This window comes from Arachis ipaensis, chromosome B10 (genome assembly GCF_059453495.1).
Source record: "Arachis ipaensis isolate K30076 ecotype BB chromosome B10, ASM5945349v1, whole genome shotgun sequence".
NCBI classification, from domain to species: Eukaryota; Viridiplantae; Streptophyta; class Magnoliopsida; order Fabales; family Fabaceae; genus Arachis; species Arachis ipaensis.
In genome coordinates, this window is record NC_142435.1 from 142,082,357 (window position 1) to 142,154,445 (window position 72,089).

Consider the following 72,089-nt stretch of genomic DNA (forward strand, 5'->3'; position numbering starts at 1 on the left):
CCCTTGCACACGGGCTCTGCTTGTTCTGCATCATGTGGTCGAGGCCGCTGTTGGAATAATCGTATCCTTCTAGCAAGCGACATATGGTCATCCTCATCAGAGTCCGGGACTACCAATGCCGCAGCATTGCTTACTAGGTTTTTTCTCTTGGAATTGCTTTTTTGGTGCCGATTCTAGATCGGCTTCTGTGGACAGGCAACTTTCTCCTCGTACCAGGCCTGTATTCCTGTGGTGTATATTCATACATATCGTCACTTGCACTAAGAATACTATAACTCTTCGTAATAGATATCGTCATTTGAATGAAAAACACGAGCATAAGCGAACATCAACAACATCACTAAAGTGAACATCCAAAAGCCCTACTAAAGCAAACATCAACAACACCACTAAAATGAACATCTAAAAGGGCTACAAAAAACATGAACATCCATCGTGGAGCATCAAAGATCTCAATTGCTACCACACAAATCAGCAATGAAACTATTTTCACACAATCCATCATCTTGGCAGCCGCATAAATCAATTACTTCATACACGAAAAGCGATGGAAATAAATAAATCATAATTTATATTTCTGGTTCAGATCAGAACCTAAGCTGAGCATGTTAGCTGCATCTATTTAATTACCAAACTCGACCCAAATAAAAACTTAACAAAAGTAACACACAACAAATGTATTCAAACAAGCATTCAAAATAAAATCATGCCATACAACCACACCAATCAGCATTGCATACTACTTTCACACACTGAATCATCTTGGCAGCCGTATAAATCAATTATTTCATACACGAAAAGCCATGGAAATAAACAACTTATAAGTCATATATCTAGTTCAAATCAGAACCTGAGTCGAGCATGTTAGTTGCATCTGTTCAATTACCTAACTCAACCGAAATAAGAACTTAACAAATATAAACACAACAAATGTGTTCAAACAAGCATTCAAGATAAAACCATACCATACAACCACACCAATCATCAATGCAAACTATTATCACACACTCCATCAACTTGGCAGCCGCATAAATAAATTATTTCAAACATAAAAAGCCATGGAAATAAATAAATCACAAGTTATATATCTAGTTCAAATGAGTGCAGAACATATCATAAAGAAAGCGGATCACCTTATCCGACTCCTTATAGCTTGGCTGAGATTTAGTGCTGCCTTTGATAGACGGTAATTGGTCAGCGTCCTTGCGGGGCCTTTTACTCCTTCCTTTCTCGTTAACTGCTTCACTAGTAGTCTGTTTTCTATTTTTTTCTGTTTCCTTGCATTGTTGACTACGCAACCCTGTGTGTTCAACATGTGACAACAAATACATGAAAAAAAAATCAACGTGAACCTCCAATTGCATCTGTGTTCTACTGTACTGTTAAAAGGAGAGTAGTAGAGATTGAACATGTGAGATCACATGGTTGGCCTTCTTATCAAGTTCATTAGTGGTCCATTCAACAATCCAAGGCTCGGGCACACAACATGCATGCAACGGACCATACTTTAGGCGGTGAAAGTACAAAACCTATACACAAGTAACTTGAATATTAGGACTTAAACATAAAGCCATAGATCATTTTTAAATTTACGTAATTTATTTGCAATACCAGTAACACGAACATGCATCCGCCGCATGTTTCCTGGTTCTCGTCTTGGAATTTCCTTATCGCATCCCGCAGCCAGTTTAATATCTGATACGGCCAATGAAATCTTCTTGGGTTAGAGACGTCCATATCGGAGGGAGGTGCCATGGAGAAATAGTCTGCTGGCTTGTAGGGTTAAGAAACATCTTCAATACAATCAAGATAAAGTATCTTCTAAAGGTCATCCTCTGTTGCTCGGTCTCCATCGGACAGGCAAACAGAAAGTCCCGCAACTGGGTTGTAGTTTTCTTCTGAAATTCTCTCTTTATTGCCAAATGCGACTCATTTTTTTTCTGCAATACCGGTATTGGGTCACCTGCGCGAAACGAAACACTTTACCACAATGAGTACGTGTCAACATGGGAAAAAGCATAACCACAAACCGGGAGTTTTACATCTTACATAACTTACACTAACCTCGAGAAGGTATGCCGAATACATTGCCGATAAGTTCAGCGGTAATTCGAATGTCCCCGGCCTCGACCCTTAGAGTGTTTGTCTCCACATCATAGGCCCTAGCTAGTTGGAGCATGATGCTCTGCTTCACATGCTATTGTGGTACCTGGCGCAGGAAGTCAAATCCAATGGCCTCAATCTCCGCTAACTTAGCTTTCCCATTATGTCGTTCCAAATGGGTAAATAAATTGTTGACGTAGCAGGGTGAGCATCGCGTCTCAACTAGTTTCTGTTGAGCAAAACAAAAAAGGATCAGAATATTTTCATAAAAAATAACCAACTATGTTCATTTATTCATGTAATCAATGGGATACCTTTTTACCCATCTGAGTGTGTCGTCGGCCGGTTTAGGGATTGGTTTGGTCGAGCACCGTGATAATTTACACACGCAATATTCAGCCGGCAATCTAAGTCGTAAAGTCTTACAAAAGAAGCTGGTAAAGTGCAGCCAAATAACGTAAATAATAGCATTATATTACATTGCAATGGATGTAAACTTAATCATTGGACGCTAAATGGAACGACAATATCATACTTATGTATCCAGACAAATAAGAAAATATTGGACACAAAGATTATAGCATTTTTCATATAAAGAAAATCTTGGGTAGCAGAAGTATAGTAGAATACAAAACCCTGCTGACTTAGATGCTTGGGACAATCTTGTGCATAATTCAATCTTGTAAAATTCCACAAATCCAACAAAGAAATGGTAGTATTAGCTTTACTTTCTTAAAAAAAACTGTTTACTAATTAAGTTTGTTGAATAGTAATCACTTCAGTTCAGCCTAATTCAAGTTCATCACGCTTCTTTCATGTTCCCTACCATTTTAGTCTTAACATTCACATTAATGATGGGTTGATTCATCATCATCCACATGCAGGTATAATACCTTCAGAGATTAGAGTAAAGTAGTTAACAAAATAGTGCAGAATCCTATTAGTCTTAAATTGTCGTGGAATGAATAAAATTTGTAGGTGCATGTACTAGCATAAAGAAGCACTAGTTCTTCTGCATGAAACTAGAAAATTCCTAGTAATAAAGAGTGAGTTAGGTATCTATGCAAAATAGTTTGTTTTATGTAAAAAATATCATCTTCTATAATGTTAAATAAGCATATACGAATGGTTAAATAAGCATATACAAATGGCCAAATAAGCATATACGAATGGTTAAATAGCAGGTTCTCTTCCAACATATAATCATGATAATCAGTTGAAATATGGGTTAATATCTTGCTTTAATTAAAACCAATAACAGAAAATGAGTTCATTTAGGAAAATATTAGACACAAACATTTAATTGAAATGTTTCATACAAAGATCAAACCTCACAATTTCCCCCTTGTCACCATCTATAAATGAGATAAAAAGCTATAACAACAGCACACCACACAAGTTGCACCTCAAGTGCATCAAACATTTCCTTAGATCCATACAGCATATAATACCTTGTTAGAGTGTCTTCAATACAATTTTGTTGTCCGGGTTTAAAAATCTACCCGTCCAAGCCTATTAAGAAAATTACTTTAACTTTATTACAAACCAATAACAACAGTTTCAGCTAATTCTTTGGTTGCAGTGGCAATAGGAAAAAAATTATAGACACTAGAAAAAAATTCGATGAATGACCATCCAATATACTATTAAAGTGACCATCCAACATACTATTAAAGTAACCATCCAACAAATATCAACCCATTTTCAACAATGTTCAGCCTGTATACGTCACGTTGCATGCACATTGTCCACACGGAAAGGGACAAAAAAGATTTAAATTTGACTGCTATATAAACACGATCCAAAATATTTTCCGACCTTTCCCGCGCAAAAATTAAATCACCAAGCATATCAAGATCATAGACTAACTACATACTCCACAGTCTCTACGATAATAAACAGCAACCAATGCTTTTTCACCATGGGTCATCAGTAATTTAATCAACAAAATATATTTACTTTCAAACATGCAACAACTATTACCAATTAAAAAATGAACAACAAAACCCACTTATATTGGATGGTTATGATTCTTCTAGAGGTGATGTTCTTTATGTTTCCGGTGAACGGTGTGTTGACGGGCAGGTGGGTGTTTTTTCCCGGGTCGGCTACTCCGTTGATAGGAGAGGAAAGTGCCCACGCGATGAGAACTCTGCTGCTACTGGGTTCGTGGGTGAGCGCTCCTTGAATGCGTTCCTGGTCGGCGGCATCGCGCACAGTGGCTCCTTTGCAGAGACGGCGGGATGTTCAAGACCAAGAGGGCGCCGTCCTTGATGCCAACGATGAGGATTAATGGGTTGATGGGTGCCCTTCCTCGGTTGCAAAAGGGTTTGGGTGTGTGCAAAGAGTGGGAGGGTTTGGGTTCTTCGCCGTTAGTGGTGTGTGCAAAGATTGGGAAGGGTTTGGGTAGGGGGTAAGGGGGGTTGGGAAAACACGCTGAAACAAAAGGGTTGATTGATTTGGGGAAAAAATGTAAATATGAGAAATTAGGTGGTATGTTAAACTAAACAACCAAAATATAATTAAGGTTATTAATTGGTTAATTCTTTTTATTAATATTAATTGGGCCTAATAAAGAGCCCATTGTATACATTGTATACATATCTCATTGTCTCCCTAGCGGTGCTCTTTTCTATAACATCACCCACAAAATGATATCCTTACATCAATATGCTTGGTACGAGTATGATAAACCTGATTTTTAATCACATGAATTGCACTTTGACTATCACAACTCAGATTCATGCAATCTTGCTGAAACCTCAAATCATCTCGAAGATCCCTTAGCCGCAATGCTTCTTTCACCCCTTCTGCTACTGCCATGTACTCAGCATCTGTAGTAGATAGTGCCACGGTACCTTGTAACATTGATCGCCAACTAACTGGAGCGCCTTGTGTTTTATATACATAACCGGTCGTAGAACGTCTTCTGTCTAGATCACCAGCATAACCAGAATCAACAAAGCCGCTGATTTGACATGATTTTCCGCTAAAGCATAAACATATGTCAATTGTACCCTTCAAGTACTTTAATATCTACTTGACTGCTTCTCAGTGTGCCTTATCTGGATTTGCCATGAACCTGCTAACAATACTGACTGTCTGTGAAATATCTGGGCATGTACACACCATAGTATACCTTAGGCTACCGACTGCACTAGTATAAGGTAAATTTTCCATGTAAGCCTTATCTTCTGCTGTTGTGGGAGATTATTTACCAGAGATATTGAAATGTGGAGCCAACGGTGTTACTACTGGCTTAGCATTTTTCATTTTGAACCTTTCAATAATGCGCTCAATGTACCCTTTCTGGCTCAAGAACAATTTTCAGCTTGATCTCTCTCTTTTAATTTCCATGTCTAATATTTTTCGTGCAACACCCAAATTTTTTGTTTCAAATTCTTTACCAAGTTGAACCTTTAATCTATCTATCTCCACCTTGCTCTTGGAAGCAATAAGCATGTCATCCACATATAGAAAATAGATATAATCACTTTCAGAAAGCTTATGAATGTATTCACAATAATCATAATTACTTCTGAAAAAACTTTGTTTTAACATAAAGGAATCAAATCGCTTTATTGAGGAGATTGTTTCAATCCATATAGCGATTTCTTTAAGCGACATACCTGATTTTCTTTACCCTTAACCTTAAAACCCTCAGGTTGATACATGTAAATTTCTTCCTCTAAGTCACCATGCAAAAAAGTTGTCTTTACATCTAGCTGTTCCAACTCAAGATCACCCTGAGCAACAAGACTAAAAAACACCCTTATGGAAGTGTGCTTCACCACAGGAGAAAATATCTCGTTGTAATCAACACCTTCTTTTTGTGCAAATCTCTTTGCTACTAACCTAGCTTGGAATCTTGTACCATCTGACTTAGTAGGATCTTATTTTCTTTTATACACCCATTTACAACCAATTGCAGTCTTTCCCACGGGTAACGGGACCACCTCCCATGTCTTGTTCTTATGGGAGATTGCATCTCTTCTTCCATGACGACCAACTAACTTTTTCTATCTTTGTCTTTGATAGCAAGGTTGAAGGTGACCAGCTCATCATCCTCCACCGAGAGTGCATAATCTACAAAGTTTACCTGCCCATAATGTCTCAGAGGCTTGTCTGACCCTAACTTCTGAATGAATTTATAATTTCTCTTTGGCCTAGTGGATGCTAAAGAATCCTGCTACTGCTGTTGTAATACATGTGCATTTTCTCGCTGAATCTCCTCATGATCAAGTTCATCCTCTGCATCATCTCGAGTAGCATTAGGATGCTCCACTTGAACATTATTAGAATCTATTTGTTGGTATTTAGACTATATCTCCACCACTTGAGTATTTAAAATTTTTCCAACATCACCATCATCTGACATCGTATCTTTAGACAAAACTACCATAGATCGTTCATCAAAGGGAATATCCCTGCCAATTACAAACTTAGAATCATTTACGCTCCAAAGATGATACCCTTGAACCCCTCTTGGATACCCCAAAAGATTGTCATTTTAGCTCTAACATCAAGCTTATTATCTTTGACATGATAATAGGCTGTGCATCCAAAAATTCTGAATTTCTCGTAATCTGCATGTTCTCCTGACCACACTTTATAAGGTGTGTCTCCATCTAGAGAAGAATGTGGGGATCGGTTCACTATGTAGCAAGCTGTAGCAACCAACTCCGCTCACCACTCTCTGCCTAACCCAGAATTAGAGCGCATACACCGTGCCTTCTCAAGTAGCATACGATTCAGTCGTTCAGCGACTCTATTCTGTTGTGGTGTTTCTCTAATTGCCCAATGTCTCACAATGCCTTCTCGATCACAGAACTCCTTGAAAGTTCTATTCGTGTACCCTGTGCCATTATTTGATCGTAGAGTTTTCAGCTTTCTGCCTGTTCGATTTTCAACCATTGCTCTCCATCGCTTAAAAATGTCGAATACCTCGCTTTTATGCTTGAGGAAGTAAACCCAAATATACCTGGAATAATCATCAACAAAAGTAACAAAATACCTGGAACCACTCTTGGAAGTAACTTTAGACGGGTCCCAAACATCAGTATGCACGTAGTCTAATAATCTTCTGCTTTTGTGTGTCTTTCCATACACGCAATGCTCACAAAATTCCATTTGTGATTTTTTCATATGTTTAAGCAAACCTTGTCCACAAAGCAATGATAGACCTTTCTCTGACATATGTCCAAGCCGCATGTGTCATATTCTTGTGCAATTTTTTTGATCTCTACTTTCATCGATTCCAACTGTTAACTCAACTATGACTGTTGTCCCCAAAAGAGAATAAATAGTACCGTGACGAACTCCCTTCATCACTACCAAAGAACCACGAACAACTTTTAGTACCCTATTTTTTGTAACTATTTTGCAACCATTTTTCTCCAACAAACCTATGGAGATAAGATTTTTTTGCAAGTCTGGAATATGTCTCACATCCTTTAATAAGGTTCTTACTATTCCATCACACATCTTGATTCTTATAGTACCTAACCCCACAGTTTTATAAGCATGATCATTGTCCATTAAAACTGTGCCACCATTTATGCTTTGATAGATAGTAAACCGCTTTCTATTTGGGCAAATATGGTGAGATGCTCCTGAATCAAGAATCCACTTATCGTAGATATCGTAAGATTGTTCTGTCACAGAGTAACAGTCTTCCTCATCATTTGAGACGTAGCTTGCTTCTTGCTTTTCTTTTGGGTTGTCATTGTTCTATTTCTTAAAAGTTATCTTCTTATTTGGACAATTTGCTTTGAAATATCCAGGCTCTCCACATTTAAAGCATGTTCTCTCCGCGTGAGGTCTAGATTTTGGCCTAGACTTTCCATGCTTATTACCTTTTCCTCTTTCATTAGTCCTTCCTCTAGTCGCGAACAATCCTTGTGCTTGATCATTATACTCTCTTTCATTTGGAGATGACATTACACTTGTAGCAACCTTACGTAGATCATCTGCTAAAAGTGATGCTCTCGTCTCATCCATGGTCAGAGTGTCACCCACCAGCATCAACGTCTGCACCAGATTTTCATAGGATTTCGGTAATAAAAATAATAATATGAGTGCCTGATCCTCATCATCAACCTTCAGATCTATATCCTTTAAGTTTGATATAATCCTATCAAACTTATTGATATATTCTCGAATTGAGGTGCCTTTTTCCATCTTGCACGTATACAATTTAGATTTTAAGTAGATCCTGTTAGTTAGAGTCTTTGTCATGAAGTTACTCTCTAACTTTGCCTAAACGCCTGCTACAGTTACTTCTTCATTTACCAAAAAAGCAACATCCCTCTCAAAGCATAAGATTATTGCAGCCCGCGCCTCAAGATCTAATTCTTTCCAATCCTCATCTTTCATTTCCTCCGACTTTTTCTCTTTTCTTGCCAGTGCCTTGTGTAATTTTTGTGATATAAGCATATTTTTCATCTGCATCTTCCAATAAGAAAAATCATTTTTCCATTAAACTTCTCAATTTCATATTTGCCTACTTTGACATTATCACTAGTGGAAGTCATTATATTCAAAATTGAATTTTACCACGCAAATAATGAATAATATAACGTTGGCTCTTGATACCAATTGTTGAGTTTACAGCGAAATTTTGACTTCTAATAGATACAAAATAATATGAAATTGAACACTACTCACAATAATGTACTCACTATATATTTTGTAAAGAGGAAAAATAATATGAAAAATTTCTTCTAACTAACTCTATAAGATGATGTGAATAAGGATATTGTTATTGTTATTAACTTCAATTACAATTCTAGAGACGTATATATAGTATCTCTATGCTATAACTTCAACGAATAAGAATAAAATTCTCCGACAAAAACTCCTTATTAAACATTTTGAGTTCTCTCCCGGCAAAACTCATTTATTTTACTTCCTAAAATTACTCTTATCCTTCTTTTATTCTCACAGTATTAAATTATAATTTATTTTTTGTAAATTAATTAGAAAAATAAAAATATTTTGTTCCAAATACATGTCCAATAAAATTTTATTAACATAAAATTTATTAAGATGATAATAAATTTACTGGTCCTTTAATTAAAAGTGGTGGATTCATTTTGAAAATATTAAAATAACAAATATTAGATTCTGGAATGCCACAAAGCTTGAAGCAATCAAGTTACAAGATCATGGTACTATCATCCAAACCGACAATAAGTTATATCTGTAACTGTGTTCTCCAATTCCTCAGTGTGGGGGAAGCGTGGCTATTCCTTCACCACAATTGCTTTTTAGTACAGAAGACACATGGCCTCATCACTGAATCCTAATTCATATTTCAAACTTTAATACCATTTTTTTTAATTTATTTCTTTCACTGTCTTCAGTTCTAATTAACGCTACTGATAAAAATGTTATCTCATTGTGTCTATGTTTTGAACTTTACTTATTTGATCTCATGCAACTTGTTTTTATTAAATGAATTGTGATGTGATATTTTGGTCCCTAACCTAGTATTTTGCCATGTTCTTAGACAGTTGAGAGTAAATATGACTATGAATAATGTATGTTTGTTACTCATACTTATTAGACAATATAGGATTTTTTTACGATTATGTTATGTATGTTTTAAAATCAATTATCAGTATAAAATATATATTAAAAATATAAATATATTTTAAAAATAAATTAAATTATACCTATAATTATACACAGATACACTGTTGATTGATTTTAGTATATAAAGAGTATTTTTTATTTTACTGTGACCACTCAAAAGATTCGAAATTGAAGAGGTCCCCTGTAAGGTTCAAAACTGAAAGCTTGCAGTGTTTTTTGGTGTCATAGACGAATAATAATAATTAAGTTCGTTTAGTTAAAGTTTTGATAATCATATCGTCGGGTATCTTTCTCTAAGCTATTATTTAGTGTGATTGTGCTGGTGGATAAAGTGGTTAGGAACACTGTATTTTATTTTTATTTTTTTAAACCAAATATAAGTCCCAACAAAAAGTGAAGAAAAACAAGAAGAGAAAGTGAAATGATAATTAGTAACCTAGAAGGAGTAACAAAATGTAATATACATGAGTTACACAATGATACATTATTGATGCCTTCAACAATCAACACCTTTCATTCTTATTTTCCCTCATTGCAACGCAGGATTCGCTAAATTGAAGTTTAATTTCATGTTCTTGAAAATCTTGGGTGGAAGGAGTGTTCAAATGGCCCATAACTCAATGTGATGAAGGTGGGCACAACTCTCTTTAATATTGGTTTCAATTGAATAAGATTTGCAAAATTTGTGTGTTATAGTGCATAGATGCCTAACGTGTCATGTATGTTGTAGTGAGTTTAAAGACTAAATTCCTATAATGTTGTCAGAATTTACTGTTTTTGTTATTTTAGTGTCTTGAATTCAAAATTTATTATATTGATATCTGAAATTTAACTTTAAACATTATATTAGTTTTTGAACTAGTATTTTTATCCGTAATAATATTATAGAAATATACATTTTTTAAAATTATGATTCACTTTATTCTAATAGTATAGATTATGCATGATACAAAAGATTTATAAAATCAAACTATTTTTACAAAAAAAAAAATCGTAGGTTGACAAAAGTCTCTGATTAAGAAAATCAAGGTATCTGTAGATAAAAAATCAAATAATAAGATTTTTAGTTATTATTTTTATATGAAAAAGTCTAATTTTTTTAATTAATAATTAATTTTAACATTTGTTATTTAAAATTTAAAATAATTTAACGTGTATATTTTTACATTTAATTAGGTGTTAACTGTTAAATCTGTTGCACAAATAAAAATAATTAATTTTTATACTTGCTATTTAAAAATAATATTTTTTCTCCTTGTGTATATAAAAATATAATTAGATATTAGCATAAAAAAATTATACTATTAGTTATAAAATTAACTCAAAAATAATTTTTTTTAAAACAATTGAATCTTGATTCTAACTTTTAATTATAACATTAGTATTCTCTCCAAATTATATGCAATAAATATTTGAAAAAAATAGAAATGAAAATATAGATTAGAAAGATAAGCGGTAAAAATTTAAAATTAAATAAAAAACTATGTATATAATAACAATAATAATAATATTTTTTATTTAAATTATATTATTTTGTTAATTTTGCAGAAAGATAGAAAAAATAAAGAATGAGAGAAAAGAGAGAGAAAGATAAAGATGAAGAATGAGAGTGAGAGTGAGAGTTTGTTAATTTTGAAAGAAAAAATTTTATTTTAATTATAAAAAAATATCGGATGACATATTTTGATTTGTCAAATTACTAATATAAAATATAAATTATATATAGAGTAAAAATAGTAGAAAGAAATAAAAAATGAAGAGAGGTAGATGAGAGAATTTAGGAAGGGAGTTTATTAATTTTGAAAAAAATATTTTCTCTCAATTTTAATAAGAGAGTGTCATATGATACATTTGATTATTAAATTAGATAGTAATATATGATACATAATATATGTATATTTTAATTTTAATTTTAATATTTCAATTTTATTTTTAATGCAATTAAAGAATGTCATGTTGCATATTTTGATTGTCAAATTAGTAATTAGTAATTGATATATTGATAATGATATATAAAATAGATAGAGTGGTTCAAGAAAAGAGAAATAGAGAAAGGAGAGGGAGGAGAGGAGAACTCTTTAATTTTAGTGGAAAATATTTGATTTCAATTGCAATGAGAAAGTGATATGTGGCACATTTTGATTATAAAATTAGTAAGGAAGAGAGAAGAATTCTTTAATTTTGGAGAGAAAGATTTAATTCCAATTACAATGAGAGAGTGACATGTAGCACATTTTGGTTGTAAAATTAGTAAGGAAGAGAGGAGAATTCCTTACTTTTGGAGAAAAAAATTTGATTTTAATTGCAATGAGAAAGTAACATGTGGCACATTTTGGTTGTAAAATTAGAGATATATAATAGAATAATAGATATAATAGATTTTTTGGCGTTGAGTCAACGAATAGAAAGCGAAACTAACTTTGACTTGCCATGCTAGATATAAGGCTAAATGATGTCGTTTTGTTTTGACGCTTAAACAAAGTAAAAACAGATTGTTTTGGAGAATAAAAAAAGTGCTTTGCACATCATACAAATTTTTCTTCACCTTCTTCTTCATATTCTCATTTTTGTTTGACGCGGTTTAGCTTTGTGTCTACTGTAATAAATAAGAGCTAACTCAACATTTCATTCACTCACTTAATGTTAAAAAGTATAGTTATTAAAATCGAACTAGTAAAAATAATGACATAATATTAAATAATTGAATATACGTATAAAATTATTTTATACTGAAAATTTATTAAAATTAAATTAATTTTTATATAATCTAAGAACCACAGAGATGAACTTGTGTGGCAGTAATATAATTATAGATAAAATATTTTTAAAAATTAAATAACCTATTTTGTTTTTTTCTCAACTATTTTGAACCGGTTAATTGTATACTTTTGTTGGTTCTGGAATTTATTTTTAATAAAGTGTAAAACGTTTTATACAGTCATGCAATTACATTCATTTTTTTGGATAATTATTCTTGTGATCAATAAAAAATAATTATTTTTGCTAATGTAATATTACATAATCGAATGCACATGTAAAGCTGATAGTGTATCGAAATTAAATTCATTTATTTGTTTTTTAATCAGTTCTACCAGTTTATTTGTTTATGATCAGTTCTCCTGGGCTTAGATTAGTTTTTGAGCAGCGAGTTTTAGGCCGAACCAGGAGCAAGAAAATTTTTGGGCTGAAAAGAATGGATCAAACGGTTGACCCGGAACCCGGTTTCGCACAACAACCCAAACAACAATAATACCCGACCCGAGATCCAGTTTTGAAGAGAAGGAAAGATTTTGGCGGTAGGGTTTTTTTCTTCTTTCCCAACTCTGTTTCTCCTCTAGCCTTCTCCTTCGTTGCTCTCTTCTCTTCTCTCGCTGCTCTCGCCGGAACTCTGCCCTGAAGTCTCGCTCTCTGTACACTGGCCGTCATTTCTGCAGGTAGAATTCGTCCATCGATTCTCACGGGCCATAGCCTCACTTCCTTGTTCTTGTTGCTATTTATTCATTGTTCCAAGGCTAGAGCTACTTTAAATATTTTTGCTTAAATTATTTGTGCTATATGTGCCATTATTATTATTATTATTATTATTATTATTATTATTATTATTATTATTAGCTAGAGTTCGATTTGGTAGATATATATAGTTGATAGAGTTATTTGTGCTATATGTGTTATTTAAAAATATTTTTGAATATAAATTTTCAAAATTATTCCTTGTCAATACTTCAATTCGCAAGTTCAGAATTTAGTTTGATAGTTTAGAGGCATATTCATTTTCATTATTTTTTCTCTTTTATAGATACTTTCTTCTTTATTTTTTGTATATTTTTGGATTTACATAGACTTGTTATTAGAGTCTGGTTAATCCGGTTGATTCTGACCTTGTAACATGATGGGTTTGATATCTGGTCTGGTTTTTGCTTCGGACAGCAACAGTTAAACCCTAACCGAAGAAAGAAATACAAGAAGAGCGTGAGTTTTAGCAAGGTACAGATGGATATGGGGGAAGAAGGCGCTGAAGGGATCTCCAAGAGGATCCAAGCACGGTTCGTGACGAAGCTTGAAGCTGAATTCCAAGTGTCAGCTGCTGCCATTGCCATCCCCTCTGACCTCACCCGGTTTGGCCTCTCCTCCCTTGTCAACGCTCTTCTCCAATCCAAAGGTATTATTATTATTGTTCTCATTCATTCCAACACTACGCCAAATCAGACACCTTTATTTATTCTTTTTTTAATTTGATAAAATTAGGATGTGTAAGTTAGCTGGTGTTTTGTTTTTTTTTTGTTTTTTTATTTTTTTTAATTTGTGCAGATCCTGATCATAAACCGGAGCCGTTCGACTTTTTGATCAATGGCGAGTTTGTTCGGATGTCGCTTGAGCAGTTCCTTCTGGCCAAGGGGATTTCTGCGGTAAATTATACTTATAACAAATATGCCATTGTATTATAGGTTGAGCCTTTCAGTGATAAGGATTAAGTTCATTATGGAATCTATCATTGAAGTGAAAATGAACAGATGCACTGCAAATTCATAAATATAAATATATAGACAATAGACAATGTATCTATTTTATTTTAATAAAATTCAATGTTAAATCATGGGAGTCTGCCCTATTTTACACATTTAAAAGAATACTGTGAAATTCCAAGGGGGTGGATTTGGAACATACAACTATGACTTATCCATTCCTTTGCTCTTTATCTGTCAGCATGGGAAGTAGACAGCATTATCCATTGCTCTAGATGAATAGGCACATATCTAATCTTTGTGAATGACTGATTATAGGAAAGGATATTGGAAATCGAGTACACGAGGGCTGTTGCTCCACGAAAGGAGGAAGACCCTTCTATGCATGATGACTGGGTCAGTGCTGTTGATGGTTCATCTTCTCGGTAAGCATCTAAATCTGTAGTGTTTTGACTCGACATTTCTTAAAGTCTTACATATAATAATTCAGCCTTGAATTTGTATTTTATCAACTGTATAATTGATCTAGGACATAGTATGTGTGCAACTTATCGTATCCTATAATTCGATTGTTCATATTTGCTGATGGCACGAGTAATCGTCGTAAAATTTTGGCAACATTGGGACCAAGTACATTGTCTTTTTAGGTGTCTTCTCTATGAAATTTCTTTACAATGGAGCTGGAGTATAGTAGTAGAACTAGTCAGATGATACAACTACCTCTGCTTGTGAATCGGCTGTTAGCCTGTTATATATTTGCCAGTTAGATAAATGAATGTGTTTTAAAATACTTATTTAGAGTTAATCCTTGACAATATATTTGTTTTAGTGGCTGAGATATTAGACTTTTTGTTCTGTTCTTCAAAGTAAGATTGATTACCTTGATGTCCTTCACTAAAAATACTAAGTTGAATTCTTTGCAGGTTTCTTTTGACAGGATGTTATGATGGTTTAGGGAGGTAATAATCTTTGTAGTTTTGTTCTTCAAGAATAATTGACATACTTTATGGTTGAGTTGAGTGACATATCATTTTGAGTCTCCATGTAGTGAACTTCCATCATATGCATATATTTCAGGGTGTGGAAAGGTGCTGGATTGTGTACCCATACATTGGAGGGACATAGTGATGCTGTTACATCTGTTGGTATCGTCAATCCAGAAGGTATGAAGACATGGAGTTTTTCCTACATGCTGCTACCTTTGTTTCTGTTTTATTTTTCTGATTGTACAATATTAACAGTTACAGATGCATATTCTGTTTCTGTTGTGAAAATCCAAAAGTATCTAACAGTATTAGAAAGTTCATTGTTGATTCTCCCTGGCTATCAAGTTTAATGTCCATTAATTTCGCTTTTGTTTTTTCTTCTGTTCTTTTTCTTTCTATGGTGATGATACTGGGTTTTTAATGATATTATTATGATTATTTCTTAGTATTTTCAATGTTTCAGTTTCTTGAAAGACAATTCTTAGTATGAACACAATTAAATTTGCATTATCCTCTAGTAACTATCCTTTTATGTGTCCAGAAGGCATTCACGCTTGTTTAATGTTTCTAGCACTCATCGAAAGCTAGTTTCAACCTAGCTTAATTCATTTTTTTTATTTGTCTTGTAAACATTTATTCTCATGTGTGGGCATTACTCATCAAGGTTTTGCCATATTCAGGTGTGGATGCTGTGACACTGGCTACTGCTTCGAAAGACCGTACACTGAGGCTATGGAAGGTAACTAAAAGAAACTGCTGAGCTACAATCCCATATATTGAACTTAAGCTGATTACCTTTTTACTTGTGTAAAAGATCAACACAGAAGAGGATATCAACCGTTCTATGAAGATTAGGGCTTTCAAAATCTTACGTGGTCATAAGGCTTCGGTACAGAGTGTTGCTGTGCAGACTTCTGGAGAAATGGTTCCTATTTACTTCTCTATTAAATTCTTCACATATTTTTTATTAGTTCAGATTATTATATATGATTTAATAGTGGTCTTTGACATTACTGCTTATGTCATCACATTTGCTAGGTTTGCTCGGGTTCTTGGGATTGCACCATCAACCTGTGGGAAACGAATGACAATGGAGAAGATGACCTAGTCTCTAAGAAAAGAAAAGTTAGAGGTCAAGTTGAGGAGTCTCAGTTAGAGGTTTGTACAGGTTCCTGGCACATCCCCCCCCCCCCCCTTTTCTCTCCTCCTTTTTCTTTTCTCTCTGTGTGTGTGTGTGTGTGTTGAAATTGGAATTTGTGTAGTCCCTGCTAATACACCCCTCCATTTAAAAAGCAATAAAAAAGATTTGATAGATAGAAATATGTTACCTTATAAGAGGTAATTGGAGATGTTTGCTGTTTGTTCTTCCCACATGCTAAGTATACTCCAGTCCCTCATTCTTTCGGTAGCATCTCAATGCCTAAAAGAATTTGACTCAATTATGAAAGTGTAAACTTCAATCTTTAATATATTTGTTAATTTAACTAAGGGTTGACCATGAAATCTCAAGTTCTTGTATATTGAAGGCCTGGAGCTGGAGGCTAGGATAGTTTTGAAACTATTATGAAAGGGATTTGTTGATTTAATTCTTAGACATGTTTAAAGCGTTATTTAACTGGGACTGTAAACCTATGAAAGTATTTCATTCTCTGATGTATCATTATATAGTTCTTGATTGACATACGAACCAAGCCTTCATCAATTGCAGTTTGTTGTATTATAGGGCGAGGCTGTTACAACCCTTGTGGGCCATACACAGTCCGTATCTTCTGTGGTATGGCCACAACGAGAGTCAATCTATTCTGCATCATGGGATCATTCAATTCGAAAATGGGATGTTGAGACGGGCAAAAACTTGTCAGATATCGTAAGTTGACAGCTACCCCTTGTGTGTCTAATTTGCTGAAATTGTATGTTGTTGAAGTCTAAAATTTTTACACATAAACCTGGTTCAATATGATAGAAACAACATTTTGTGGTTATCTGTTAATTTTTATGTTTGGTTATTGATTTAAATATTTTTCTTCCTAAAGTATTATTGCAAATTATTATTCCTTTATGGACAATTGGACACCTGAGGCTACATTGTCCTCCATTTATAGTTCTGTGGGAAGGTTCTCAACTGCCTTGATATTGGTGGAGAAGGTTCAACTCTGATAAGTGCTGGTGCTTCTGACCCTATTCTTAGGATTTGGGATCCTCGTAAGCCGGGTTAGTAAATACATCAAAAGATTTCCTCTCACCTCTCAGAAATCTTCATATGCACGCATACCAGTATCATATAACATATTTTCTTCTTTCTTCAGGGACTTCTGCTCCTGTCTTTCAGTTTGCATCTCACACTTCTTGGATTTCTGCTTGCAAATGGCATGACAGTTCTCGGTTTCATTTGCTCTCTGCATCGTATGATGGGAAGGTTATGTTGTGGGATCTGAGAACAGCGGTAATGCATTCTAATCTTTTCCGATTGCTTTATCCTATTGGTGCAACAATGAACCATGTTTAGTATTTTACAGTTGATGATTTTTCTTTGTTAATGTTGCAGTGGCCTCTCTCTGTCATAGAGTCACACACGGACAAGGTATACAATGATCTTTCTGTGCCTCAACTTTTCTTTCCTGCTTGATTAAATGATTTGGGTCGAAGTTTCTGTTAATCGAATTGTCATCTATTTGATTCAGGTTTTATGTGCTGACTGGTGGAAAAGTAACAGTGTTATCAGTGGCGGAGCAGACTCAAAACTATGCATTTCTTCAGAAATTCCTGTATAGCAAGTTAATTGTATTACTTGGGGCATGCTGTAACAGTAGCAGATATTTATTATAATATAGGGAAGGAATTCAAATTATGAGCCAATTTTGTCTTAAGGCCAATTTTGCCTGTGAGAAAAATTTCATTTTTGTTTGGCTAACTGGATATTTATGTTTACACTCATAATATAGTTGTCCTGAACTCATTTGCCTGCCAAATCTATCAACATTTTGCTTATGTGTGTGTGTTGCAGTTTGTTCTGCATTTTTGTTACTTTTGTGAAGGTGGTGGGTTTAGGTTATTCACACTTAAAAAATGCATATACCACTGCAATCTTTTGCTACTTGACCAATCGTAGTGATTTTTATATGCTCATTTTTTAAAATGTGCAGATAACACAACTTTACAATTTAACTAAGATAGTAAGATAGTATAGACAACAGAAAGGTTTAAACAAAAAAAGAGAAGTAACATGAAAGCATAGCTGGCTAATGCTCTTATATTGTGCTAATTCATGTTTTGATCCACTTGATAAATCTATTTAGATTACTGTTAGACAAGCCACCTTGTTCAGTGGCAAGTTGAACCTTGTCCTTGATACTTGCAGCTCTTGCTTTCAAATGTTCATCACTCAAAAGCTGCTCAATTTTGTCTCTGATTTCCCCTTTTGTGACTATGTCACTTTCGTCTCGTTCGAGTGCAATTCCTACCTTCCAAACATCACAAACATAGCTCCTATTCAAGAACTGATCAGCAAAGTGAGGCCAACATAAGATTGGGACTTCATTGCTTACACTTTCCATTGTAGAGTTCCAACCACAGTGACTTATGAAGCAAGCAACCGAAGAATGACTTAGAATTTTCTGCTGTGGCGCCCAACCCACCATCCTAGCACGGTTACTTACCCTTTCTTCAAACCCTTCTGGATACAGATTTTGCATCCCTCCTTTGATATCCGGATGCAGAACCCACAGGAAAGGCCTATTTGACGTTTCGAGTCCCAAACAGAGATCTTGGAATTGTAGTGAACTAAAAGTTGTGATGCTTCCGAATGCGACATATATAACTGAACAGGGTGATTGTTGATCCAACCATTTCAAACAATTCTGGTCTTGTGGCCAGAAATGACCTGCAGAGTGGTCAAGTTCGTTATGGCTTGATGACAGAATTGGCCCTATTGGTGTGATTTTTGGAGCCAGAGAAAATGCTGCAGACTCAAGATCATAAGTTGAATTGCAAAGAATCCATTCAGTTTTCTCCATAAACTCAATGTTTTTCAACATGAGCTGGAAAATATGCTTCTGAGCAGCTGTGCTCCCTGCGCGAACCCAGACAAGGTTTTCTGTGCTTACAACTGGCATTGTTGGTGATAGCTGAATGATTTGATTTTCCAGTGGAGTTCCTGGATGATGGATTGTTATAATGGAGAGAAAGACAAAGAGTCACTCACACTTTAGATTCATTTCATTTCAGAAGTTATGAGAACAAATTTTTATGGTTACTAGTTACTCTGGAAGTTTATTATAAATTAATTTGCGTATTTCTGTTGATTGATAGTTAAACAGTATTAAGTACTTTTGAAGCTTTCAAGTAAGAATTATGTTTTTTCTTCTAACTAGTAACCTAAGATTGGAACACGAAGCTAACATTGGATATGCTTTCTTCCAATTCCATATATAATGATGTTTTTTGAATATGAAATGGAATGTTACACAAACAAGACTTCTTAAGCTATCACTTTAGTAATTAAGAAAAGCTGAGAGAGTTTGACTATATTGGATTGCCCTTATCATTGTGTAAAAATCTATAACTTTTAATTAGGGTGCAACAATTTAACAAAATTTGGTTGGATTTTACTTTTACTCAATTTTGATTTTGCCAAGATAAGGTGCTAAGCCAAGGCTAACAAGCTAAAATTCAAGTTTGATTTTCAACAAAAGTAAATAAATAAACAAGAATATTTATCGTGAAGAGAAAATAATGTATTTTTTAAAAACTTTTATAATCACTTTATTTTTCGTTTTTGGACATAATTTTTAAGGTGAAAACTTACATGCAGAAGTCTTCATGCGAAATTAATGATAAAAAATAGCGTATAATAATTTAACAGATTTGATTCAATTGTCATCTAACAATTTTTAACTAAAAATTTCACGTGAAAATAATTGTAGATGAGTTTCTACCGATTTTTAACATAAAATTGTTGCTTATTTTAATTATATGGTGAATATCCATTGTAATTATGTTATAGGTCTTGAACAATAAAATGTGAACTCACCATCTTGGTCGATGAAGCCACTCTCAATCAACTTTGGGATGCTCAATCCCAACACCAACTGCGCGGCGGCGGCAGGACAGAACGCCACCGGTCGAATCCCCTTCTTTACGGCAATGCCAATAGCCCAGCCAATGCTCTGATCAGCAAGCACACAACTAATCTTTTCTTCACAAAGTGATCCATCATTGATGTCTTCAATGATCTGCTCAACTTTCTCCGGCATAACCTTCAGCACCGCTTCGGACGACTTCCCCGGCATCTTCCTCTCTTCTGAGGATCCTAATCCATCAGGTATCCACACAAGATTCATTTGAGATAGCAAAGCATTATTATTCCCTTTTGGGAATGCATTCATGATCCTCTCATGGTTATGTTTAGTGTTAACAAATGTTACCTTGATGCCTTGTTTTACTAAGCACAAGGAAAGTTCCATTAGTGGAATCACATGCCCTTGTTCAGGGTAAGGTACAACAAGAACATGAGGCCTTGCCATCTTATTATTTTTTCCCTATTTGAACTTAATTTCAAGTTCTTGAAAATCTTTGGTGGAATGAGCATTTAAACTACCTTATTCTTGTGACATATACACTACAAGATAGATAGAAAATGTCATTTGCATGAAGATATAGTACATAATACATAAAATATGTGACCTATGCACGTAAGTTAAAAAAAAAAAATCAATTTTATTCGAAGTTGATTAATTATTCGGATGAATGTGGGCACATCTCTCCTTTGGTCCCTTCTCAACCTAATCTAATGATTTTGCATGATAGATAAACAATGACAGGTTGAATTTGTTATCATCTATTAAAAACAATATATCTGGTTAAGCAAAATTTTATATTATAAGGTTTCGATCACCTCAACCGGACCTGTTAGGCTAGTATGCTGTCATGATGTGTGGTAGTGTTATCATTTACACAATAGAAAATAATTAAATTAAGTATTTAGCAAAACAATCCCGCTATGTTACCAACAATATTTCTGCCAACTTCTGTCAATTTTTGTTTATAATTGTGTTTAATAAAAGTGTATTTGTGGATGTCTCTAATAAAAATGTCTTTTTTATGATTGTGTTTAACGAAAGTGACTTTAAAAAATGTATTTTCTGAATGTATCTCTTTATACATGTATTTAAAATATAATAATTAATTATTGTTGGTAATAAGTTGACAGATAATATATTGGTATCCTATACTTTTTCTTAGCAAAAAAGTGTTTATATTAGTTAATTAAAAGAATAAAAGTTGAGAGTGATGGCTTTTCCGATAAGTTTAATATATATACATTTTTTTTAAAAGTTTATATTTAATTTATATTTTTATTCAAGTATTTTAATTATAATATTATTAAAAAATATATCTTTAAGATACTTGTTAGCAAGACCTTTAAATAATTACGACCGTGAGAGAGACCTCTTATAGAATATATATAATATAATTGGCATCAATGTAAGATGCAGGGACGGATGTGGTTTCAAAAAGGTGCCAAGAACTTGGGGACCATTTTACCTGTCACCTATTCGTTTGGTTTTACCCTCGGTTTTAATATTAGTCTAGCGATTTTTTTTTTTTGTTGAAGAGTGAAGATTATAGTATATTTTTGAAAAAAATGGGCACGGCAGATAATATTTTTAATTTTTTTTATTATTGTAAAGAGTACAATTTCCCCTTTCTATTAAATATCACTATTTACCATAGTATTTATTATCTTTAGTCTAATTTAATCTTTCTGAAGGAATAGTTCAAAACTTCAAGTTACATTTATAGTACGTACAAATTTTATATTAATTCTGCATTGAGGATATTTTATTGATAATAATACTCATAATCATACTTGGTTTTAGATTAACGTATATTTTTAAACTTATTCATTAGCAGAATTCTTCTATTGACTGTAACAATTCCAAGTTATATATATAAAAAAAAAATCTTGGTGATGGTAAAAAATTGAGTTAATACTCAATTTGGTCCTGAATTTGTACGTGAGTTTTAATTTAGTTCTTGAAATTTTAATTACTTCTATTTAGTTCTAAATTTTATAAACGTGTCTCACATTAATTTCACAGACGATTTTTAGTTTACAAACGTTAATGGAGCGTTGAAATGAACAATCAAATGCCACACTTAAATCTGTACAATGATGTATTTTAGTTTTGATATTCAAATAGTTCAAAAATGATGTTGCATCACTTGTTTTGTTAGGTAAAGTTTCAATAAACACCACTTATGATATTATTTTTAGGTTATTTGAATGTCAAAATCAAAACAATATCATTTTATAGAGTTTAGTGTGTTATCCGCCTGTTCAAACAGCGTTCTATTAAACAGCTATACATTGAAAATTATTTCAATGACTAACATGAGTCATGGTCGTAAAATTTAGGGACTAAATAAAGACAATTAAAACTTTAGGGACTAAATTGAGATTCATATGCAAATTCAGGGACCGAATTGAGTATTATCTCTATAAAATAAAATAAAATAGATAGAAGTACTCTTAAAAAATAAAATATATTTTTTATTCCTAAAATTTGTTAAAAATTTTAAAAATAATTTAAAATTTTATTCTAATTTTTTTTTAATTTGTATCAAATGTATCCGTGATAATTAAGAGGAGTGCTAGGGGTAGATTTTGTAATTTGTAGCCATCAATTAGTCATCATCACTATTTTTAATGGTGTGAGATTACATCTAATAGTATAAGATCACTTACTTTTTTTATTGGTTAAGTGCGGGCTAAATTTTAATAAAAGTGCTAGTCTGGTAGACTTTCTCGACAATTAATTTTCAAAAGTTATAGAATTAATTTAACAACAGTCTAGAATTATTAGCTCCTAATTTTTTAACTATTATTGTTGAATTAGTCTTAAACTTTTTGAAAATAATTTTTTAAAAAAAATTAATACAAAATAAGATTTTTAAAAATATTTTAAAATTTTTTGATCAATTTAAAAGAAAGTACTTATTCTGAAAAAAATTCATATTCAAAATTAATCTTTAAAAAATTTTAGATTAAATACTTATAGTTATAATACTTTATGCCAAAAGACTTCTTTGTAGATTGCTTCCTATCTTGATCGCCAAGTATGCTAGTATGGCTACTATTTGGCACATGTCAAGACAAATTAATTAATTAATCCCTCTTCCAAAACATGAAAGCCTCGTCATTTTGATACACATTTTAAATGATAGGGATTAACACGTTTACTTAGAATCCATTAAACTCTCACAATATTAATACATTTACCTCTTTTTTAAGTATCTATCATTTAAAAATTTAAAATATAATTTAAATACACATAATTTATTTAATAATCTAATTAATGCATGTTACTACTCTTTTGGTATATAATATGAAATCTTTTTTATTTAAATTATATTTCAAATTTTTATGTACTCTCATACTACAAATAAAATTTATATGTACTCTCTACAAAAACAAAAAAAGTAGGTGAATCTAAAAGGAAGCAAATGTGCTGCCCACTATTGATAATGGATAGCTCCCACTATCTCATAAATCTTTCTCAATAATTGACAAAGGGTTATTTTTATTTTTTAAATTTAAATCAATCCAATTGGATTATAATTTAATTTAAAATTTTTAAAATAGATATATTTGATTAATTAATAATAAAAAAGAGTACATAAAAGTTTTAGTTTAAATTATAATCCAATTGGATTGATTTAAATTTAAAAAATAAAAATAATCGTTTACCAATTATCAGAAGAGATTAATGGGATAGTGGAGAGAGAATTGAAACGGTTATCTGTTTCGTTATCTTCCCCTATCCACGTGAGGGATATTATTGCTTTTCATTAAATAATCTTTCTTTTTAAGTACTAATTGATCAAACATATCAATTTTAATCAGTTACCAAAAAAAAAAAGGTCACAAAAAAATATCTATTTTAATCTCTTCTACCAATTTTTTATGTACTAATTGCATGTCAAAAGTTTGGATTATTGATATTATTAATATTTTTTATTATTTTTAATTTTTTTAAAAAAATACGTGTATATATCGTTTACACTGTAAACGAAATATGGCAAAAAAAATTTAAATCAGTAAATTCTCGTAAAAATATTTATTTCGATAAATATTACATTTATTTTATTTATTAAAATAAAAAATTCCATAACGAGGACTCTATTTCTTATGCATATAAAAAATATTTAATAACAACAAAATGTTAGTAACAAATTATTAAAATTTATTATTATTAATTTTATTTAATATATTCTATAATAAATAAATATTAAATAAAATAAATTTAAATTGTTTGGGCGAATTTTTACTGTGTTTCGTTATTATCTAATTATTATGCCATTATACTATTGTAACTCCAAAATTTCTACCAAGAAAAAAAAAAAAAAAAAGAAAAAAGAAAATCGACAGAATTTCATTTTATGTCAGTTCAACTTAAATTGAGTTATAATTTCTTTCTTCTATTGTTTCCACCAAAATAAAATTGAATTATAATTTAGGGTCCAGATAATTAATAGTTAGATAATTAATAGTTATACAGGCAAAAAAAATAGTTAATAACTTCTATTTTGTTTTGGGCATATAAACTTATTCTGCATCTAGACGTAACCTTACCAACATAATGGTTGTTATATAGTTATTATCAACTAATAAATTCCTCTTTTTTTTGTTGGGTAGCCTGTTGAATCCGGAACCCATCAAATATACAGCCCCCGCTTATGCCAAATAACATGAGAAAATCGTGGGACACATAAATACATTTGTCCACTTGAGTTGCATTAGGGATTTTTTTATTTTAATAAATAAAATAAATATAATATTTATCGAAATAAATATTTTTATAAGAATTTATTGATTTAAAATTTTTTTTGTCATGTTTTATTTACAGTGTAAATGAGATATGATAAGTTAAATTAATACGTGTTATACTGTAAACAAGATATACACATATTTAAAAAAAATTGAAAATAATAAATATTAATAATATCAGTAATCCAAATTTTTGGCATATAATTAATACATAAAAAAATTGATAGAAAAGATTCAAATGGATATATTTGATCAATTAGTACTTAAAAAGAGAAATTATTTAATGAGAAGCAATAATATCCCTCATGTGGATAGGGGAGATAACGTAACAAATAATCATTTCAATTCTCTCTATTATCTCATTAATTTCTCCTAATAATTGGCAACGGTTATTTTTATTTTTCAAATTTAAATCAATCCAATTAGATCATAATTTAAACTAAAATTTTTTATGTACTTTTTTTATTATTAATTGATCAAACATATCCATTTTAAAAAGTTTTAAATTAAATTATGATCCAATCGGATTGATTTAAATTTGAAAAAAAAAATAACCGTTTGCCAATTGTTAATAGAGATTAATGTGACAGTGGAAGAGAATTGAAACGGTTATCTCTCACGTGAATAGTGGGAGATAACCATATAATTATTTTTATATTATCAGTACATTAAAAATAAATTATTCAAATATTTAGTAATATATTTGTAACTACCCATTATCAATAATGGGCAGTATATTTGCTTCCTTCCATATTCACCTACTTTTTTTTGTTTTTGTATGGGAGTACATATAAATTTTATTTGTTGCATGAGAGTACATAAAAATTTAAAATATAATTTAAATAAAAAAGATTTCATATTATATACTAATAGAGTAGTAATATGCATTAACTGGGTCATTAAATAAATCACGTGTATTTAAATATATTTTAAATTTTTAAACAATAGGTAATTAAAAAAGACGTAACCGTATTAATAGTGGGGAGTTTAATGGTTTCCAAGTAAACGTGTTAATCCCTATAATTTAAAATGGACTAAAATTGATCAAACATATCTATTTTAATCTCTTCTACCAATCTTTTTATGTACTAATTACATGCTAAAAGTTTGGATTATTGATATTATTAATATTTTTTATTATTTTTAATTTTTTTTAAAATAATACATGTATCTCGACATATACGGCGAAAGCTAGTGCACTCTAGGCAAAGTAGGGAGTGCAGCACTCTTTAAAAGTTAACCTGCTATCAAAAGTAATTAGGTAAATTAAATTTATTTATTATTGTTATTTTTTTTGTCATATGGGCTGAACAAACAAACCGACACTAACAAAAAAAAAAAACTAATTCGCTCGTTTAACACAGGACTATCTTTACACCAGAAAAGTACTCAGAAAAATTTGATCGACTTCCTCGTTATTCTGTTATTGTTGATGTGATGTCTTCAAGTATTTTCATTGTTTTGTTTGCTAGCAGGTGCTTCCACTATTGTTCTGTCTAGCCACAGATTTTGACGCTCTTGAACCCACCCCATTCCACATCTACCATAACTCCAAACGTAAAACTAATTCTGTAGAAGAACCCGGTCTCCATGAAGGCGCCATGATTCTCAGATGACAACGCAATCAAAGCACAGAATACATGACAGTTACAACAAATCCATTATCTTTTATTTCAAATTATCCTCAACGTGTACGTAATAGAATGAAAAATTAAAATACAATTATATTTAAACAATTATTTGTATTATTTTTATTAATTTATTCAAAAAATAATTAAATTTTGAAGCTAATTGGTATAAAATATTACATATATAAAACTAAGAAAATTTTTTATTTGTATAAGAATGAGCCTAATAAATAATTATTTTATTAATATATAATTAAGAGTATTTCTTTTTTTGCCAACGAGTTATAGTTCAAATGACATAGTCTCTATATTCACCTAAGAGTTGGTAAAAAAATAAGAATACTTTTTTTTTATTAACTTTTTTAAACATTAATTATTTATTTTACATACAATATAGAAATAAATGAATATAATATTTATTGAGTAGACACGTAAAAAAAATTTATTGTCATAGTATTTGAACCAAAGAAAAAAAAGTATTATTTTAAGAAAAACTAATAATATATTTTTAATAATATTCTTAATACAAAATAATAAATTTTAAATATTTTTTTAAATAATATATATTAACTAAAATAATATAATTATCCCAAATAATATATTATAAATATAGTAAAATGACATATTTTAATAAAAAAATTGTTAATAAAAACTTATATGAATTTTTGTTTTGCACAAAATAAAATTATTATATGTTTGTTTGTTTTTTACGTTGTATATATGTTTTTTTAATTAAATTAGTATAATACAAAATCTTTTATCATTCTGTTCATATTTAATGTTTTAATTTTATTTCTCACAAAATAAAATTATATATATATAACACAAAATTTTTTATCATTATGTTTATATTTAATATTATAATTTTATTTCACATAAAACAAAATTTATTTAAATTTTAATATTATATACATAATATATATATATATATATATATATATATATATATATATATATATATATATATAAAACACAAAATTTTTTAGCGTTGAGTTTATATTTAATATTATAATTTTATTTCACACAAAACAAAATTTATTTAAATTTTAATATTATATACATAATATATATTTAATATTATTTTTTTTTAAGATTCTAATATATTTTTTTTTTAGATTTAGTACATGAATTTTCAACTTATTTTTTATGTATTATTTATTTTAATTCTAAAATCCAATAATTTTTTTTACAGACATGTTGTTTTTAATATTTATATACTATTTTTTTTATTTTGAACTTCAGCCCAATACCTGAGACTTACAAAAAAAAAAATCTAAAACTTATCAAAAAATGATTAACCTGATTAACAGGTTACCTTTTTAAATCCAGACCATTCAAATAAAATGTAATAAATGAAGAGTTCAGATTTACGAATTCACAAGGTGTGCAGCACTCCATACTTAACAAGGAGCGTTTAAGGATTCGTCGACATATACCTATATTTTGTTTACAGTGTAAAAATCATCTCGTTTACACTGTAAATGAGATATGGCAAGAGAATTTAAATCGGTAAATTCTCGTAAAAATATTTATTTTGATAAATATTATATTTATTTTATTTATTAAAATAAAAAATCCGACCAGTAGGGGAAAGTAAAATTTGAATTTTATTCTAGTTTTATTTATAGGTTAAAATTTTTTTTTTAAAACTCAATCATATTTTTAGAATCTCTCCACTCTAATTCTACTAATATCCTAAAGTTCTCAATCTTACCTTATCCAATCTTATCTCCAGCAAAATCAAAACTTTTAAATAAATATAAAATTTAATTATTCTATATTTTATACATATTAATAAAATAAAAATAAAAAATTAAATTTAAATTAAAATTAAAAATAATAAAATTTTAAAAAAATTTAACATATACAATTATAAATAACATGATCATCAAGTTCTTAATAAAATTAAAATAATATAAATAAAAATAAATATTTTATCATTTTTTTCTAATTTTAAATTTTTGTAAGTTGCAATATTACTTTTTAAATAACAAACATACTAAATTAATAATTTAAATAATTAGCTTAATAATTATTTTAATTTTTTTTAAAATATCATCGTATAATATATTAGAAGTGTCATCCTATCCTATCCTATTCATAGCGAATCGGATTAAATCAGATTGAGTATCCGCAAGTATGATATACGATGCCAGTCCTACAAAAAAGTTACTTTTCCCCCATTTGGTTTTTACGTAGGTTTCTGTTCTCTTTCCAACTTCATCAAGTGTGGTTATGTAAAAAAAAAAACAAACAAACAAACAAAAAAACAAAATCTAGCGTTCTGAAAGAAATTAATTGTCTTACTGTATTGCTTATATTTTTTGGATATATTATAATTTTGTCATTTCCTAATAATTGTCCTAACAAGAAATATATAGACTAAAAAAACCAACAAAATATTCCTAAATAGTCATTTGGACTGAATACATTGCAATAGCAGGCTCTAATTTTATTATTCTTCCATTAAGTAATGGTGTCTTGTTCAAAAAATTAAGGGACAAGATAAAATAAGATAGTGGAACTCAGGTTTTCTACACATGTACTAAAATTCTAACTGTTCTCTACTCCATCTATAAATAAATTACTTATGCTCATCACCATCATATGGTTTCACAGTTCATCTCACAACACACATCATATATATGCATTATCCTTGCACCTAAGTGAAATCTAACATAGTTCTTGCAACTAATCTTAAGTTGGCCCTCCTTTATTTAACAATTCAAAAAACATTATACGTTAAGGCCAATTCTATGATGAAGAGGTTTTTGCATGCATAGAATGAAGAGAACTAGAGAAGTATTTAATCTCATTTTAAAAATAAATAAAAATAAAATGATATATTTTGTGTGATAGCTATCCAACCATCCCTCGTTGAGAATTATCTCTTCATCGTTTTCCCTGTCCATCATAGCATGCACAATGCAAAAAACATAAAAACTCCATTAATATTACATTAATTCCAATAATAGAACAAAGTCAACTAAGAATGCAAAAATATGACATAGAAACGCATGAACTGTTTTTTCTTATTATTACATATTCATAAAGAAACAACTAGCCAGCAATCCTTAATTGAGCATAATAGTAGAGGCCAATCCTTAATTATCCTTTCAACCAAGTCAGAAACCTGCTTAAGTTCTTTGAAGAAGTACTTCCTTCTTCCATATTCTGCTTTAGCTTCTCCATCAGCTTATGAGACCTTGATCTCGTATTCTCATTACTAAGCAACTGATCCACTTTTGCCTTTATCTCTTTACGTGACACTAATCCCTTTTCATCCGAATCAAATGCCATCCCAACCTTCAATGTATCACAAACATAATTCTTGTTGAAAAGTTGGTCTGCGAAATACGGCCAACACAGGAGAGGCACTCCATTAGACAAAGCCTCTATGGTCGAATTCCAACCGCAATGACTTACAAAACAAGCTATAGCAGGGTGACTTAGCACCTTCTTTTGAGGAGCCCATCCAGTTATTTTACCTCTATAACCCTTGAATTCAAGAGGGAGACACATTTTATTGGTGCAATTAGGATCTTGACGCACAACCCAAAGAAAAGGTCTATTGGTGAGTTCAAGTCCAAGTGCAAGTTCTGTGAATTGTCTTTGGTCAAGTAGTGTGTGACTACCAAAGGCAACATAAACTACAGAACAATGAGGTTGTTGATCTAGCCAACTCATGCAAGATATATCTTCTTTCCAGAATTGTCCAGATGATTTTGTAGTTGCCCTTGTCAATAATGGGCCTATTGGCGATAATAGCTTTGGTACTAAGGAAAATGCTTCAGGTTCAAGTTCTTGAATGCTGTTACAGAGATACCACTCTGTCAAATTTGAATGACGCATGCAGTGCACCACATATTTAAACATTCTCTTTTCAACTGACGGATCAAAGAGATTTCGCCACCAACTAGATCCGATGTCCATACCAGGAATGTAAGAGGATAACCATAATGGTTTTTTTGAGATCTCAAATCCTGCAATTCAAAACAAGATAAACTTATTTTTTAACCAAAGGAATACAACATGTGTGTGTGAGACTGTGAGATGTGATGTGATATTAATAAAATTAGAGAAAGTCTAGGGCCACCAGATTTTATGGTTTTTAGCTTACTATGATGTTTTTAATGGTGTGAGATTGCATCTAATAGTGTAGAATCATTCAATTTTTTTTTATGGTTAAGTGCTGACCAGAATTTAACAAAAGTGCTGGCCTCCTAACACTTCTCATAAAATTATTGGGAGCCACTTGAATAAAGACGTCTAAAACATAAAGATGTTTTCTAATAATTAAAATTTAACACATATAATTGATTAAATCGTGTTATTTTTGTCAAAATTAAGCCAAAAAAGTTAATTTGACTAAAAAAATGGTGAATCAAATCTTAAACTGGTCTAAATTAATATTTTTTTTATAAAAATTGACTACAATACGCTTATTATAAAAAATGACTAAAATATTCCTATTATATATATTAATTTTGATAATTCTAAATTCTAGCACTTTACTTCTTGTCATAGGATTAAAATTTAAAGTTTTTAAAATTAATATATATATAGGATATTTTAGTTATTTTTTATAATAGAAATATTATAGTCATTTTCTATAAAAAAAATATTAATTTAGACCAGTTCAAAATTTAATTTATTAATTTTTTGGTTAAACTGATTTATCTGATCTAATTTTAATAAAAATAACACATTTTAATCAATTATATATGTTAAATTTTAATTATTAAAAACCATCAAAAATATTTTTAATATCTTTATCTCAGTGGCTCCTAAAATTATTTACCAAAGACTATTTTATACTGTGAATACATTCAAAAAACATTTTATGTTACTAATACATCAAAATTAAACTCTAATATTATATACATTACCATCAGAGTCTAAGATGCCATCAGCAATAAGTTTGGGAGCGTTATACTGCAACACAAACATAGATGCTGCCGCAGGCCAAAATAATGCACCTTTGATTCCCACTTTGCGTGCAACTTCCAATGCCCAACCCATAATCACATCTGCAACAATGCAAGTTACTTTAATGCCCTCATTCAATTGAAGATCTTCTATGAGCTTCTCAAGCTCTGAAGGCATGGTCCTCAATACGGAATCACATAACTCTCCTAGATGGACTCTGTCATGGTCAGGTCCCAACCCATCTGGGATTGACACCAATTTGATTGGTGAAGGTGATCCATTGTTGTTCTCCATGGATCTGACTACTCTCTTATGGTTGAAGTCTGAGTTGACAAAGATGATATTGCATCCATGCTCAACCAGCTTATGTGAAAGGCTCATCATGGGGTTTACATGCCCTTGAGCTGGATATGGCACGACTAGCACTGTTGGAGTGCTAATCATGATGATGACGTCGCCTCACGCCTTTCTTTAATTTTGTGTTCAAATGAGTTTGATGGTTCTCCATTTCTTTATTTCTTTATTTATTTATGTTTGTTGTGCTACTCATTGTTGTGGTGGTTTTTCACAAGAGTTGTCTATTGTTGCTGTGAATATTACTTACTATCCACGTGATCTACGTTTATTAATTATTTAATTCAATTCCAGAAAGAGAAATACTAAATAATTAAATTTTTTTTATAAACTTTAACTAAGCCAAATTTATATGAGTGTTTTTTTAAGGTTATTTTTTTCATACAGAAAAATATTGGTATTTTTGTTGTAATTATTAGTGAATCAATTTTGTAAATAGAAAATTAATACACAAAATATATGTTAAACACATTATTATTCTGGTAATAACACGCAAGGAGCGTGTTAAACATGTGTTATTATTCATTTAAGATGTATATTGGACACATTTTTTATATATCCGTAATACTTTTATATATTTTAAATATAAATGTTCAACTAAAATACCGTCTTTATTTCCATGTCAACAAATACACCATGTTTTTTTTACCGTGTTTTCTTTTTTTTTCCTCCTTCGTCATTATTATCATTATCATTACTATCTCTTTCTCCACCTCTTTCTTTTTCTTCTTCCTCCTTTTCTTTTTTTTTTTTCATTTGATTTTTTTTATTTTCTTTTATTATTATCATCATCAGTGGTACCATTGTCATAATTATTTTCTTCTTTTTTTTTTTTGAAAGAAAAACTCAACACAATAAATAGAGCATAGAGAATAACACCATAGAAATAACAACTAATTAAAGAAGAACAATCAAACAAATAAAGCAACTATAGATCTCCCTTTGTCATTTTTGACATTGTCATCAATAATAGAAGGGATCTGCACCTAGCCATTTCTTGTAGCTCAGAAATGACATGTTGATAATCTCCTAACTCCTTTTTCTTTGTTCTGAAAAATCCTCCGATTTCATTCCAACCATACATTATAAATTATCTCACAAAAGCACACCATCCATTTTTTACATTCCTCCTTTCTACTTGAGATTTCACTCTAATTTTGAAAGTGTTCCTTTACCGTATCCGGATAAATCTATTGCATATCAACATATGAAAACCAAGCACACCATACTTGCCAAGAAAAACTATAGCAAAAAAATAAGTAGTGGCCACATTCAACAACATTGTTACATAAAAGATAAAACACATAAAGTATCTTTTTGGTAAATAAATTCAAACCGACTCAGTCTCTCCTTCATTTTATCCTACCAATCAAGACAAATCAAACAAACAGTTCCACTCTAAATGAGACAAGACTTTTTTAAATACTCCTTGTAAAACTGTAGCTTGATTTCATTATCTTCTTCTTCTTCTTAACTCAATATCACATAATTAGTTTAATGATAATAAAATTAATATAAGAATTTTTTATGCAAAAAATCTTTAAAGAACATATGCCACAATTACAAAAGTTATATGTCAAAATTAAAAAAGTTCCTGTATCGCGGCTAATAAATTTAAGTGTTTTTTTTAATAAAATTTGTACAATTTAAAATTCTTCTCCTTTCCTCCTTAAAAAATATACAAAAATATTCACTCACTCTCACTTTCTTTTTTTTTGAAACAAAAGAAGCTCAACATAATAAAGTGGAGCAAATGATTCTAATAACAAGTGTTACATAGAAATAAATAAATCCTGTTAACTGCCAAAAGGATCTCTATCGATCCATTCTTTGTAGCTTAGAAATGTCCTCCTTATTACAATCTCAACACCTGCTTCCTTATGATTAAAGATCCTAACATTACGTTCCACCCAGACATTCCAGATCACTGTAAAAAATCTCAACACTCTCACTTTCTTTAGCCCAACTCTATCTCCATCTCAACATCTCAACATCGCCACCATCATCACTATTCCCAACCTCACTATGAAAATATCTCTATTCGACTGCAATTCTCCCCCACACCATCCTATCAACCCACCACTGACATATGCTTTTAACTTGGTGCACGACGCACTGCTACTTTTTTTCCCTTTTAATTCCTGTTATAAGGAAGTTATATTGCAGGTGTTGGATTTGAACTTTTCAAGAATACCACATAACTTGAACATTTTCGTAGCCACAAACCATGACTTCACCGTCCAGATCCATCATATCACGGTTCTCTTATTCTGCAATAATCATAAACACACAAAAAATCAACTATATTAATACATGAACCATGATAATTAATATTAATTAATAATTAATAATTAATAATTAATAATAACAACAAATTAATACATGAACAACGGGGTTGTGATGGTTTTCTCCAAGACACCATATATGAATATTGAGAGACAGAAGAGAGTGGATGGAAATATGGTTGAAATTGGAGATAGGATTATGGTGTTTATGGATTAGATTTGATTCGTATATTTGTGATATTTATTTAAATTTAATTAAAAATTGTGAATATAGATCTGATCTGCATACTAATAAGATTGTATTATAGATTTTATATAGGTATCCATATATCCAATTCGCATATTTGCGGAATTACAAATAAATAAATAAATATTTTTTTTATGTTTTATTTTAACTAGTAATTATCATATATATTGTATTATTTTATTTTTATTATTTAAAAAAATATGTTTAATATTATTTTAAAAATAAACATATTTAAAAGAATAAAAAAAGAGATTTTATTAATTTTTTTAATAAAAATAAAGTTTAAAAAATATTTTTATTTTTTGTGAATATGTCCGATATTCGATCCAAGTAAAAATTGGATCGGATCAGATCCAAACTAAAAAAATTATAGGTATTAAACCTAATCATATTGATGATTTTAGTGTGGATAGAATAAAATTTTTAGTCATATCTGATCTAATCTGATCTGCATTTACCTCTAAATAAAATTAGAGGAAAGAAATAATGACCATAGTGGCTTGAGAAAGGGTATTTGGAAGAGAGAAGAATATATTGAAAAAGATTATGATACAGAGGATAAAATTTTTTAAAAAAAAATTATTAATTATATTTTCACCAGAAAAATTTGAACACAAGAATAAAATGATTGTAAATCGAAAATATTGAGAATAAAATTAAAATAAATTAAAGTTTAAAAATATTTTAAAATTTTTAATAAATTTTAAAAATAAAAAATATATATTTTATTTTTATAAAAAATATTAGCTCCTGATGAAATAGGTGCAGATGGAACTGCCGAAAGGAAGCGCAGATGGAACTGCCGCTTGTCTGAAGGAAGCGCAGACGGAACTGCCGCTTGTCTGAAGGAAGCGCAGCCGCAGACGGAACTGCCGCTTGTTTGAAGGAAGCGCAGACGGAACTGCTGCTTGTCTGAAGGAAGTACAGACGGAACTACCGCTTGTCTGAAAGAAGTGCAAACGGAACTGCCGCTATCTGAAGGAAGTGCAAACGGAACTGTCAGAAAGAAACGCAGACGAAACTGCCACAAGAAAACACAGACGAAACGCAGACGGAACTGGCACGAGAAAACGCAGACGGAACTACCACGAGAGAACATAGACGAAACTGCCACGAGAGAACGTAGACGGAACTGGCGAAAGAGAGCAAATATTACATGATTTCTTCATTATTATCGGTAAGCAGGTGTTTGATCATTCGACTCAAAAAAAATACAAGACAGAGAAAATAGACTAGTCGGTGAGGTGAAAAAGCATTAAAGAAGTGACAAAAGAAAAAGAAGAATGACATAGAAAAAAATGCAAAAACTACGGTAAAAAGTGACTAAATTGAAGAAAAGATTTGTGTATTATTGAGTGTATTCAAGTTGTTTTTTCAAATTGTCTTGAATGATATAATATAAAAGAGTATTTATAGGTACTAAAAGAATTGTAATAATAAAGACGTAATTTCATATAATAAATATTCAGATATACTAAATAATACTAATTGATCCTAATTATATTCTAACAGAGCTTATATCGTAAGCTCAAATTCAACTCAAAGAAAGTTCACGAACTTGCTCAAATAATAGGAATATAATTTATAATTCTATTTCAATAAATTATAACTTATATATTTTAAAAATATTAAAAAATATAAATTATATATATTATTTATTTATCAATTATAAATTTTTTATTTATGTTATACATTAAAATTATATATAAAAAATAAATATAACATTTTAAATAATTAAAAATATTAATATATATTAAATTATTAATACGCATATCTTATATGTATTTAATCTATATTTTTAATATTATGAATATAATCGAGTCTGCTCACGAACTAATGAATTGAGCTTATCTAAGCTCAAGATCAACTCATTTAATTTATAAACTCAATTCCAAGTTCATGCTCGGTTTACCAACTCACGAGTTCAACTTGTCGAACTATTAACGAGTCGAGCTCGTAGTGACTTGACTCACTTCAAAGCCTACGTACAAATGAATTACCACCTCATTTTGCACGTGTCACGCACTCACACAGGAAATAAATTATTTAAGCCTGGCACATGCAAATTAGGCCAGGGCAGAAAGGGAGCCCACGAAGTATCTAGTTCTAGAATCATGCAGAATGGGTCTGGTCCCTCTTGTCAGTTTTCACTTACCTTATCTGATACCCTAAAGCCCAAAACAACTACAACCACAAAATTGTTGGTCCACCCTTATTTTCGTCCAAGGGGCTCATTTGTGTAAGGGTTATTGTCATTTCCATTGGCTTCAGGTCTTGACATTATTTGCAGTCGAGTATCTTTTGATCGACAACTCTTGAAAACCAATATTACACGGTTAATATTGTAGTCAACTCAACACTAATATAAGGTAAAAAAAATTCGAAACTCTTCAAAATAAGAACATTTGCAGTTTAATTAAAAAAAGTTCGAAATCTAAATTCAACAAAAGCTCTTTTTAGTGAATTTTATATTAGGTTTGTTTGTTAATCTGTTATAATATTGGTTGAAATTGACTGCTATAATATTAGTTTTTCAACATTACTCTTTGCATATCTTTTTGTTAGTGTCGTTTTGTGGTTGAAAATTTTATATAAATATAAAAATATTTTTAATGGCATGCCGCAAAATGGGATTTGGAAGTAAAATCTCAAATTATGTGTTTTGGCTTCTCGCACTCTACAAGAAGCAGTTTTTAATTATTTGTTGGGTTAGCACTTAACTTTCTTTTCATCGCTAATATAGCTTCAAGTCACTCAACCATGTCAATTGCAAAAAGACAAAAAGAGAGTAGTTAAATAAATATAAGAATTGAAGAAATAAATCAATAAAGTCGGGAAGAGAAAAAGTGCTACAAAATTAAATCAAGCGGTGTGGAAGTAACAAAAGTTTAGAAAAATCAAAAGCAAAATTTAATTTGAATTCAAAGTGGTTATAAGTTTATGGTTTATCACTAAAATTTTACAAATTTTTTGTGCTATCAATTTGTATGGACTAGAATTTTCATGAAACATGGTTAAAGAATTGAAGAAGCAAAGTTTGAGTTGAATACAATAATTATCAATTGGCTAGATATTGCTAGAAGCTAACATATTGGAAGCTTGAAGATTTTTGAAGAACATTCAAGAGAATAGTACAATTACAACATTCTACAACATTAAAGAAATTTAAATTCAAATTGAATTGAAATTAGAAGATTATGAAAACTACATGAATACAAGATAAAAGATGATTTATAGAGTCAACTCATGAAATGGTGGTCATTACAAAATTGATTTGTAATTTATAAATTATTATTTTAGTAAGAAGTATTATCTATATAAAGACACATATATCTTGTGTATTGTATGTTCCATGAAATAAAAAAAGATATGATTATGTAAAATTTTTCTTTATTCTATTATTTCATATGAATATTGGTGAATTTGAGAAATTGAAAATACGACAGTATTATTTAAAAGAGTCAGTGATATTAAAATCAATTAAAATATGGGTATTATACTTACAAAAAGTCATTACCAACAGTTTGTTTTAAAGCATTTTCATCAGCAAGTATCATTTTTAGACTCTATGGGTTATCATTTCATAGATTTAATAGTATTTCAATTGTTTGACGTTTTACCGCATTCACGCCCTTAAACTTGATTTTGTGATATGCAACATGCAAGTAACAATAAAGGTTGAACTTTTTGTCATCTTCTATGATTATAAAAAACGATTCGGTATCTAAAGTTCTCTTAATTTTAAAGTATGAGAAGTGTTAAAAGTTAGTAGATTTTGTGATTTGTAATTATTAATTAGTTATCATTAGTATTTTTAGTGATATGAGATTATATTTAATGGCATAGAATTATTTACTTTTTTTTACTAATTAAGTATTGATCAAATTTTAATAAAAATATTATCCAAAACTTTCTCTTAAATTATTTCTCTTTAAGATCATAATATAATTCTTTAAAAAAGTTGAAGATCATACTATTAAGATTAATTTAGAAGAATAAAAAAGTTTTGATAGGCTTATTATTTTTCATAGACTTTTTTTTAAGGATTGAATCTGACCTGTTTAAAACTTAACAAGTCCACAATCCTATTTAAAAAGTATGTTTCGTGAATTCAAACTCAAAATAATAAACTTAAAAAAAATCTAATTGACATAAAATGTGCACGTATTATAAAATTTATAATTCATAATTTGTGAAGAATAATTTATTTATATATCATAACCATATTTATAATTCATAAATTTTTTTTGAACAAAAAAAATTACAATCTTAACTAGTCTTAACTATTAATTATTTTTAATAAAAATAAATAATTAAAAGTCTAAATTAAAAATAATTTATTTTAACAAAAAAATATTTTGACGACCCAATTTAACGAATTTTATAAACATTTTTTAATGTCTATATAATCTGATTTTTTTAACTAATAGGCATTACAAAAAGACAAAATCTAACCTACTTAATAAAACGTCGAATCGAATCGAGTCGAACGAGCTAAACTACAAACTCCCATCAATTAGCCCGACCCACTTTTACTACTACTTAGAAGTCTCAGTGCGCTCACGAGTGGTTATCACTTTCTTTTTTACCATTGTATCGAAAAATCTAAAGAGACACCACTAGGTTTCAGAAAGATGAAAGAATTTATATACAAAACAATGTTAAGAGCAGTGAAAAACTTGAAAAGAACAATCACATACAACACAGTGGTACCCCATCTACAGTGAAAATAAAAATTTGAAGCGTGGTAAAAATTTTCAGAATGTCTCATTTGAGAAAAGGTGCAAACTAAGCAGTATTTATGTTGAGAATATGAACAATTATGATATGAAAAAGATGAAAATCAAAACACAAACAAAGAAATAGAAATCAAACATGTATAATAAGAAGCCTAAAATCAGTAATAAAGAGACTAGAAGTTCTTGGAAATCTCAAAAGACGCTCGAAGATGATGAAGAAATTTGAAGGAAAAAAATTGAAGATTGCAGAAGAAGAAGAAGGAAGATTAAATAAGAAAATGAAAAGAAGAGATATATTTAAAGTAATTTTTTGTTTGATTGATGGAAGTGAAAACTCATTTAAAGTTTCACGAGTTGAAACCTATTTTAGCCTTTGAAATTTGTTATCGATCTTAATTTCGACCCCTAAATTTATAGTTATCCAATTAACACTTCTAAATATTGGATTGTGCCTCACGCTTGCTCTTGTAGCTATCTCCGTTAACGGATATATATGGTACATTAAGTTGACAGAGTGTATATCCATGTGGCACCTAACTTGCTAGAATGGATGTATAATGAGTGAATGATGTGGCAAAAGTTGAATGAACTCAATTTGCAGGCCTCTTTTCCCAATATGTTCGAGATTTTGCCGGAGAAATTGAGTTCATTCAACTTTTCCCATGTCATTCACTCATCACACATCCATTCCGGTAAGTTTGGTGCCACGTGAATACACACTCTATCAACTTAACGTGTCACATCAGATCTTCGTTAACGGAGATAGCTACAGGAACAAACGTGGGTCACAATCTAATAATTAAAGGTGTTAATTGGGTAACTATAAATTTGGGTGTCAAAATTGAAGCCGATCGAAAATTTCAGGGACAAAATGGATTTCAACTCAAATTTCACGGAAAGAAGAAATATTTGAGTTAAAAAAAAAAACAATACTTTTGGCATCCAAAATAAAGATTGAATAATCTTTTAGGCCTAGATATGTAACTTGATATATTCATATTGGAGTTAAACCTAAAATGGTATTTGAGATTGATGTCGTGCACTAAAATTGTCTTTGAAATTCTAATTGTACCAATTACGTCCTTGAGATTGACAAAAGTGCATCACGTTAGTCCTTGACCCATTTTTCAATAAAGATGTGATGACATGACTTGATGACGTGGGATGTTAGTGACACATGTCATTCCATGGTTTGGTCACGTGTAATGGTATGATGATGTGTTGACTTGTGACACATGACATGCTGATGTGGATGATTGTGTCACGTGTCACAATGCTATTTGGCCACCTGTTCATTTGAGCCACGTGTCACAACAGTATTTGTCCACGTGTCATCTACTATGTCATCATTGTAGAAGCACCAAATTAATCCTTTACTTTGGATTAAGTAATTAAGTTTAGTCCCTGAAATTAAATATCGTACACCAAACTAGTTCATTCACTAGTTTTTTCTCATTTTCTTCTATAAGTTTAAAATTCTCAAACATTTCAAAGACCAAATGTGTTCTCAAACATTGTGCGTTATTTGAGGAAAACAAAATAATTTCACAAGAATAACATGAAGAAAAAGAAACTATCAAGGACAAAATTATTTTTAAAAAGTATTTTTTTGCTCGAAAGACGATTTTAAAACCAATTCGAATTTTAGAAATGATTTTGTATGTAAAAAAACAAATTAGAGACAAAAAAAAAATTTCAACTTATACATTAAAAATTAAAATCGTACTTAACCTCAATTTTAATAAGCATCATGGGACTTTAATTTAATTTTCAAAGTCTGTTTCTTTTAATAAAAATTTAAGAGTCAAGCTTCAGGTTTGCTCATTTTAAAATTTCATAAATCAACCCTACTACTTTTGTGGTCAGATAGTTTAAAAAAAAAAGTTAATACAAAATAAAAAATATGTGAATGGCTACTTGTTAGTATGAATATAAGCGTTTTTTTATTTTTTATTTTCCTTTCGTATGGAATTCAAGCTCTAATTCACTACACAAAATATAAGTAATAATTATTTTTACGAAGATATTTTTATCTGAAAATAATATTGTGCATCTTAAATGATTTAATTAAACATATTAAATGAAACATATCAAATCATTTCACTGTCTCAGGGTTATTAATGTTATGTTCAATTGAAGATGCTGTTATGAAAATAACTACTTACACAAGATTTTATTTTTTATTTTTTTTGGTCGGCCCTAAGGCCAAGATATTATTTTTTCTGGTCTTGTACAAAAGTTTATTAATAAGCGACCTACACCCAGAAAAGTTCGGAGATCTGCACCCATGGCTAGTGGGGACTTCGAGGATGATGATGATGATGATGATTGGGGTGGTGGAATGCGCAAGATAACTAGTGGTGGCCGTAGAGCTAATCTTAGAAACCAAATTGGATTGGTCTAATGGTTAACTCACTAGTTTGCTTAGTCGCGTGAATGGATTGCCCATTGTTATAGACCTTATTTATATTTTAACGTATATGTTATATTGATAACTGATTTTGATAGCTGACTTTAACAACCATGCACGGAATTATTATACTAACAACAATGTCGCATAAAAAACTCGTGAACAGTTTTCTTATTATCACATAATCATAACAAGGCAACTAGCTAACCGTTAATTATTGTGAATAATAAAGGACAATCCTTAATTATCCTTTCAACCAAGTAAAAAACCTGCTTAAGTTCGTTGAAGAAGTACTTCCTTCATCCATGTTGTGCTTTAGTTTTTCCATCAGCTTATGAGACCTTGATCTTGTGTTCTCATTACTAAGCAACTGATCCACTTTCTCTTTTATCTTTCCACGTGAGATCATTCCATTTTCATCCGAATCAAATGCCATTCCAACTTTCAATGCATCACAAATATAATTCTTATTGAAAAACTGGTCACCAAAATATGGCCAACACAGGAGAGGTACCCCATTAGACAAAGCTTCTATGGTCGAATTCCAACCGCAATGACTCACAAAACAAGCTATGGCAGGGTGGCTTAACACCATCTTTTGTGGAGCCCATCCAATTATTTTACCTTTGTAACCCTTAAATTCGGGAGGGAGAGACACCTTATTGGTGCAATTGGGATCTTGACGCACAACCCAGAGAAAGGGTCTATTGGTAAGTTCAAGTGCAAGTGCAAGTTCTGTAAATTGTGTTTGATTAAAGAGAGTGTGACTTCCAAAAGCAACATAAACTACAGAACATTGAGGTTGCTGATCTAACCAACTCATGCAAGATATATCTTCTTCCCAGAATTGTCCTACTGATATTGTATTGTTGTTGTTAGGTGTCAATAATGGACCTATTGGAGATAATATGTTTGGTAATAAGGAAAATGCTTCAGGTTCAAGTTCTGGTGTGCTGTTACAGAGGAACCACTCGGTCAAATTTGAATTACGCAGACAATGCATCATATACTTAAACATTTGCTTTCCAACAAACGGGTCGAACATATTTAGCCACCAAAGGTCTCTAATTTCCATAGTTGGAATGTAAGACGATAACCACAATGGTTTTTCTGAGATTGGAAGTCCTGCGATTTTATACAAGATAAACTCTTACTTTATCAATTTAACCATTAAATAACAACAACACTACATATATACCAAGTTTTGAAAGAAATCCGACATCATCAATATCAACAGTGAAAGAATCATTTTATATTTTGAACATTTACTATATTAGGTGTACGTATAATAAAATTAATTATTAAAATTAACAACTAATATAAAATATATATTAAAATTAAAAATTTATTTAAAATAAATTAAATAATATATATTTTTATATAAATACATAATAATTAATTTTAATAGTTAATTTTAATATAAAAATAATATTTTTGTTTGAATAAATATATTACATTGATGTTCAAGCTAAGTATTTAAAATGTATAACAAATAGTTTTAGATACAAGACCACCGGAAATGATAATTTCAAAGTTAAGTTTTTTGGTTTTTTAAACATGATGATGTGACTTTTAATAACCTGTATGCTTGTTGCATATATATCCCGGTAAATTTTACAATATCGTATTTAATTTTTGTTTAATTTATTTTTTAATAATAAATTTTAAATATTTAACAATTATTTATTTTTAATATTTTTAAAATTAAATATTAATTTTTAACTTTTGAATAAGTTAAAAAAATATTTTTAGACACTATAATAATTATTATATATTCTAACCAAAAAATAATTAAATAAATTTTTTTACTTTTACACTTTAAAATTAAATATTAATTTTTAGTCATTTTAGTAAGTTAAACAAATACTTTTAGATAATATAGTAATCACTATATATTCTAACCAAAAAATGATTAAATAATTTTTTATTTTTATACTTTTAAAATTAAATATTAATTTTTATTTTTTTTAGTAAATTAGACAAATACTTTTAGACATCATAACAATTACTATATATTCCAACTAAAAAATGATTAAATAAAATTTTTTATCTTGATTTAACAGCTGACATTCAACTTTTATTACAAAGAATTTACTTTATTTTTAGTTACCACGATATTTCTATTAAGGGTCTATCTGATTAATGGATTACTGCATGTACAAGACGAGATTAGAACTCTCGATATTTATTTAAGTGGATGAGTGAGCTAACTATTCGACCGACCCAAATTGATTTACAAAGAACTTAATCATTTTAAGAAAAAAAATTCAAGAGCCACAAAATTTATTATTTTTTGTTAATATTTTAGTTATTAGTCTAATTCTTTTACAGCCTAATGGTATAAAATTGAATTGAATAATTCTGTTGTTTAAAATGCTTATCAAATAATTTAAAATTTTATAACGGACAATTTCATTCTTTATTAATACAATATCATATTTAAATAATAAATATATTTATTTATTAAATTATATATGAAATAATTAAAAAATTAAATTTTTTAACTAAAATTTTCTCCAACTAAAATTTGTTCACTTTTTAAGAAAAACAAAAATTAGATTAATCTAAAAATATTAAACTTAAAAAGCATTGTTATTAATTAAAAAAAATAAAATAATTCTCGATAGTTGATTTCAATGATAAACTAACAACAAAAAAATAACCATGAACTATTAAGAATTAATTTATTGAGTGCTCTAATGACATAACAAGTAAAAAAAGGTTAGTTATTAACAGTAAATTATAACAACTAATTAATATTATTAAAATAAAACAAAATTATGTCTTTTTTTGTTAGTGACATAATTGACACAACTCCACTTAAAATATTTAGACGTAACAGATTGACAAATGATTGGTGTTATTAATCTAAGTTAAACACGTCAAAATTATACGTGTGGATATTTCTTTTAGATCTACATAGTAGACCTTTCAAAACAAAGGTATTTATTATATTGAGTTGAAAAAAAGGGAAAAAAAGGAAACAAAGGTGGTGAAAGAAGAAAAAGTATGTGTTAAAAGATGGAAGACACTTAGAGAAAATGAGTGAAAAAAATTAAGAAGTAATTAGATTATAAGAAGGGGTAAGTACGATTTTGGTCCCTAAAGTTTAGTGCCAGAATCGAAACCGTCCCTCATCTAATTTTGGATATAAAATCGTCCTTAACGTTTTTTTTCGTATTAAAATCGTCCTTTTCAATAAATTTTTTTGTTTTATTTCTAAACTACCCCTATCTTATTTTAATAATAAAAATTATAAAATTAAAAAAAAAACGCGTAAAAACGCGTTGGGGGGTGGGGGGAAGAAAAGGGTATACGAAGGGGGAGAGGGAAGGGGAGGGGGAAGGGGGAAGGGGGGAGGGGGACGGCGCCAGGGAGCCTCCGTCGTCGCCGCCGTGACCTCATCGTCGCCGCCGCCTCCTCCAAAACTCTGATGATGATGACGATGAAGGGGGAAGGGAAGCCGCCGTCTCGCCGTCCCGCCACTGCCTCTCCGCCCCGCCGCTGCCTCTCAACCGTTCATGCATGCTCCTCTGTTGATTTGGCTGTGTACTTGAATTTGTTAATTTATTACTTGAGTTTCTGTTTCTCTGTTTCTGTTTCTGTTTGGGGATGGGGGGAAGGGGAGGCGGGGAGGGGGGGGGGTGACGCGGGGTGGGGGTGCTGGGAAGGGGAGACGGAGAGGGAGGGGTGACCACGGGGTGGGGGGAAGGGAAAACGGGGAGGGGGTGACGCAGGGTGGGGGGAAGGGAAGACGGGGAGGGGGGGTGACGCGGGGTGGGGTGGGGGTGCTGGGAAGGGAAGACGGGAGGGGGGTGACGCGGGGAAGACGGGGAGGGGGGAGGGGAGGTAGGGAGGGGGAGGGGGAAGGGGAAGGGGTTTAGGGGGGAGGCAGGGAGGGGGAAGGGGAAGGGGACAGGGGGGAGGGGAGGCAGGGAGGGGGAGGGGGATGGCGGCGGCGTTGGTGGTGGTGCTGGTGGTGCTGGTAGTGCTGGTGGTGGTGTTGGTGGAAGTTGTGGCGGTGGTGTTGGTGTTGGTGGTGGTGATGGTGGAGGAAGTAATTATGTTGGTAGTGGTGAAGGTATTTTTGTCCAAAAAAAAAATAAAAAGGACGATTTTAATACGAAAAAAAACGTTAAGGACGATTTTATATCCAAAATTAGATGAGGAACGGTTTCGATTCTGGCACTAAACTTTAGGGACCAAAATCGTACTTACCCTTTATAAGAACATTTTAGATATTTTAAGTTTTAAATAAAATCCTAATGAAAATAAAATTCCAAATTAGATCTATTTGCGTTGGAATTGATTTTGAGAGAAAACAATAGAATTGAATTAAATTTCATCTAAATTAATTTATTTGTTTCAAACACTGAAATTAAAATAAAGAAAATTAAATTCTAAGAGATTTTTTTAAATTAAATTCTATCTAAACTAATTTAATTATTTTTGTTTTTGAAATTAAATTTAATTTTTATGAAAATTGAATTTTAAGAAGTTTTTAAATACCTAATAAATCTAATAATTTAATATTTTTAACTCATTTTTATATATTGCTGATTAATCGTAAAAAGAAAATGAGAAATTCTATTCAGGACCTCTCACCCTTATTTTCAAATTCTAACTTCAGATCTATTGTTAAGAAATCTACATGTCTACTATATTTAGCAGTGGACTCTGATAGAAGTATATAGGAGTATGTAGTACTATAGCGCATCTATTATATTTATTATATATTATTAATTTTATAATTAAAATATGTTACATATTATTTTTTTATTATAATTAAAATTAAATTATTCTCTCTAAAATTAAAAGGTTCTACACTTATTTTTACTAATTTTACTTTTGTTAGAAACAAGAGGCCAAACTAAAAAAAGTATTTTTTGTATATTTTGGTCTGATGAAAAGTACAATATACAAGGGGTATTTATAGGTGCTAAATGAATCAAAATAATAAAGGTATAGAATCCTACAATTAATATACAGATATACTATATAAATATAAACGAGACTAATTGATCTAAATTGATTCTAATGATTCTCTAAATCCCTCCTCAAACTCAAGTGGGAGTTAAGAATACGAGCTTGAGTTTGGATAACAAAGTCCGGAAACGAGTCGGGTGATGAACTTTCGTGAAGATATCAGCAGTCTGATCCAGTGTTCCAATAGCAATGAGACGAACAACATCAGTAAGGATACGTTGCCGAACAAAGTGACAATCAATTTCAATGTGTTTGGTGCGTTCATGAAACACATCATTATGTGCAATCTGAATAGCACTGCGGTTATCACAAAAAACATCAGTAGGAGACGACTGAGGAGCACCCAGATCTTGGAGGAGCCAACGAACCGAGATAACCTCAGCAGTGGTGTTAGCGAGGGCACGGTATTCAGCTTCTGTGCTTGAGCGAGCAATGAACGTTTGCTTCTTAGCACGCCAAGAAATGAGAGCGTCGCCAAGAAACAAACAGTAACCAGTAGTAGAAGGACGATCAGTAGGATCACCAGCCCAATCAGCATCAGAGTAAGCCTGAAGAGACAAAGAGGAATGGGCAGAAAAATAAAGGCCATGAAATAGAGTGCCTTTGATGTAGCGAAGAATGCAAAGAACTGCCGCATAGTGAGTAGTACGAGGAGCTGACAAGAACTGGCTAAGTACATGAACCGGATAGGCGATGTCTGGTTGGGTGATAGTCAAGTAGACGAGACCTCCAACTAACTGTCGATAGAGAGTCAGATTATCCAAAACAGTGCCATCCATAGGGGTAAATCGAACATTAGGCTCAAGAGGAGTAGACTCAGTGCGACTATCTGTAATCCCAGCGCGAGCAAGAAGATCTGAAGCATACTTAGTCTGAGAGAGATAGATGCCATCATCGGTGGAGATGACCTCGAGACCAAGAAAATAGCTGAGAGAACCAAGATCTTTCATCTCAAAGGTATGGTGAAGTGAGGCCTTGAGATCAGAGATACCATCAACATCATCTCCAGTAATGATCATGTCATCAACATACAAAAGTAGAAGAACAACTCCACGTTCGCTTTTACGAATGAAGAGGGCATTCTCATAAGGGCTAGAAGTAAAACCAAGACTGCATATGGTAGTGCTGAACTTGTCAAACCATTCACGAGGAGCTTGCTTAAGTCTATAAAGTACCTTGCGAAGGAGACAAACCTTACTAGAAAGACAAGGATATCCAGAAGGTGGTTTCATATAGACTTTCTTTTTCAAATCCCCATTAAGAAATGCATTCTTCACATCCATCTGACTGAGAGACCATTTTTTAACTGCGGCAATGGCAAGAAGAGCTCTAACAGACGTAAGACGAGCGACATGAGCAAAAGTCCCTTCATAATCAATACCATACTCTTGCGTACAACCTTGAGCAACCAAGCGGGCCTTATAACAGTCAATAGAGCCATCAAAGCGAGTCTTGATCTTGTATACACATCTACTGCCCACAACTTCCTGATCAGAAGGAGGATCAACCAAATCCCAAGTGTGTGCTTTTTCAAGTGCCTGTATTTCTTCCTACATTACTTGTTGCCAATTTGGGTTTGAGGAGGCTTCTCTGAATGACTTAAGTTCATGTTGATGAAGGATAGTAGAAAAGTAATGGTAATCAAGAAGATGAGGAGGTGGATTCCTTACCCTAGAAGAACGAGCGGGAGGAGGAGGCATAATGGTAGGAGCAGGATCATCGTCCGGTCTAGAATTATCGGGAGATAGAGAAGGTGGAAGAACAGGAGGCTGTGGAAGGTCACGCGAGATAGAATCTGTAGAATCATCACTAGAAAAAAGATCAATATTGGGGTTAGTAAACAAAGGTGACTGAGTAGTAGGAATGGACTCAAAGGATGAGAATCGAGAAAACATGTGGTGCTCCTATAAGACAACATGACGAGATATACGAATATGTTTGGAGAGAGGATCCCAACAACGATAACCCTTGTGTTCAGTGCCATAACCAAGGAAACAACACATACGAGCCCGAGGTTCAAGTTTACTATGTTCATGAGGCTGAAGAAGAACAAAATATACACAACTAAAAACTCGAAGAGAACTATAATATGGGGAGGTATGATAAAGACGCTCAAAGGGAGTAACATTACCAAGAACAGAAGAATGGAGTCTATTGATAACATGAACAGCAGTAAGAACAGCTTCACCCCAAGTATGCTCAGAACACGAAGAAGAAAGGAGCATTGCACGGACGGAGTCAAGAATGTGACGGTGTTTGCGTTCAGCTCTACCATTTTGTTGAGACGTATCAGGATAAGAAAACTCAGATAAAGTACCCTGTTCTGCAAGAAAGGTTAAGAGTTTGGAATCACGGTATTCTATAGCATTATCACGTCGAAAAACCTTAATGACATTAGAAAACTGAGTTTTAATCATAGTATCAAAGTTGATATAGATCTGAGGTAACTCATGGCGATTAGTCATCAAATAAACCCAAGTAAAACGGGAATAATCATTAATAAAAACGACAAAGTATCGAGCGCCGCCCATAGAGGCAGTGGGAGCGGGGCCCCAAACATCAGGGTGAATGAGATCAAAAGGAGAGCAAGCAAGAGATGAATTATTGTGAAAAGATAAAGCAGGTTGTTTGACAGTTTGGCAAGAAATGCAATTAAAAGATTCATATGGAACCTAACCTAAAACACCCTGAGACACAAGAGGACGCAGTTTTCCTAAGGAGGTGTGGGCAAGACGTTGATGCCATAAGTGAAGGGTAGAGGGAGAAGAAGCAGCACAGAGATTTGGTACATGAGGAATATGAAGATTCTCGAGTTCAAACAACCTTCCGACCTTATGTCCAGTCCCGATGATTTGTCCCGTCCGAGAATCCTGTACACGACAACCAGAAATGGTAAAAGTGGCTTCAAAACTCAGATCAACAAGTTGACCAACAGAAAAAAGATTGAAGTTTAATTTGGGAATATAATAAGTATCAGGAAGATTAAGAGTTGACTGGGATATAGAACCCTTGTGTGTTGTGTGCAAGAGGGAGCCATTTGCAGTATTGACAGAAGGTCCATTTGTAGTGGTAGACATGGACAAGAAAATATTACGCAACGGAGACAGGTGATTAAAGCAACTCGAGTCAAAGTACCATTTAGAATTACCTGGAGGGGTCGAAAAAGCAGCAGGGGTATTACCAGAAATGGAGAGAAGACACTGAAGAAGAGATGAAATATCAGATAGAGAGACAGGAGACAAGTTGAGTGGATCAGGACGTGGTGGGCGAGTAGGACAGACAGTAATTAAATGTCCCGAGAGCTTGCAGTAACGGCAGAACAGCTATAAACAATGGTAGCTAATATGACCTTTCTGGTGGCATGTGCGACATTCAACAGAAGGACAGTCGGGGAATAGGTGCCCAGAACGGTTACAGTTTCGACAGAATTTATCTTTTCTGTCGGTGGTAGCAAAAACATCTGACTTTTCCATGATAGTAGTCACAAAGATCAAAGAGAGGAGAGAAAACGGCAATTTCGGAGCAGAAAATGAGAAATCGGAGTGCAAAATCGGAAAGAGCTCACCAAAAAAAATCTTAGAGAGGGTCCCATTGTCTGCCACGTTAGCTGCCACGTCGGAGGACACGTCAGCTGCCACGTCAGCACGAAGGAACACGTGGCGCTACGAGATTGGACGAGCAGGACACATCAGGGCTGACTGGGCGGGGTGACACGCGTGCAGAGGAGCGGAGCGGGTCGGGAGCGCGGGTCAATATCGGGTTGAGAGAGTAGCAGTGTGACACGTGGCAGAAGCGGAGCCGTGGATCTGAGGAGCTGATCCAACGGCGCTGGAGGTGTCTGGAAGGAGAACGGCTGAACGGGACAGGCAACTTTGGGCGGCGCGTGGCGGCACGTCCGGTGTCTTCCGGCGATGATTCCGGTGGCGTTGGAAAGCTTGCAACGAGGAGAAGGAGAGGGTGGCGGCGGTGACGAACCAAAGCGTCGGAAGAGACTCGAAAAGTGAGGGCAAAGTACTGCCGGAAGAAACAAAAAAACGAGCTAGAAAGCAATTATTTCTGGAAAAAAAAATTTACCCTAAGCTCTTGATACCATGTTAGAAACAAGAGACCAAACTAAAGAAAGTGTTTTGTGTATATTTCGGTCTGATGAAAAGTACAATATACAAAGAGTATTTATAGGTGTTAAATGAATCAAAGTAATAAAGGCATAGAATCCTACAATTAATATACAGATATGCTATATAAATATAAACGATACTAATTGATCTAATGATTCTCTAACAACTTTCATTATAATTAAAATCAATTTTTTTTAAATTAAACAGTTTTTTCTCTTCTCTATTAATTTACAACTAAAATGTGTCACATATCATTCTCTCATTATAATTGAAATCAAATCTTTCTCTCCAAAATAAAGAATTCTCCCTTCCTCCCTCTTCTTTTATCTATCCTTCTCATTCCTTCAATGACTAATTATAAATTTGACAATCAAAATATGCAATATGACATTCTTTAATTGTATTAAAATTAAAATTAAAATATAACTATATTATATATTATACTATATTATATATTACTATCTAATTTAATAACAAAATGTGTCACATGACACTTTTATTAAACTTAAAAGAAAATATTTTTTTTCAAAATTAATAAACTTCCTTATTAAATTCTCTCAGTTACCTCTCTCCTTTTTTTTCTATTTCTCTCTACCGTTCTCATTCTATAAATAATTTATTATATATTTATATATTATTATCTAATTTAATAATCAAATGTCTTACATGACACTCTTTTATTAAAATTGAGAAGAAATATTTTCTTCCAAAATTAATAAATTTTCTTCTTAAATTCTCTCATCTATCTGTCTTCTTTTTTCTATTTCTCTCTGTCCTTCCCACTTTATATATAATTTAAAATTTATATTTTAAATTAGTAAATTGAGAAATCAAAATATATCACCTGATATTTTTTTATTATAATTAAAATAAATTTTTTCTTTCAAAATTAACAAGCTCCTTCTCTCAATGTTCATCTTTATCTTTCTCTCATTTTTCTCTCATTCTCTATTTTTTTTATCTTTTTGTTCTACAAAAATAAAATTAACAAAATAATATAATTCAAATAAAAATATTATTATTATATACATATTTTTTAGTTTTTTATTTAGTTTTAAATTTTCACTACTTATCTTTTTAATTTATATTTTTATTTCTCTTCTTTTAAATATTTATTAAATATAATTTGGAGAGAATACAAATGTTATGATTAAAAGTTAAAATCAAGATTCAATTATTTAAAAGAAAATAAGTTTGAGTTAATTTTATAACTATCAATATAATTTTTTTATTCTAATATCTAATTATATTTTATATACATAGAGAGAAAAAATTTTATTTTTAAATAACAAGCATAAAAATTAATTATTTTTATTTGTGCAACAGACTTAACATCTAATCAAAAGTATATAAGTTAACGGAAATGTTTGGTAACCAAAGAAAATCAGCCAAAAACAGCCATAACTTGCCTTATTTAACATTCATTAATTGTTGCGATAATTAATTAATATTAAATAAGGCAAGTTCTGGCTGTTTTTTTTTTTTTGTCTATCTAGCATTACCCATAAGTTAAATTGTTTCAAATTTTAGATAACGAATATTAAAATTAATTATTAGTAATAAATTAAACTCTTTCACATGAAAATAATAACTAAAAATTTTATTACTTAATTTTTTTGTCACATACAATCTTTTTATAAAAGTAGTTTAATTTTATAAATCTTTTATGGTATAATCTATAATATCAAAATAAAATCGACGTAATCTTAAAATATTTATATTCATTTTAATTACGGATAAAAATACTAGTTTATATATATAATCTAAACGAAGTTAGTGACATGTCAATTAATATCAAATTACCATCAGAGTCTAAGATGGCATCAGCAACAAGGTTGGAGGCGTTATACTGCAACACAAACACTGATGCTGCCGCAGGCCAAAAGAATGCACCTTTGATTCCCACTTTCCTTGCAACTTCCAAAGCCCAACCCATGAACACATCAGCAACAACGCAAGTTACTTTAATGCCCTCATTCAATTGAAGATCTTCTATCAGCTTCTCAAGCTCTGAAGGCATGGTCCTCGACATGGAGTCACATAACTCTCCTAGATTGACTCTGTCATGGTCAGGTCCCAACCCATCTGGGATTGCCACCAATTTTATTGTTGAAGATGATCCATTGTTGTTCTCCATGGATCTCACTACTCTCTTATGGGTGAAATCTGAGTTGACAAAGATGACATGGCATCCATGATCAACCAGCTTATGTGAAAGGATCATCATGGGGTTTACATGCCCTTGACCTGGAGCTGGTAGAACTAGCACTGTTGGGGTGCTCATCATGATGATTATTTATTTATTTTTTCACTTTTAATTTTGTGTTCAAATGACAATCAGTTTGATTATTCTGCCGTTCTTTATTTATCATTCGGTTTTACTGTTTTAGATGTAGCTATGTATTCCTTGGTGTACGGAGATTTTTTAGATTTTTCCAAGGAATGTGCGGACGTGTGGTCAGTATTTCACTCAGCCACACTCTCTAAGTCTATCCTCTTTTATTATTATTTTAATATAAAAAAAATCTAAAATAACCAACACCATATCTAACTAATATTTTAATAAATCAATTAATTTTACAGAAAAGTTCTCCATACAAGCGATTAGGACTTGTAAGCATTACAAGTTAATTAACCATTAATCCCCAAAACGTGCTGCAAGTGTTACGTCCCTTACACGCGCTATATAAAGATTCTGTGTATATATAACTACAAAATTTAAAAGATTTGTTTCCTTCTTCGTTCTCCTTCTTTTTAAATTTGTTCTCCTTCTTCTCGCGCGTCTACCCCTGCTTTTTCGATCGTTCTTTTCTCCTCCTTTCTCACTGGTTTGTTCTTCGTTATTAACGTTAGTTCCTCTCTCTGTAACTCTAGCTTCATTTTCTTTCGATTTTCTGGTTTCTGAAATCAAAATTTGAACTCGTTTTAAAGATAATAGATGATTCAAGTTCAGATTGTCAGCTGAATCAGGACGAAGTGGATTATGAATTTAAATCTAACGAAGTTCCTGAGGTTTGATTCACATACGATTACTCTGAATTTTGTTGCAGTTATTTGTATAGCATTGTGTAGCTGAATAATTCGTGAACATTGACTGTGAAATTAACGCGTGAACATAAATCTGTTGATTGAATCTAAGTATTAGTTTTGATTAATTATCTGTAATTTATAGCAGACGCTCGGGTGTAGATCAGAATTTTTTGGGTGTATTTTTGGGAGAAGTGTGGGTGTATTTACAGTTTATGGATTTTTTGTTATTTTAGTTGAGTTGTTGTCGTTCGGGTGTATTATATCAGACATGATTGAGTGTATTTTTAGTTTTTGACATGGTGTATTCTGCAGCCTGTGTATTTACAGTTTATGGCTTTTTTTGTTATTTTAGTTTAGTTGTTGTCGTTCGGGTGTATTAGATCAAACATGATTGGGTGTATTTTTAGTTTTTGACATGGTGTATTCTGCAGTCTCTCTCTGTTGTTGATGACCAGTTTGTTCCGAAGGTTAGAATGACCTTTACCACCCTTGAAGATGCTGGAAAATTTTACAGGAACTACGCCAAGGCTGCAGGTTTTTCTACAAGAGTTCGGAGCACAAATAGGAAGGAAAACGAGATTAAGAATCAATTGATTACATGTAGCAGAGAGGGAAAATAGAAATCTAAAATATCTCCGACCGAGAAGACAAATTCGACAGCCGGTTTAAACTGTCCTGCAAGAATTTATATACACACATTGAAGGATGTTGGTGCTTGGATCATTTCAAATGTTGTGCTGGATCATTCACACCCTTGCTGTCCAAGTAAAGCAGAGATGCTCAAACAGCACAGGGAACTAAGCATGTCCATTCGTCGTACAATAGAGAATAACGAAGAAGCTGGTATTAGACTAAGCAAAACTTACCAATCATTTGTTGCGGCTGCCAGGGGTCACCGCGAGTTAAATTTTATTGAAAAGGATGCGAGGAATTACATTACGAGAGAAGTGCATAATGTTTCTGAACAAGAAGATGCAAAGGAATTTGGAAAATATTTGTTAAGAATGAAAGAGAAGAATCATAATTTCTTTTTTGAGTTTGAACTCGAGGAGGATCAATCGATTAAGCTGACTTTTTGGGCCGATGCAAGAAGCAGAGCTGCCTTTGAGTATTTCAGAAATGTTATTTTATTTGACACTACCTACAATACAAACAGGTAATAAACTGTCCCTGTTTATGATGCTAAATTAATGTTTTTTATGAATCTGCCACAGAGGTGTATATTGGGTTTTTTTGGGTGTATACAAAGCATTTGTTGGGTGTACGTAATGATTTTTCATTCTGCACTATTGTAATTTGTTTCAGGTATAATTTGGTTTGTGGTTCTTTTGTCGGGGTGAATTACCACGGTCAGTCAATACTTCTTGGATGCTCTTTGATGAAAAACGAAGAAATTGAATCATTCAAATGGTTATTTCAATGTTGGCTTCGTTGCATGGGAGGAAATGCTCCGAAAGGATTTCTCACCGATCAATGCGCATCAATGAAAAGGGCTTTAGAGGCTTGTATGCCAACAACAATTCACCGTTGGTGTATTTGGCACATCATGAAGAAGATTCCAAGCAAATTAAACGGGTACAAGGGACATGTAGAAATTGAACAAGAAATGAGCCAAGTTGTTTGGAACTCTCATAGTAAAGACTCATTTGATAGGAATTAGAATGATTTTCTGCTGAATTTTGGTCTTGTGGACAACAAGTGGCTTTCAGGTAATGTTTGTTTAAAATATGCAGCAGATGTGTAAATTGAATTTTTTTCGGGTGTATTTATAGTCTGTGTTCGGGTGTATTCTGCAGATCTCTATGAAGACTGTCATATATGGGTTTCAATCTATCTGGATCACCACTTCTGGGCAGAGATGAGAAACACATAAAAAAGCGAGAGCATGCATTCATTTTTTAACAAGTTTATTACCCGGAACAACTCGCTTATTCAATTTGTCAAACAATACGATAATTGCCTCGGAAGCAGGGAGCAAGCAGAGAGAGAATCAGATGCTGCAGATTTTCATACGGTCATACCGTGTGCAACCAAATCCTCCATTGAAGCTCAGTTTCAAGATGTGTACACTCATCAAAAGTTTAGGGAAGTCCAAGCACAATTCAGAGGAAAGGCGAATTGCATCACTAGATTAACAAATTTCGCTCTAGGCTATTCAGTATATGAAGTTGGAGAACAGGTTTTCAGCTCAATATTCAACAAGTTTGTGGTTACTTACGACTCAGTAGCAGCTGAGGTAAAATGTCAATGCTTATTATTCGAGTCAAGAGGGATATTGTGCTGTCACGCACTAAGCGTGTTAAGCTTTGAACGAGTAAGCCAAGTGTCACCTAGATATATACTGAAACGATGGAACAATAAGGTTAAAGAGGTGACACACACACACATCAAGAGAAGCCACGACGAGCCACTGTTGGAGCCAAGAAGCAAGAGGTTTGACCAATTAGTTTTTTGTTCGCAAAATATTTGCAAATTTACATCAGAATCGGAAGAGCTGACTGCAATTCTGCACCGTGCGTACGATAACGTCATGGTTGAGATGGAATCATTGAAAGCCAAAAGGAAGGGCACATCTTTTTTATCTCACGAAGACGCCAACTTGGAATCCGTTAACGAGCTTCAAAGCCCTCCAAGGATTTGAACAAGAGGACGTCCAAAAAATAGGCTAGGTTCAAAGTTGGACAAACAGATTGCAAATGCCACAAAGAAGAAGAAAACGAAAGGTTTAAATGAGGTAAAAGTGATCTTTAAATATGTGGTGATTGAGTTTATTTTTCTCGTTAATAGTTTAGCTAATATGTGAGTTTGTTATATTCAGTTAAACCTCTTTGATGCTGCATCAGTGGTGCATTCAAAAGAAGTGTTATGAATTATCAGTTCAGGATACCAGCAGCAACGGATAACTCTTTGGGTGTATAGTTACAAAATATGGGTGTAAAAGCACTGTTTGTTTGGGTGTATTTCTGAATTTTCTTATATTTCATATTTTACACACACACACACACACACACACACACACACACACACACACACACACACACACATATATATATATATATATATATATATATATATATATATATATATATACTTCAAAACCTTGTTTTTATGTTATAAAATACTGTTTGTTTTTTTTAACAACGGTTTAAGGGTTTTAGGTATTAGGGTTTAGGGTTTTAGGGTTTAGGGTTTTAGGGTTTAGGGTTTACGGGTTAGGGGTTAGGTTTTAAGGGTTTAGGGTTCAAAATTTTAGGGATAAAGCATCAGGGGGATAGATTTTTGGGTGTATATTCAACTTTCTTTGGGTGTAAAAAATGGCAGGTTATGGGTGTATATTTAGTTTGATATTTTTTTTCATATTATAGTACCTGTAATTCAGACATTTTGAATACAGCAGAGAGAGTTTAATTATTGAAAGAAATTTTACAATAAACTGGATTATAATTGAAAATTTTTTACAGCATGTGTTCAATTTGTTACAAGACTATATAACATTTACATTAATCAGTGTCAATATCCTTAGAATCTATCTGACAATATGGACTCAATAACAATGAGGATGGCTTGGACAGTCTTATTGCATTACTTCCCCTAATGGCTTCAGCTTTGTCTAGGTTCATGTCATGGAATAGAATCTGGGAAGCATATTCCACTCTAAAGTGGTCCACCTCGTGCTACAGTTAAAAAGAATATTTTATTTAACCAACCATGTTAATTGAGTAATGTAATACAGAGTTATTTAGTTTTAAACATATTTACCTAGGTCCAATTTTCCCACTCATACTTCCTCCTTTTAATGTTTGCGGGCTAAAATATCTCAAGCCACTTCATTATGTAGATAGCACAGTCATAGCTGAAAACTAAAAAATAAATTACAAATTACATATAGGAAAGTTTCATTTTCAGAGTGAAAGATTTATACCTTGTCTTTTGGCCCGAGATGTGAAGGTATAGTGGTACAATTTCCTTGTCTTTGTCCCTTGATTTCAGAGGTGCCCCCAGCATATACTTTAATTCGTAAAATTACATATCCCTTAAAATAGAAAACAAATCAGTAATACATGAATAAATTCAATAAATGGATACACCCAAAGGAGCACAAAGTTACACCTTATATTGAACAGAAATACACCCAACTATTAAAATACGGAACACAGAACTAACTTATAACGAATGTATTCAGCGCAGTTCTCTCATCGGAGGGAGATTTCGTGTGATATGGGTCGACTATATAAAATTTTCTCTTTCTTGTATCAGCCAACCATAACTACCAATGTTGTGAATGACAAACAGGTGCAAAAATCTGAAATATGTTCAGATTGAACACTGTTTTAGTTTATTTGGCACATAAGTAAAAAATGGTAATAAGAAGTTTTAGAAATGAAAACTTACATAACGATGGGTTGCTAATTTTTTAAGGTCCAAGAAGGGTATAAACATTGGGTAGTCTTCCACCCTGAACGGCTTATTGTTTTTAGACTGTAAGAATACCCCCTGTGGATGATTTCCAAGGGCCATGTTCTGCAAAAATTGCGAACCACAAAATGAATACAGAAAATACACCCAAACGAATCCAAAAAATACACCCAAATGAATAAACAACTTACACCCAATTTAACAAAGAAAATACACCCAAATGAACACATTAAATACACTCAATATAAGACAGAAAATACACCCGAAAGAATGCAGAAAATACACCCAAAATTTGGTGAAGCAACCCTTACCACAATATCAGGGGGGAGACAGTATACTTCCTCTTGAAACCTTTTAATCTTTTGCTGGTTTAGGATGAAGCACATGGCAGAGACAATCTAGAAAAAGATGCCGAAATCAATTTTACATCAATCAGATTTGTAGTTAATTTTGGTGATAAAAACATTAATGTTGTTGTAATATTACCTCAGCTTCTATATGCGTTTCAGGCGCGAGTGATGCAAGGTGGAGTTTTGACAGAGTGTATCTATCTTGGGCTTGGAGTGTGCATGTCAAACTCATTAGTTAGCCCATTTGCGTGGATCTTCACTCGTATAGCCCAGAGGTAGCATTTCTCTTTCATGTCAGAACTATGTTGATTTGTCCTCGCAGGAGTTTCAAACTTCTCGAAACTCTCTGCGTCACTCTCCTTTGGAATCTGTGGACTTTTTTCTTTTGTTGTCACCCCACCACTTGCAATTTTTTGTACCAGATCCCCTAATTGTTCTAGCAATTTTGGAGTTTCTGGAGTTTTTGCCCTCCCTCCATCTTGCGTTGACGCCCCCTCCTGTGTTGCTGCTGCTTCTTGGCTTGAATCAGTCAAGCCAAGGCTGAATGATGGCATCAGATCTGTTTTAGGAACATACGATGTTGTCCGTGCCATCATCATCAGCGCAGCAGCGTCTTCTGGGGCTGGATTACTGCGTGATCATGTATAACGTATTATAAGAATAAGAATTTACGGATGATAATCAAACATTGATTTTACTCTGTTGAACTTACATTTTAGATGGAGTTGGGGGAAGCGTGGGTGTGCTTTCTTCAAGTTGTTGGGGGGGGGGGGTTCAGGAGTGCTGCACGATTACATAAAATCAATCATGTTATAAAAAAACTAGTCAGGATTCAATCGTGAAAATATACACCCCAACAGTTGCAATATACACCCAAACTGTAACCAAATATACACCCAAGACTATTTCTTACCTTTTTGTAGTTCCTTCAATTTGTAGCACAGGGGTTGGTTCATTTTCTGTCTCAGGTGTTTCTTCAATTTTTAGCACAGTGGTTGTTTGAGACAGTGGTAGACAAACTTGAATCGGAACTCTAAACAAGAAGAAAAATAAGAGGTTAACAAAGCTTTCGAAAAAAAAAAGGTTACAAGGTTGAAATTTTCTTGAAAAACTCACATTGCAAGCCCTTCGGACGGTGTCTCTTCCCTCACAACCATCATATTCTCTTCAACCGGCTCACTGGCTGACTCTTCAACCAGACTCAACCTAAAATATACCCTAAGAAAGTCAAAAATACACCCGAACAATTCAAAAGAAAGACAAACTTTATTTTTTGAGAACTTACATACTTGCAGTTTTTGCTTTTTTTCCTGCCTTTTTTTTTCTCGAATAAAACAATAAAGGGCTTTTTTTTTTCTAAAAAATATATATAGAATTAGAAGTAGAAGGTAAGAAGAGAACAGAAGCAACGGTTATTTGAAAGAGAAATTACATGCTCTCTGCCGGTTTGTTTACGCTACTTTGTTCTGTGTGTCCTTGAGAGGAAGGATCATCACTTCCCAAGTTTACGTCCGGTATTCTAAACATAATAGAGTACATGTTATTCACAAAAAATACCATACTGTTAAATCATGATAACAAGATTTTATCAAATGAAGCTTCTTACGTTTCAGATGAGACATAGTGACCTTTCGTCGATCGCAGGTCAGCTTCCTTCTCCCTGCGAAAAAAGAAACAATTATTAGCAAAGAAAACACGCTAAAATCTGAAATATACACCCCAACAAGAGATACCCCTCTGCAGTAGATTTTTCATTGTTTTTCCTTAAGAATTCATCTAAATATTCAGTTCCAATTTCAGATCTGACAGTACATGCATAAAAGAACATGTTAACAAATACAATTTTGATGATAGACGGTAATATAGCTTACAAAGTACTGTACCCATGATAGGATTGAGCTTGCTCAGGAGATAAATCCTCAACAATAACCAATTTCTTTTTGGATTGTGTCCGGGGGAAAAAAACAAGTATGAATCAGAAATACAAAATTAATTTGATCACAAGATACTATCCAAAGAAGTGCTTACTTTTTTGGTGTTCTCTGTGTCTTTTTCTTTGTTTTTTGCTTCTCTACTGGTGATGATTCTTCGCTTCTATAAGTTAATAAGAGACACTCTGTTAATACATGAAATCTTGATAATAAACCCAAAGGAAATGAGTAATAATTTCAGAACATTACTCATCAGTTGATTCAGATTCTGAATCAGAATCCTCCTGATTCTTCTTTCTTTTTTTGGACTCCATTCTGGAAGGCAAACAATCATTATTTAAAAACATACTAAAAGGGATAAAATGCACCCAAATAAATAAACAAGATACACCCAAATGAATGCACAAAATACACCCAACTTGATAAACAAAATACACCCAACCGGATAAAAAAATACACCCAATTTGATAAAAAAAATACACCAAACTGGATAAACAAAATACATCCAAGTATGTTACTTACTTTTTGGCTTTTTGGCTGGGTTGTTTTCTTGGTGAATCCTCTGAGTCTTCTTCACTCTCAGACTCAGAGGTAGAATTGTTACTATCAGTTGTTTCTGTCTCCGATGATAATGTTGAACTTGCCTTCCTTTTTTTTTTGTTTTTTTGGTTTCTTGTTTTTTTTTTCTTTTTTTTTTATTTTTTTTATTTTTTCCTTTGTTTCCGCCATCTTTACAATCCCCTAAAACATTAGAAATTTTAGTTAGCAGCATTCAGGTAAATAAAATACACCCAAGATATTTTGTTCACTTACCATATATTCCTCCATTTTCGCCCTCATTCTTTTGACCAACTACTCCTTACTCCAGTTTGCAATCCAGGGTTCTGGAGGTCTTTCTGCCCTCTCCTTATCTTTAGGGCAAATAGGCAGCCGTCAATTGCCTTTTTCTTTTTCAGCTTGTAATCTGTTATGCCCTTGATGATAAAACTTAAAATATGTCCTCCCCAGTTCTGCTTTGTTATTGTTTCCATCTCGAAAATTGGGGCCAAGTGCACATGTGAGATTTTGTTTATTGTTGTTGGTAACAGAAACGCCATCTGTATATAGAGGATGAAAATCCTCTTGAACATGAGGCGATCTTGTTCATTATCAACGCCAATAGCCATCATCTCATCTGTCAGATTTTTGAGGGTCTTACCCTGGAATCTTCTAAAAATTTGTTTGTTATCTTCAGAAAGATCCTTATAATTGACTTTTTGAGGAAATAGATCTCTTACAAAAAGAAAAACAACATAGTATAAAAATAAGTTCAAATACACCCAAGCATCAATTGAAATACACTTGAATATGGCTCATTTACACCTATAATTTTTAGCGAGTTACCTGACGTGTTGATGCCAAGCGCAGCCCCTATTGTTTTTGGTCTTACTTTAAATGAACCGTAACATGTTTTCAGTCTGTTTTCCCCTACTTTGAAGGAGTTAGCCAACTTCCTTAATATTTAGTGATGCACCCTTAGCGGCCGGATATGCATCAGGCCACCAAATCCCAAATTCCTAACAATTGTTTTCTTCTCTTCGCTCATGTTTTTGAATTTCTCATTTAACAAATGTGTTGCACACTTAAGGTCTTTGGTTTGCTGTAAACAAAGAAAAATTATAGTCAGATATATTTCTATTATATAAAACTGATTTCATCTAAGACATATATTTGTTCTTACATTTTTTTCAGCTTGGTTTCTGCCTGCCATTTTTTCTGAAATGAAAAATACACCCATAGATATCAGTAAGATACACCCATAGATATGAGCCACATACACTCATAGATATCAGTCAGATATCACTCAAACATGCATTAATATACAAGGTCAAGCAACATTACAAGGTCAAGCAATATACATCCATGGACAAGCAAATATTAGAACAGTTGCAACTGTTGACTATATTACAGTATATCAGTTCAGAAATATACACCCAACAAATTATGCCATATACACCAATGTCAGATACACCCATAGATATCAGTCAGATATCACTCAAACATGCATTAATATACAAGGTCAAGCAACATTACAAGGTCAAGCAATATACACCCATGGACAAGCAAATATTAGAACAGTTGCAACTGTTAACTATATTACAGTATATCAGTTCAGAAATATACACCCAACAAATTATGCCATATACACCCAACAAATTACTCCATATACACCCACCAAATTACGCAATATACTCCCAAAAATCAGTTACCAGAAGAACTAGAACAACAAGAACAGTAACACCTAGAACAACTAAGAAGAACAGTATAACCTAGAACCAAGAATAACAGTAAAACCTAGAACAAGTAGAACATTAAAAACTGTAAAATGATACCTAGAACAAGAAGAACAGTACAACCTAGAAGAACGTAGAAGAACAGTAAAACCTAGTTCTTCGATTTCGAAACATGGAAAATATACAAGATGAGTAAAATAGTAACATAACGTACCTTGAGTATTATATCTTCGTTTTTTCTGGAGATTGTTGATGGAGAGTTCTATGTTGTGTTGATGGAGAGTTCTAATCTTTGCGACGAGTCCTATCTCTGCAGTTTGCAATGTTGTTCGAAAATGGACGGTTTGTGTTTTTTTCGAAGGGTTTGGAGAAATGGAAGAGTGCGCCATTAAGGAGCGCTATTCGCGAAGAGCAACCGTTGAGTGGGACGCGTGTATTTTACACTCCATTCAAAGTGAGTGACTGCGCATGTAAATGAAGTGTGGGCTGAGAACTTGTAAAACTTGTAGGGCTTTTTTGCTTGTATGTATAGCAGGCCCGTTAATTTCATAATAAAACATTAAAAAAAGATCTAACATTATTGAAAAATCTAAAACTTAACCAAAAAAAAAAATCTGATAAAAAAAAATATTTAAAATCATTGAAAAGAACATCTAAAACATAATAAAATAAAAAACCTAAAATTATATATAAAAAAAATATTCGAAACCTCTAAAATTTAAATACTTGAAATCTAGAAATTAAATATTATTTGTTTTTTTAAAATATTTAAAATTTTTAAAATTTAAATATCTAAAATACAGGTATAAGAAATATTTGAAAGTAGTGTTTTTTTTAATCCTAATTAAAAGGGTTTTTATTGTATTTAGATTTTGAATTTTTTATTAAGTTTTGGATGTTTTTTTAAATATTTTTTTTGTTATATGTTTTAAATATTTTTTTAGTTAGGATTTAGATATCCTTTTTACCAATGTTTTAAAAATCGGACCAAACTAATTAGTGACTAGGAACTAATCATCTGGCCGATTTAATTGACTTCTAAAATTATTCTTTAAAAGACCGATCGAATCAATAATTAATCAGGGTAGAAACTTAGGTGCAGTCGACTTTACGTGATATCTGAGAGCTGTTAGATGAAAATAAAGTCAAATCAGTTAAATCATCTAACGGCTATCAGTATCAACTTCACGTGAAAACGACTTCACTTGAATTTTCATTTCAAAAGACAACGAGGTCCTTAACAAAAAAAATCCAACCCGATCCTTGTCAATTACCTCAAAAGAATAACGAGGTTCCTGTGTCAAAAAAAATTCATGTTATTTTTTTTTTGGCATATTTTTTTTGACATAGAGACTAATCAATCCAAAAAAAATTAAATATTTTTTTTAAGAGATTCGTTATCATTTTGAAGTAATTACTTATCAAAGTCGGGTGGTATTCACTCTTTTTAATAATCTGGCGTGGTTTTGAGGCGAAGGAAAAAAAAAAAAAACCCCAAACCCCATCTAAATAATGATTAGTTTTATTTACTTCTGGTATAAGGAATATATTTTTTGAAGCATGCCTTTAATTGTGTAATCCTAACTAGATTTGTCATATTCTGATTTCTGAGTTTGTTGACTAGTAGTAGTAATAAATAATGATATGTAAATTGAGTTCGATTTTTGTTTTAGACCTTTTCAAGGCTTTTTTGAAGCAGGAAATTTTAAAGTTGTTACAAACCGTAAATACACTTAATTGTTTCAATAATCAATTAAAACAAAATTGGCACATGCGTAATTTTAACAAGCATCATGGGACTTTAATTTAATTTTCAAAGTCTGTTTTTTTTAATAAAAATTTAAGGGTCAAGATTCAGGCTTGCTCATTTTAAAATTTCATAAATCAACGCTAATACTTCTGTGGCCTGGCAGATAGTTTAAAAAAAAATAATTAATACAAAATAAAAAATATGTGAATGGCTACTTGTTAGTATGAATATAAGTGTTTTTTTTTTCTTTTTCTATAGAATTCAAGCTCTAATTCACTACACAAAATATAAGTGATGACTACTTCTACAAAAATATTTTCATCTGAAAATAATATTGTACATCTTAAATAATTTAATTAAACATATTAAATAAAATATATCAAATTATATCAGAATTATTAATGTTATGTTCAATTGAAGATGTTTTTATGAAAATAACTATTTACATAAGATTTTTTTTTTGGTCTTGTACATAAGTTTATTAAGAGAAAGTATGAGGAGCCAATATATGTAGTATACAATATGTACAATGAGAGTTAAATTGGAATTAATTTTAAATGACAGTTAAGTTAATTAATTTTAAAATTCATATTTTTCAAAAATAAAAAAATTCATTCTATAAAACAAATCTGTTCTCACTGATTAGTATCCAAACCCTTTTCCTCAAACCCTAATCCCTCACCCCCAAACCTCCAACGCCGTGCCGCCCTACCCTACTCCTAACAATCCGGCGTGCCTTTTCTTCGCGCCGTTACCACGCCGCGGTGGCACCGAGCAGACTTTCATCACTCCGTCCTCATTGCAGACCGCCACAACCACCGCCATTGATGCAGGAGCCCGCGCGAAGGATAGCAACATGCCGTCACGCTGTCGCGCCATCGTTCAGCGACCACTCACCCTTCCTCTATGACGGAATCAAACGCAGCCACTGCCGTTCACGAAATGCTCGTGCCCTCCCAGTCGCGCTTCGAGGAACCGCCACCATTCCGTCTCCCTTTCACTCGCGATTCGCAGTTCACTGCCGCAGCCCCCTATCCTCGCAGTTCGCAGATCGCTACCGCAGCCCTCCTCCCCTCGCAATTGCATCGTTGTCGATCACTGCCGCATTTCAAAAGGTCGTCATTTTTTCCCTTTTTTTTTTCAGAATTTTATGAAATTGTATGAAGCACTAAGTTGGATGTTTATTCTCTATTTTTTAAGCAGATTTCAAAAAGAAAAGGCCACTTAGTAACTAATAATAAATTGTTTCTTTAAAAGAGCCTAGATGTTTTCTATCCTGATTCAAAGCGCTGCGGTTGTTTTACAAAAAGTTATAACAGATATGTGAAGGAAATTGGATCCCTTTTAACAACTGTTCAGGTAGGATTTTCTAATTAGTAGAAATTTTTTTTGATGTATTATTTAATGTATTCTCATAACAATGCAGTTCATGTTATTACTGTTTGTTGTGATGTTGATGGACTAAATCATAACAGTGTGAGTATTTATATTAATGTGGTTAATTTATTGTTGTTGTTGCTATTTGTTGTTTAATTATGTGGTATTGGTATACATTTACTGTTGAAACAAGTTTTTTAGATATTAAAAAAGAAGAGTGCAACACGTTAAGGCTCACAGGATCAATAGAACAAAAAGGGTGTATCACCATTCTTAGTTCTTATTAATCTTTCTTCATTATTTCCCAAACTATGTCTCACAGTTTCACCAATCCCTTGTTCTTATTCTTGGCAATGGATTATATGTTTATTTTTGGAAGTGTCATAGCCTTTGGTTTGGTGCTTGTGCTTGTTTTGTACGGTTCTGCATCAAACAAGAAAAAATCCAGTGTTCCAAGTGCAACAATACATGCACAAAGTATGAAGACATCAGTAAATGGTACATGAGTTCCACCAGAAGTCTCAGAAGGATGTGATGATATCATCATTGTAGGTGCTGGTATTGCTTGTGCAGCTTTTGCTTTCACTCTTGGAAAGGTAGTACAAATACTTCTTTTCTAGTTTCTTCTATTTAGAATTTTATTTTATTGTGGTTTCTTTGAGTTATAGTCTTTAAATAAGTCTTAACTCATAGATAAGATCTTATACTATGATCTAACTAAATTGACATAAATAAAATGCAGAAAATGTAAGTTATACGCTGCAAAGAATGTATATTCTAGAGAGAATAGTGTTTTGTATATTCCATTTTCTGTTTTTGTTTCTATGGCTTGGAGTTCCAATGCTTCTTTTTCATGAAGGAAAGCATAGATATATATTATAAAATTTAATTTTAATGTACTCTCAGTGTAAAGTAGTTTTAATATAGGCCGGATGTTCATTTTACTAAGTAGGTCGATCGTTATTTTCATTCTAATTTAGATGTTTATGTGATTTGGATTGAATTTGATATAATTTTACCTGATTAGAAGTCTTTGTTAAAAAATAGTGAGCATGGTGCCTATTATAAACTGAAATTTTACTAAGACGCTTAATCTTGTTTAAGTTAGTTATTTTCTTGGTGGTTTATATTGCTGATATTTATGTCATAATACTATATATCACTTAATTCCTTTGGTTGGTTTTTTTGTTGTTGTTATGTTTGATTGCAGGTCGTTGAAGTGACGGGTGTGACTGAGCTAGAAACTGATGAGACGGAACTTAATCATATTGTAGAATTGGATTTAGTGTTCCATTCACTGAATTCAAGTATGCTTGGAGTTGTTGTAGTTAGATATAAGTGATTAAGTTATAACAGAGTTATGTGACATTTAGATTTGTAAAAGAAATACTAAATTGTATTTTTCTTTAGCCATTTAAACTAAGTCGGATGTTCATTTTATTATAATTGCAGATGGTTCTTTCCATTCTAAAGTAGATGCTTATTTTGGGTATATTATTTGTCTTTTACTTGATTTCCTGTATTTTATTTGCATATGGCCTGCAAGTTTTTTTTATTATGTGGGTTGAATTAGATTTAGTTTAATTTGATTGAATTCAAGCTGAGTTTTAGTTATACCATTTAAACATGATGCACGAGTGGTATTTTTGGTCAATTGTTTAGTTATTTTTTATCAACTAATGTGGATGTTCATTTTACTGTCTATGCAAATTGTTCTTTTTTTTTTAAGTGGATGTTTATTTTAGATATACCATTTGTCTTTTACTTAATTTTCTGGTTTTTGCATCCGCATGCTCCGCGTGTTTCTTTTGTTTCATGGTTTAGAATTATAGATTAAAATAGAATTCTTGTAACATTGATATTAAATTGAAAAATAAATAAAGTCTTAATTTGAAATTAAAAGAAATGTTTTTTATTACATAACATTTACATGAGATATATAATTTATAGTTTAGAGAAATACTAGAAAGTCAACAGTTAGTCATCAATATTTAAAAGTGTGTTAACATAAGAAGAATCTTCAAGAAATGCTGCATCATGATGACAGTATTAAGCTCTTCAAGGCTAAGTTAAGGAAATTTGTCATGAGCTCTCTACTTGTAATTTTTCGCCAACATTTTGGCTGCTAGAGATTGTACTTGTGATCCCTTTTTCTCTTCCTTGCTCTTTAATTTTGTAACCAGTGTAATAGCCAATGTGCACTGAAAAACAGGAACACAGCTCAATTTTCAGGCATATCAATCACTAGTGTGTAACAAGAACTCATTAACCCCAAGCTTTAGAAGATAATCAACAATCTATGAAAAAAAATTTTAACCTCAAAAAAGCATAACTAAATGATTAACTAAATAATTGCTTTCACTATAACCAATAAAACAGAGTGAAACTCAATTCCAACACAAAATAATTATTTTGGAAGTTTTTCAATTGTCAATTAATATAATGTTTAGTTTTATTTGCTACATATATATTGTGTCTTGCTGTCTAATAGAATTTGGCCCTTACTTCTTTACCATAACTTTTCATTGATATACAGGAAGTTCTTGAAATCCGTAAGATTCATCCATGTTTGCCATCTTTCAAGGCTGAATTCACTGTATCTGTTCCTCTGACTTGAATTAGAGATATTGCTCACTAGAATGACATCCCATGTGACCTCAAGGTTGTTTTCCTCCAGTACCTCAAGTATGTAATCCCATTTCAGTTTAATGTATGATAGATTGCCTGTTTCATGCTCTTTTTTGGCAGTTACAAATTAAGCACACTATACAAAACAAGGTTCACCGAAATGGTGGTTCTGAAGATTTGGTTGCAACAAAAGCTATGCTTGCTAAAATCACAAAGAACCCAAAAGAATATAATTAAGCATTTGTGGAGCAATTCAAGATATTTCATCAAAAACTCAAGGACTTCTTTAATGCTGGCAGGTTTATCTTGAATTCTCAGTATCACTTGTAAACATATGTAAATTAAACTTGTTTTTCTTATATTAATTCAAAATATCATATTATGAGACATGTTATATATCATGGTATTTTCTATTGAAGACCTTTAACCTTCTACTGGATCACTACATCATTTGAATGCATGATTAGACATTATAAACCAATAGATCGATCATGAAACTTCATGCATTCATTGACAAGACTGAGCATGCAACCCAGTGCATGCATCTGTGCAATTGTGTGGTTTGGTGAGTGTCATGCAACTTTTTTCCTTGTGTTAAGACTGTTTCTAGGACTACAAACTCTGGGTTGTGACCAGCAAAGTCATACAACAGCAACCTTATTGTTGCATCATACCTTGCTGTCTCTTGTGATTTCCAGCAGCTATAAGAGAGAGAAAAAACATCATTTTTTGTTCTGTTTATGTAACTTAATTGTTGTTCACTTTAAGAGTGAACATAGTACCTTAATCTCAAAGAGATAGTCAAATCACTTTTACAGCCAACTAACTTATTCTAAAGAAAATGAACATCCGTCTTAGTTGATACTAAACATCTAACAAATTAACCAAAATTTCATCCGTGCACCATGTTTAAATAGCCTAACTCAAACTCAACTAAACATAAACTAAGTCTAATCCAATTTTTCTTCATTACTCCGAAATCACTTAACAAAAGAAACTAGTGGAGCATGTACATGCAGAATTCAGCAAATCAAGCAAAAGATCAATACTATAAGTAAAATAAACATCCACTTTTTAAATAAACAAATCATCTGCATACATAGTAAAATAAACATCCATTTTAATTGATAATAAACATCTAATAAATTAAGAACTTTTATTCAATTATTACATTCTTAATTAAAATCCAATACCACCACCAATAGCACAAACAGACAGCATATATGCCTAAAAAGAAAAAGAACTATCATCAAAACCAACCATCCGATATCCTGCTAAAGTAAACATCCAATTAGGGTCAACTACAAATCGACAATGGTCAGCTTGGGTACGTCACATTGCATGCAAAGGACAACTAGGCGAGGGAAAAATAATCTGCTATTTGAACCAGATTACCTAAATTTTGCGACCTTTCCCACACTATCCTTAAATCAATTTCAACAATCTCAGCAAACATCTTATTCAACATGTTCCTACATACTAAAATTGCATGTATTCGATTTTCCACCATGTACAATCAAACATCTCAGCAGGCTAAACTGTGTCTAGAACACGAAGTAACAGAAAGATGAATCCTAAAAAAAGGAAATTAACCCACTAACCATAGATGATTAACGACGGTCGGAGATGGGGGGCTTTAACACTAATGAGGCCCTGGACTGTCGAATGGTCACGGCATCAACTCTCCGACGCAGGAGGCAGGATCGTGGCAGCAGGCTGACGCAGAGATGACGCGCGGGAAGCAGGTCCAGGTGCTGCTGTTCGGGTTGGCGCCGATGACTGGTCCGCGGCACGAGGGGACGCAAGGCTGGGATGTTCAGCCCAGAACGGTGCGCCGCAGTTGCTTCCAGCGACCGGGTACGGGTGCGGAAGCTGGGCGCTGCAGAAGGGGGTGGGCGATGCAATTCTCGTTCGAGCTGCGGCAGGTTGCGGGTGCAGGCGGCGACGAGAGGGTTGGGGGTAGGTTGAGTAGCGACAGTGTGGGATTTTGGGGGGAGAGGGTTACTGACGGTCAAAATAGGTAAATGGGGATAATTTGAAATTGGGGGTTTCAATTAGGGTAAATGATGGTTTATTTTTATTTTAAAATGGGCCAAATTAAAATTCTATTGTACATATTGTATAGATATCTCATTGTCTCCCTAGCGGGACTCGTTTATTAATATCTCGCTAATTTTTTTTTTTTTGGTCAGGTGGATTGGACAACCCCCAATTCTAGGTACCTCAACTGGATTGGACAACTTCCAATTCTAGGTACAACACACACCCACACGCTCCTCATATACTTACTATTTTTTTTTCTCGGTTGCTATTGATAGGAGTTGAGCCCGAGACCTTTAAAATGGGGAGGGGCAGAATACCGTGTGAGCTAAGGCTCATTGGCAATATTTCGCTAACTTATCTTGCGTGAACGAATTGTCTATTGTCATGAACTTTTTTTAAGTTGGCCCAATTTAAGGGTCTAACTAAAAATAAAAATGTTATTCGTATATTAAAATTAGTTATTAAAATTTATTATTAATATATTTACATATATTTATATATGTAGATTAATTTATTTTTAATATATATTTATATTTTAATATATATTTTATATTAATAACTGATTTTAGTATAGTCTTAACGTAATAGTAACTAAAAAGCCGAGTAATACATGCCAAAAGAGATAACCTCCTGTGCATATCTTGAAAAAAAAAATTGTTTTTAAAACATTTTTTTTTTTAAATTCATTTAACAACCATGCAAAGAATGATTATACTAACAACAATGTCGCATAAAAAACTCGTGAACAGTTTTTCTTATTATTACATAATCATAACAAGGCAACTAGCTAACCCTTAATTATCCTTTCAACCAAGTGAAAAACCTGCTTAAGTTCGTTGAAGAAGTACTTCCTTCTTCCATGTTGTGCTTTAGTTTTTCCATCAGCTTATGAGACCTTGATCTTGTGTTCTCATTACTAAGCAACTGATCCACTTTCTCTTTTATCTCTCCACGTGAGATCATTCCATTTTCATCCGAATCAAATGCCATTCCAACTTTCAATGCATCACAAATATAATTCTTATTGAAAAACTGGTCACCAAAATATGGCCAACACAGGAGAGGTACCCCATTAGACAAAGCTTCTATGGTCGAATTCCAACCGCAATGACTCACAAAACAAGCTATGGCAGGGTGGCTCAATACCATCTTTTGTGGAGCCCATCCAATTATTTTACCTTTATAACCCTTAAATTCGGGAGGGAGAGACACCTTATTGGTGCAATTGGGATCTTGACGCACAACCCAGAGAAAGGGTCTATTGGTAAGTTCAAGTGCAAGTGCAAGTTCTGTAAATTGTGTTTGATTAAAGAGAGTGTGACTTCCAAAAGCAACATAAACTACAGAACATTGAGGTTGCTGATCTAACCAACTCATGCAAGATATATCTTCTTCCCAGAATTGTCCTACTGATATTGTATTGTTGTTGTTAGGTGTCAATAATGGACCTATTGGAGATAATATGTTTGGTAATAAGGAAAATGCTTCAGGTTCAAGTTCTGGTGTGCTGTTACAGAGGAACCACTCGGTCAAATTTGAATTACGCATACAATGCGTCGCATACTTAAACATTTGCTTTCCAACAAACGGGTCGAACATATTTAGCCACCAAGAGACT

The 72,089-nt window shown here is 32.2% G+C and overlaps 5 protein-coding genes across 6 annotated transcripts in view; 1 reads left to right on the forward strand and 4 right to left on the reverse strand.

Moving 5' to 3' along the window:
• Positions 1-12,975: 12,975 nt before the first annotated feature.
• Positions 12,976-18,117, forward strand: LOC107623664 (Transducin/WD40 repeat-like superfamily protein). 2 transcript variants are annotated; one of them, XM_088484530.1, is made up of 14 exons: positions 12,976-13,133; positions 13,627-13,858; positions 14,008-14,105; positions 14,481-14,587; positions 15,086-15,121; positions 15,240-15,325; positions 15,829-15,887; positions 15,963-16,073; positions 16,187-16,306; positions 16,872-17,015; positions 17,251-17,359; positions 17,455-17,591; positions 17,694-17,729; positions 17,830-18,117. In XM_088484530.1, the coding sequence occupies exons 2-14, from the start codon at positions 13,690-13,692 to the stop codon at positions 17,917-17,919; spliced, it is 1,302 nt and encodes a 433-aa protein (XP_088340656.1). In that variant the 5' UTR covers positions 12,976-13,133; positions 13,627-13,689; the 3' UTR covers positions 17,920-18,117. The 2 variants fall into 2 exon arrangements, with proteins under 2 accessions (XP_088340656.1, XP_088340659.1); XM_088484533.1 differs by having other exon boundaries at positions 12,999-13,133; positions 13,633-13,858.
• An 81-nt stretch (positions 18,118-18,198) lies between these two features.
• LOC107621398 (UDP-glycosyltransferase 83A1-like) lies at positions 18,199-20,735 on the reverse strand. Its single transcript, XM_016323420.3, has 2 exons — positions 20,178-20,735; positions 18,199-19,301 (listed from the first exon to the last, which is right to left on the reverse strand). Exons 1-2 carry the CDS (start codon positions 20,668-20,670, stop codon positions 18,412-18,414), a joined length of 1,383 nt encoding a protein of 460 aa, XP_016178906.1. The 5' UTR covers positions 20,671-20,735; the 3' UTR covers positions 18,199-18,411.
• An 8,802-nt stretch (positions 20,736-29,537) lies between these two features.
• LOC107624323 (UDP-glycosyltransferase 83A1) lies at positions 29,538-32,047 on the reverse strand. The gene is made up of 2 exons (XM_016326823.3): positions 31,495-32,047; positions 29,538-30,588 (listed from the first exon to the last, which is right to left on the reverse strand). The coding sequence occupies exons 1-2, from the start codon at positions 31,976-31,978 to the stop codon at positions 29,714-29,716; spliced, it is 1,359 nt and encodes a 452-aa protein (XP_016182309.1). The 5' UTR covers positions 31,979-32,047; the 3' UTR covers positions 29,538-29,713.
• A 9,663-nt stretch (positions 32,048-41,710) lies between these two features.
• On the reverse strand, positions 41,711-53,145 carry LOC107623914 (UDP-glycosyltransferase 83A1-like). The gene is made up of 2 exons (XM_016326316.3): positions 52,477-53,145; positions 41,711-42,694 (listed from the first exon to the last, which is right to left on the reverse strand). The coding sequence occupies exons 1-2, from the start codon at positions 52,958-52,960 to the stop codon at positions 41,814-41,816; spliced, it is 1,365 nt and encodes a 454-aa protein (XP_016181802.1). The 5' UTR covers positions 52,961-53,145; the 3' UTR covers positions 41,711-41,813.
• An 18,035-nt stretch (positions 53,146-71,180) lies between these two features.
• LOC107624382 (UDP-glycosyltransferase 83A1) overlaps positions 71,181-72,089 on the reverse strand; it is a 2,524-nt gene continuing 1,615 nt past the window's right edge. The window contains exon 2 of the mRNA XM_016326880.3: positions 71,181-72,089. This exon is cut by the window's right edge and continues 61 nt beyond it. Within this exon, the coding sequence (XP_016182366.1) occupies positions 71,270-72,089 (820 nt within the window). The 3' untranslated portion in view covers positions 71,181-71,269.

Excerpts from the sequence above, each read along its gene's own strand:
- LOC107621398 (XM_016323420.3), bottom strand. The coding sequence starts at position 20,670 with ATGGCAAGGCCTCATGTTCTTGTTGTACCTTACCCTGAACAAGGGCAT. Across the intron at positions 19,302-20,177 it reads TGGCTTCATCGACCAAGATG|GAACTCCACTGGAAAATCAA; the intron begins GTGAGTTCACAT and ends TCCATCATCCAG.
- LOC107623914 (XM_016326316.3), bottom strand. The coding sequence starts at position 52,960 with ATGATGAGCACCCCAACAGTGCTAGTTCTACCAGCTCCAGGTCAAGGG. Across the intron at positions 42,695-52,476 it reads TGCCATCTTAGACTCTGATG|GACTTCCAATCTCAGAAAAA; the intron begins GTAATTTGATAT and ends ATAAAATCGCAG.
- LOC107624323 (XM_016326823.3), bottom strand. The coding sequence starts at position 31,978 with ATGATTAGCACTCCAACAGTGCTAGTCGTGCCATATCCAGCTCAAGGG. Across the intron at positions 30,589-31,494 it reads TGGCATCTTAGACTCTGATG|GATTTGAGATCTCAAAAAAA; the intron begins GTAATGTATATA and ends TTTGAATTGCAG.
- LOC107623664 (XM_088484530.1), top strand. The coding sequence starts at position 13,690 with ATGGATATGGGGGAAGAAGGCGCTGAAGGGATCTCCAAGAGGATCCAA. Across the intron at positions 17,016-17,250 it reads GCAAAAACTTGTCAGATATC|TTCTGTGGGAAGGTTCTCAA; the intron begins GTAAGTTGACAG and ends CTCCATTTATAG. Across the intron at positions 17,730-17,829 it reads TAGAGTCACACACGGACAAG|GTTTTATGTGCTGACTGGTG; the intron begins GTATACAATGAT and ends TATTTGATTCAG.